This window comes from Oryza sativa, chromosome 7 (assembly GCF_034140825.1).
Source record: "Oryza sativa Japonica Group chromosome 7, ASM3414082v1".
Taxonomy (NCBI): Eukaryota; Viridiplantae; Streptophyta; class Magnoliopsida; order Poales; family Poaceae; genus Oryza; species Oryza sativa.
The window spans coordinates 1,257,617-1,327,842 of NC_089041.1; the positions used below are offsets into that span (position 1 = coordinate 1,257,617).

The 70,226-nt window shown below is 41.7% G+C and overlaps 7 protein-coding genes and 1 non-coding gene across 12 annotated transcripts; 5 read left to right on the plus strand and 3 right to left on the minus strand.

The window, feature by feature from the left end:
* The first annotated feature begins 1,895 nt into the window (after positions 1–1,895).
* LOC4342303 (protein PHLOEM PROTEIN 2-LIKE A10) lies at positions 1,896–3,304 on the plus strand. Its single transcript, XM_026027157.2, has one exon. The coding sequence runs from the start codon at positions 1,926–1,928 to the stop codon at positions 3,117–3,119; it is 1,194 nt and encodes a 397-aa protein (XP_025882942.1). The 5' UTR covers positions 1,896–1,925; the 3' UTR covers positions 3,120–3,304.
* Positions 3,305–8,028: 4,724 nt separating this feature from the next.
* On the minus strand, positions 8,029–8,796 carry LOC4342304 (phytosulfokines 4-like). The gene is made up of 2 exons (NM_001421961.1): positions 8,604–8,796; positions 8,029–8,493 (listed from the first exon to the last, which is right to left on the minus strand). Exons 1-2 carry the CDS (start codon positions 8,718–8,720, stop codon positions 8,359–8,361), a joined length of 252 nt encoding a protein of 83 aa, NP_001408890.1. The 5' UTR covers positions 8,721–8,796; the 3' UTR covers positions 8,029–8,358.
* A 13,622-nt stretch (positions 8,797–22,418) lies between these two features.
* Positions 22,419–22,505, plus strand: LOC112939740 (small nucleolar RNA snoR8a). Its single transcript, XR_003243613.1, has one exon. It is a non-coding gene; the product is annotated as a small nucleolar RNA snoR8a (small nucleolar RNA).
* A 5,100-nt stretch (positions 22,506–27,605) lies between these two features.
* LOC4342306 (eukaryotic translation initiation factor 3 subunit C) lies at positions 27,606–31,770 on the plus strand. 2 transcript variants are annotated; one of them, XM_026026900.2, is made up of 4 exons: positions 27,606–27,728; positions 28,186–28,252; positions 28,387–30,213; positions 30,571–31,770. In XM_026026900.2, exons 2-4 carry the CDS (start codon positions 28,229–28,231, stop codon positions 31,528–31,530), a joined length of 2,811 nt encoding a protein of 936 aa, XP_025882685.1. In that variant the 5' UTR covers positions 27,606–27,728; positions 28,186–28,228; the 3' UTR covers positions 31,531–31,770. The 2 variants fall into 2 exon arrangements, with proteins under 2 accessions (XP_025882685.1, XP_015647083.1); XM_015791597.3 differs by having other exon boundaries at positions 28,189–28,252.
* Positions 31,771–34,458: 2,688 nt separating this feature from the next.
* LOC4342307 (heterogeneous nuclear ribonucleoprotein 1) lies at positions 34,459–38,106 on the plus strand. Of its 2 annotated transcripts, none has more exons than XM_015792508.3 (3): positions 34,459–34,806; positions 35,284–36,148; positions 37,850–38,106. In XM_015792508.3, exons 1-2 carry the CDS (start codon positions 34,531–34,533, stop codon positions 36,139–36,141), a joined length of 1,134 nt encoding a protein of 377 aa, XP_015647994.1. In that variant the 5' UTR covers positions 34,459–34,530; the 3' UTR covers positions 36,142–36,148; positions 37,850–38,106. The 2 variants fall into 2 exon arrangements, with proteins under 2 accessions (XP_015647994.1, XP_015647993.1); XM_015792507.3 differs by having other exon boundaries at positions 37,854–38,106.
* Positions 38,107–51,058: 12,952 nt separating this feature from the next.
* On the plus strand, positions 51,059–57,391 carry LOC4342308 (AP2-like ethylene-responsive transcription factor CRL5). Of its 2 annotated transcripts, none has more exons than XM_026026810.2 (9): positions 51,059–51,916; positions 52,016–52,544; positions 52,665–52,750; positions 52,901–52,909; positions 53,021–53,109; positions 53,211–53,284; positions 54,316–54,366; positions 54,559–54,635; positions 56,319–57,391. In XM_026026810.2, exons 1-9 carry the CDS (start codon positions 51,565–51,567, stop codon positions 56,981–56,983), a joined length of 1,932 nt encoding a protein of 643 aa, XP_025882595.1. In that variant the 5' UTR covers positions 51,059–51,564; the 3' UTR covers positions 56,984–57,391. The 2 variants fall into 2 exon arrangements, with proteins under 2 accessions (XP_025882595.1, XP_025882597.1); XM_026026812.2 differs by having other exon boundaries at positions 51,060–51,916; positions 52,668–52,750.
* Positions 57,392–58,180: 789 nt separating this feature from the next.
* On the minus strand, positions 58,181–61,399 carry LOC107275797 (putative xyloglucan glycosyltransferase 10). The gene is made up of 5 exons (XM_015790352.3): positions 60,446–61,399; positions 60,050–60,358; positions 59,669–59,959; positions 59,448–59,561; positions 58,181–59,071 (listed from the first exon to the last, which is right to left on the minus strand). Exons 1-5 carry the CDS (start codon positions 61,166–61,168, stop codon positions 58,448–58,450), a joined length of 2,061 nt encoding a protein of 686 aa, XP_015645838.1. The 5' UTR covers positions 61,169–61,399; the 3' UTR covers positions 58,181–58,447.
* A 5,457-nt stretch (positions 61,400–66,856) lies between these two features.
* LOC4342309 (uncharacterized) lies at positions 66,857–69,622 on the minus strand. 2 transcript variants are annotated; one of them, XM_015789845.3, is made up of 7 exons: positions 69,350–69,622; positions 69,132–69,173; positions 68,897–69,022; positions 68,273–68,502; positions 67,797–67,833; positions 67,316–67,373; positions 66,857–67,230 (listed from the first exon to the last, which is right to left on the minus strand). In XM_015789845.3, exons 1-7 carry the CDS (start codon positions 69,488–69,490, stop codon positions 67,151–67,153), a joined length of 714 nt encoding a protein of 237 aa, XP_015645331.1. In that variant the 5' UTR covers positions 69,491–69,622; the 3' UTR covers positions 66,857–67,150. The 2 variants fall into 2 exon arrangements, with proteins under 2 accessions (XP_015645331.1, XP_066168734.1); XM_066312637.1 differs by having other exon boundaries at positions 67,316–67,429.
* Between the last annotated feature and the right edge of the window lie 604 nt (positions 69,623–70,226).

A 70,226-nucleotide genomic window follows, 5' to 3' on the forward strand; every position in this document is an offset into this window, starting at 1 on the left:
CTAAATTATTATTTTTATCATTTATCTTTAAATCTAAATTTTATTGGATCCATACATTATGGTTCGGTTTACGTTGATGTCATTTTCAACCATACCATTTTCTTGGTAAAGTTATAAAAAAATGTCTACGTTTAGTTGTTACTAAATTTGCTAAATACATAAGAAATCCTGCCAAAATTTTGGTATCTTACTAAAATTTTGGTATTGCAAAAATTTGGTAAGGTTTATTTTGGCTACAATTTAAACAGGTTTTATACTTATAACAATAAGATGATAATAATTATTTCTTTATCTTTGGATCAATGGTAGTTGTCTCTTATATTTTTAGAATTGAGGGAGCAGGACTCTTAGTAGCTATCTGGTTCTGATGGACACTTAGCAGGTAACTCCACTACTAGTAGCGTTATTGTGGATGTTGATAACTGGTGAGCTGTTGAGTCTGATGCAAAATGATAAACTGCTCATCTCTCCTGGCCTGACCTGACCTTAACATGCATTTTTTTCTTGGTTTGGAAGACGCTGTCAGAGACGATAAAACAAAGAGCTCAAATTGCTGGTCCCGTGTAAATGCGGCGTTGCTGGAATCTGGACCTGCCTGACTGGCTGTCTAATTTCGCTCGCTTATTCAGAGGCATTGTGTTTTCGAGGTTTACGAGTGATAGATAAATTCCAAAGTTTAACCTTCCTGTTGGCGAGATCTTTTGTTTTGACTCTGCCGGCCGACCATCTGCCTACGCTGCCGCCGGGCGGCCGGCTCGGGACTCCAAAACAAGCCCTTCGTCGTCGCTGCCGCTCACCTCGGACATGGCGATCGATCGCCTGCCGTTAATACTGCTGATTCGATTGACTAATCGTGCACTAATTACCGTCATTTCTACTGCATTTTCGCACACAAATTACTACTCCATCTAGAGGGTTTGAACCTGCCTGCAGTAACGGAGTTACGGAGAGGAGAAAATTGCAGGCTTATGTTATGTCAGACCCTTCAACATTAAGCATAAAGCATTATGTTTCTTTTTTTTTTTCATTCTCATTCAGAAACCACGAACATGTCTGTCAGATTCAGAAGTGGATTGCTGCGCACCGGCTAAACTAGCTAATCGAGGAAACAACAAAAATCCATCGGAAACAACAGAACAACTCGAAACTGTTTTTGACTTTTGGCACATACATATCTCGGAAAAAAAGAAGAATAAGAAAATCTCTCGCATGGATGATGATGATGTGTATCTTCCGTTGAATACTGCAAAAAATATACTACAAACTTCAGTGTACGAACCAGTATACTGAATGAATCCACGCGTTGTTCCATGCACAAAAGAAGAAGAGATTAAGTTGACAAAGCAGATAGTGACGGAGACTTTACTAGCTGCAGCTGCCATCCACCCACAGAACCCACTTGCATTATCCATCTCTGTTGATGCGTTCACCAAACCAATCCCCTGCGTCCACGTGTACATCTTAGTGCATGATGTGTTTAACCCGATCTCTTGCCATCTCATACTCCTATACAGTGCTTGACAAAAATTGCATACAGAATAGTACTATTTATTTATTTATTTTGGAATGAGTACTATTAAAAATTACAAATACTCTTATTAAGAATCCAAAAATGGACGGGCCGAATTGGATTAGATACACTTCTCATCTGTCACTACTCTAAACTGTCACGGGCCAAATTAGGTACGAAATCCCCGTGTGCGGTCAAAATTCGGCCTAACCACTTTGCAAATTTCGTTCTAGACTTTAAAAACTCGAATGGGCCCACCAAGATGGGCCTAAATGGAATAATAGAAGTTTGTATTGGGCCAAATTGGATCCAAATTTATTTTCCACGATCCAATTTGCGAGTCTACTATCCCTCTAAAAAATAAAAAAGAAAAAAAAGAAAATGCGAGCTACCCATCACCACACGCCACGTACTCATGGAGCCCTTGAGCAGAGTTCCCCATCCGAAACCCAACTCCGGCCGCCGCCGCCGCCGCGCCATGGACCGCCTCCTCGCCTTCTCCCGCCGCCGCCGCCGCTGGCTCGCGTGGGCAGGCGCCTCCGCGGGGGCCTACCTGGTATACCACCACCCGGCCGTCGCCGCGCGGCGCCGCCGCATCGCCCGCGTCGCCTCCGCCCTCGCGTCCCTCGCCGACGCCGTCGCCGACGTGGCCTCCGACCTCGCCGCCTTCCTCCGCTCCGACTCCGACTCCATCCCCCCCACGGTCAGGCAGCTCTCCAAGCTCGCTTCCTCTCCCGAGGCCTCCGCCTCCGCCTCCGCGCTCTCCGGGGCCCTCACCACCGGCGTGATCCGCGGCTACGCCACCGCCGCCGCCGCCTCCTCCTCCGGTGACGAGGCGGCCTTCTCGGACCGCCTGCTCGACAGGATCCTATCCCCTTCCGGCGAGCGCCTCGCGTCGGCCGTCGCCGGCAGCTTCGGGAGCCAGCTCGTGCTCGCCTACTACTCCGCCCCGTCCGATCCTTCGTCGGGCTCGTCGTCGCCGAGCTGGGTCGATGTGGTCACCACCGGGAGTTGCCGGAGAGCGATCCGCAGCTGGGTCGAGGTCTTCACGGCCACCGCCGTGGGGGTGTTCATAGACAAGACCATCCACATCAACACCTACGACCAGCTCTTCGCCGCCGCCACGAACCCCTCCTATGGCGCCAGGCTACAGCAGCTTCTCGTCGCACTCTGCAATGCCTCCATGGAGACACTGGTAAAAACATCCCATAGTGTACTATCTAACCCTAACCCCAATGCCAATTCCAATCAAAATGGTAGTAACAATGGTAGTGGTAGTGGTAGTGGCAATGGTGGGGATGGGGAAGGATGGGTGGAGACGGTGTCGACCGTGCTTGCGGTGCCGAGCAACCGGAGGCTCGTGCTGGATTTGACTGGGAGGGCAACATTTGAGGCAGTGCGATCGTTTCTCGACTTTGTGATGTGGAGACTTCATGAAGGCGCGAGGGCTGGGGGTGATGCCGCGATTGGGGCTGGATTGTGTGCCTTGAGGCACATGAGCGAAAGGTCCATGGTTATCGCTGCAATCTGCATAGCATTGTGCTTGCATTTGTTGAACGGCGCATGGCTCATGACCCGGCCTGAGCCTGCTTCTGTTGATCAGTTATGATGTTTATGGCTGTAAGATTTTCATCTATTGTTGTGTACAGAAAAAATGGAGTATAGGATATACTGAAGCTGTAAATGTAAAAGGGAGTACGGGGAGCAGAGAGGATTCAGTTGATAACGTTATGTAACAATTCTGACCTTCATACAGCTAATAAAATTTCTGAAAGAGTAACTTTGCTTGTATTATTGCTGATATCTTTTGGTGAGATGTATTTTCTTTTGCACAAACATGTTTAGTTGTGTTTGACTATATTGTGTATGATGCTTGAGATAGGCTAGTTTATGTTTCGCTCAACTGCTGCTGAGCATATTATTGTTAACTGTCCCCACTTCTCATTTAGCTACGTATAATCTGCATAGATCAGCAAACTATTCGAGTGAAAGTGAAGAGATGGCAATTGTTTTAGTTGGTCAGACCTAATTCAGTACATCATCTGTCATTTGATTGCTTGTTCAGCTGATGTGGATTGCATAGACAATGTATTGTAATGGAAGTTTGTAACTTATTATCCTTCCTTTTTTTTACACTAGGTTGTAACTCTTCCCTTTTTGGCCAAAACTTACAGCTTGCTTGACAGTGAGTCATATGTGTTAGTACTTCCTGGATTTATCTCTGCTTTTTATTGAGGAATATACTACTGTATTTTCGGCTAGGTGAGTTGGGCTTGAGGCCCCTTTTAACATTTTTTATCTGTTGCAATTTGTAATTGTTGTACAGCTCCATACTAATTCACTACATCTGTTTATGTTTCTCTAAGGCTGTGTTTAGTGTAGGTTGGGAGCTAATCATCCACACACGGAAATGGAGCAGCAGATTAGCACATGATTAGTTAAGTGTTAGCTTAAAAGAACTTAAAAATGGATTAATATGATTTTTTAAAGTAACTTTACTATAGAATTATTTTTTTGGCAAAAAATGCACCGTTTGCGTGGAAAATGATGGAGGTAAAGTTGGAAACCTTGACTAAAGAACACACCCTAAGTCATGGCCCTTGGTTTGGATTTCTGGAAGTTCATGCCAAACCTGATTTTGTAGCGGTAACAGGTTTCTTGAACTGGAATGAACCTAGAGAACCTTTTGGAGTGCATCATTTCTTTTTTAAATTGTTAGAGTGGACTTCTTTCCTTAGAAGCTTGAGTTAATGTTTGCTGCGGGCACATGATTGACAGAGAGCTCTGCTTTCCGATTCCAAATTAGTTTCACACTTACATTTCTTTCCCTCCTCTCTGAGCTGCATCTAATTCGTATTGCTTTTCTCAGTCTTCTAGAATCTAGATCGCATCTGTCAGTTTGTTGCTGAGTTGTGGAGTAACAGCCAGCAAGGTGCCAAACATGTCATGTTTTCAAATTGTATTGTCCAACTACGTGAACTGATGCATTGAAAATTCTAGTGGCTGCAGGTTAGCAAAGAACTTTCAGAGGTGTTGGAACCTATCCTACAACTGATTGCTATGTCAAATTTGGAGAGCTTCAGAATTTTCTCAAATCAGGTTTGAATCCTTGAACACAGATTGGCATGTCGTTTTCTATGCTGGCTTTTTTTATTTCAGGTCCGCGCCATTCTCTAGAACACCAAATCCGTGCAGAATCGACAGGCTAGCTACAGGTAATGATGCTCCTCAACTTCAGACCCTACATTTCGGTTTGCAAGAAATTGTACAGTACCAACCTCATTTTCAAAATAAAAGATTGTTTGACTGCCATAGTGCCATTTGCATTTTCTTTCATAAACCTTGGATGAACCAGGTTGCCTGTTCCTACCTGCATACCCATCAGCTGTGCCGTTGTGTCTCATGCAGGCTGTCATGATCCGCACAAGTGTTGGGAGTATCAGTCAGAGATAAGGGAAGGTGGATGCAGGTCAAGATCAATCTTTCATCCACCAAGCTGCAGTTCTTGAGTTGCTATGGAAAAATGGATGTGTGCCGTTCTAGAGACCGGATACGGCCATCACACGCACAAGTAGTCAAGTCATCTCCATTGTCACTGTCATGCAGGTAATCCGATGGCTCGTGCAATCAATTACAAACTAACAATCTCTCTTACAGACGATGCTTCTAATCTGACTTGACAATCCCTTACAATTTAGACGACGTACGGAAGCTAACACCCAGGTTGATGATAATAATATCAATAATTCCTTTTGGTGCAGCAGGAAAAAGGAACAAGTCTGATTGAGACATGAACATGTAAGCATCGGATTAATAAATTAGACAAGCAAGTGTAGCACAGGAGGCAATCAATCCAATCCAATGCTTATCTGCATGTATGTATATATACTACGTATCTAAGCAGGCAGTGTGTCGTCAACGTCATGTAATACTATACTGAATTATATTGCAACAGCAGTGTGACCTCTTCTGGGTATGAGCAATGTCAATGGCTCTTCTTGTCATGGAGTTCATTTGGCCAGAATCTAATGGCAGAGTTAGCTATTGTACAAAAACTCCTTTTGAGTTATTTGAAGCTGATGATCTTGTCAGCGAGGTCGCCGCTGCCGGTCCTACTGTTTCAGGCATCCATCCAGAATATGTAGTGCCGGTGACCCGGCCTGCATCAGCAGAGTAGTACTGCAACTCTGCAAGAGACTTGTTTACTTGTGAGTAATTGGAGCATCTGATATCATGCTTTATAAATGGCCGTACATTAGTATTTTGAAATGGTTTTGTTTTTCGCTTTGTTTTGTTGCAGGCTGGGAAACAGTTGGCGCTGTAAGTTGAGACTCTCTCAGGTAGTGGTTAAGTGAGTCCACCCGTGAACCCACTTAGAGCATGATCAACAATATCCCTAAGTGAAACCCAATTTTAAAATTAGAGTTTCTTTTATGAAAAATTACTCCTACAGATCTCTAGATATACATCAAAAATTGGAATCCATTTTTCCTTCTTTCTCCTCTCGACACGTCAGGAGATGCTCTCGCTCCCAATCTCTAGATATGCATTCAAAGATTGGAATCCATTATTTTTGAATGCATATCTAGATACGCGGGAAGAGGATAGTGCATGGGAAGGGGATGGGCGGAGCGATTTGTTTTTCGGTTAGTTAGATGCGGGTCCACATTTTATTATTGGAACTTAACTTAAGATATCCGTTGGATGTAAAAATCTATCTACATATTAAAATCAAATTAGGAATTTCAAAAACAAAATTTTAGAGATAGATTTTTTTTATGTTTGTTGGCCTATAGGTGGGGTTTGTGAATCGTGAGTTGACCCACTAGTTGCACCCTTACTTGAGAGTGGAAATGGACTAGAATAGCCAAATTGTTGCAAAGGGACTCCCTAACATACATGAGTCCGCTAGTCGTGGGGCCCACAACTTATTAATTTCTTAAAGTCAAGGGACACTAAGTTTGTGATCTATATAGGGGTAGAAATTAATTAAGTACATGCAGACATAAATACCATGATAGTACTCCCTTTGTCCCAGAATATAAGAAGTTTTAGAGTTAGACACAATACAATGATCTCTAGGGAAATCCATAACTAACAGAATGAAAGTGATACTATTTACCGAGTGAAACTAATGTATCCTGATACCGATGCACCAGTAAATCGTAATTTTTTTACAGGATCCACTTTTAGAGTACTTACTTACATAGTTACGATCATACTTTCAAATTACAAAGGTTATAAATTTTTTATAATGGATTAATTAAAACGTGGCCTCTACACTCAACAAGTATCTACATGGCGCAAAAAAAAAAACCTACAAGCTTATATATACGTGTTGTCTCTATATACTACTCCCTCCGTCCCACAAAGACTTTATTTTTGCTTTGTTTTGTTGCAGTCTGGGAAACAATTGGTGCTGTAAGTTGAGACTTTTAGGTAGTGGTTCAAGTGAATCTACCCGTGAACACACTTAGAGCATGATCAACAATGTCCCCGAGTGAGTTGGGTTTTCTTTTGTGAAAACTTACTCCTACAGTTCTCTTGGTATGTATTCAAAAATTGGAATCTATTTTTCCTTCTCTGTCCTCTCCACATGTCAGGAGATACTCTCGCTCCCAATTTCCATATATAAAAGGAGAGGGCAACACGTGACAAGAGGATTGGACGTGGGCACGTGACGAGGGGATGGGCAGAGCGATTTGTTTTTTCTGTTAGTTAGGGTAGGTACACTTTTTATTGTTGGGACTTAATTTAAGACATCTCTTGGTGATAAAAATCTATCTACATATTAGAATCAAATTAGGAATTTCAAAAACAAAATTTTAGAAATATACTTTTGGGTATTTATTGGCATATAATTGGGATTGTGAATCGTGAGTCGACCCACTAGTTGCACCTGTACTTGAGAGTGGAAATGGGCTAGAATAGCCAAATCATTGCGAATGGACTCCCAGACATACGATCCTCTAAGATGAGTCCGCTAATCATGGGGTCCACATACGCTAATCTCTCGAAGTCATAAGGCAGTAAGTCTGTGATCTACATAGGGGTGGAAAGTAAGTGTGCGATCTACATAGGGGTAGAAATTATATAAGGTGTGTTTAGTTCACGCTAAAATTAGAATAATGTGATAGAAAAATTGAAAGTTTGAAGAAAAAGTTTAGAAATAAACTCGGCCATAGCAACTCATTATCTTAAAAAAAATAAAATTACATAGCAATTGGCCAAGAACCAAATTGGAATGGAATGGAGTAAAGCCTAGTGCGAATCGAAATTAGTCCAATCATGGTAAAGAATCAATTGCAAAAGATGCTGCGAAATTCCTGGTACTACTGTAGTAGTACTGCTCTGTCATGATTCCTCGAAACCGATGGTCCAAATTTGACATGTTCAACCATGCAGTACACAGTTGGATTTTCCTCGTCGATCTATCCAAGCATGCCACTGTACGTAATTTACGTTTCAAAGCATCTCATCAATCAGAAGCGTTGTAATTAGAATCTGAAAGTCTGAAATTGGGACAGGTACCATTCAAGCAGAGATCGATCTGTCTCAACTCTCAAATCAACCAACCAACCAACAAATCAAAACAAAACGAAAGCTAGCTCTCATCGATCAAGAACTGTTTATCAACAGGGGGGCGGCCAAAATTAACACTGATGAGCACAACACGCGCATGCAGTTTGTTACTACATCTAACTAGAGATAATCATGGATGGATCGATGGGCATACCATGCATGCATGACGGATTTGCAGTTTTAATTATATACCAATACTAGTATTGGTAGATCGAAGAGGAAGCGACTGATTGATTGATTGATTATTGATTGATCGATAAGATTAATTAGTTGTGATGCTGCTGGGTGTAGATGTAATCGGTGTGCGCCGTCAGCGTCCTCCTCGCGAGGCACTCCTCCTCCCCTTCCCCTTCCTTGCACCCGCCGCCGATCTCCGACTGCGCCGCCGCCTGAGCCGCTTCCTGCAGATTCATTCATTCATTCTCAATCATCGATCAGATCGAACATGCATCCATCCATGATGAACGAGAAGGACGAGATGAGGTCGAGGAGATCGCGTATATATACGTACCTCGTCGAGAGACGTCGTAGGCGTTGGCCGGCCGGCCATGGCCACGGTCGCCGACGAGGCGGCGAAAATCAGCAGCACGGCGAGCGCCGCCGCCACCGCCACCGTCCTCGCCGCCATGGATTCCTCCTTCTTCTTCTTCTTCTTCGCTGGAACGATTGATTTCTTGGTCTCGTTTGAGGAGCAGTAATGGCGTGGAGGAGGAAGCGGTGGTGGTGGCGCGGGGGTATTTAAAGCCGACGACGACGAAACGGCGCTGTTGACTCCTCTGACGCGAGCGATCGGAATCATCTGCGCGGTCCACGCGGGGGGAAATGTGCCACGCGTACGGTCCACGACGCGCCACGTGTATGGGGGCTACCTACACGTGGGCCCAACGTGAGGGTGGTGTGGGCCCGCTTTGTCGGTGGCTGCCCGTTACCTTCTGAGATAGTCTCATAGGCACTGCTGCCAGCGAGAGACAACGCGGGTGTTATTTTTTGAGGTTTTTAGAGTGGGAGGAAAAATCAATTGTGTTCCTTTTTAGTGACTACAAAATATTTTTTTAGATAATGGAATATAATATCCCGGCCTTTGCTCAAAAAGAACTATAGCCAATTATTACAAAGATCCACTCCAGAAGAGAGTGTAGTTCGAAGACAAGTTGAACACATCAAACAAGAGAAGAGATGACCCAAACTGAGAAAAGCAAAACAAAATGTGGAGCTAGAAGGCCTCGTCCAGGCCTAGGACTAAAGTTCGAAGCCAATGCATAGACCAATGACAATATCCTTGCACGAAGAGGTTTCTCCAAAGCGGTGCCCCCAAAGAGGATGCGACGTGACAACAAATTATAGAAAGATGTGATCTATCTAAGGTATGATTTTACGCACGTGTTGATAGATATAAATACTTATTAGGTATGCGTAATAGGCTATGTTTGATGTACTTCTACAGATCGTGTCGTTTGTGGTTTATTTCTATTTGTGATTTAAAGCCACCCTTTGTTGTGGGCGTGTTTGTTTCGTGATGATCTCATTGGATGTTGGTCAAGGCAAGAGTAAAATCCTGCTGTATTTATGACTTGATATTGATCATATCTGAAATATATCTAAATCTTTAATGCAAATATATCTAGTTTCTAGAGTGTCTCACTGAATCATCAGTACGATCGAGATCATGACGTGCATCTCTGCATATGTACGCATAGGCCATATAGAGACTTTACCTAGCGTGTACTTATACCAAGACAAGTAATGTCGATGGAAGCGAATATCAGGGAATAACCTAATATCAAATAATTAGAAGGGTGAGGCTTTGAACCTAGGTTGTCTAGCCCATCAACTTATGGAGCTAGCCAGAAGACCCCTGGGCGTTTCTCAAGTAATGTCGATGGAGATGATCAAATCGACTAGTAGAACACTTTGCGCTATGTGTTACACATCGGTGGAGCTACGGTACATTCAGCGGGGTCAACAAGCCTCGACAGTACGACGATCTCTAGTAAAATCCATAACTAACTGAATGAAAGTGATACTATTTACCGAGTGAAACTAATGTATCTTGATACCGAAACACTAGTAAACCGTAATTTCTTTTCAGGATCCACTCTTAGAGTACTTACTTATACATAGTTATGATCGTACTTTCAGATTACAAGGTTAGTATTTTTTTTGTTATAATGGATTAATTAAAACGTGACTTTTACATTCAACCAGGATGTACATGGCAAAAGAAAGAAAAACCTTACAAAGTTATATATTTGTGCGGTCCCTATTTTTTTTAGATAATGGATTAAACCAGCCTACATCCAAACGGATGTACACAACCAACCAAACATACAAGAGTTTCTAGACTCAACATTCATCTCCTTACACATAGAGAGACAAAACCAATGTTTGACATAAACGAGTACTTAGACTCCAAACTACCATACGACTCTAATTCGACTTGCTCAAAGAAAAACAATGAAACGAAAACAATATTACTACATCAAGAAGTTATAAAACAATTGCACACTATAATCGTTTTCTATTTTCCTTTGCTTTTGCGGTGAATTACTCTGGAACTTCTGTAATCGTTGCGTTTTCGTTAATGAAAACGGGGGAGGTGCTCTCCCTTTCTCCCAAAAAAAGAAGAAGAAGAAGAAGAAGTTAACAGTAGCACACTATCTCATCCATCTTTTATAAGCGAATTATATGACCAGCTACTCCAGAGAACAACTGCTAGGGGTGAAGCTAGAGTGAAATAGAGAGGGTGCCACATGCTTTGCTTTACTCTGTTTTGGACCAAATTTAAGCTGACGTGGGTGCTTAAGTTTACACTGAGGAGGTGCACATATAGTAAAAATAGATAAATTATAACTTAAAAAATTTACTCTGTTTTGGACCAAATCAACTGCACAAGTCGTTGATTGGTTAATGGGAGACCGGCCGGTCAGTTAATTTCCAAGCCAGCTATGCATGGTAGAAAAGAAAAGGCTTGAGCAATATAGGATCCGGCCGGTTCGTGTACGTTCAGACTACAAAAGTCAGTCACGTGCGTACAACGGCCGGCAACAATTTGGCACATATGCATATGCAACAAGCATAAACCATTACTGGACCAACGTGCACGTCGCAGTACAGCTTGTGGCCACCACTGACTACATATTATGTGTATATACAATATATTTGCATGTTTTAAGCGTCAGCAACTCGGCTCTATGTATGTATATGACGTGACAATATTGTTGTCACTGGTATAACATGTAGTATATGAATCCATCTTTCCTACTCCACCGAATACAAATACTTTTAAAGTTTTTAAAAAAGGTTGTACATAATATTGACCGTGTATATCGGTTAGATATAGAGGTCGGGTTTATTTCATTTTATATCCTTAAAAAGAATTTGTACATAAGTATTTCTGGAGCACCGATTTTAATGCTCCATCCGTTCCAGGTTATAACTATTATTGGACCAACGTGCACGTCACACTACAGCTTGTGGCCACCACTGACTATATGTGTGTATGTATATTTGCATGATTTAGCGTGAGAAACTCGGCCATATACTATACTATATGACGTGATGACAATATTGTTGTCACGTACTGGTATAACATGTGTAGGATATGAATCCATCTTTGCTACTCCACCGAATACAAATACTTTTAAGCTTTTAGCAAAAAAAAAGTTGTACATAAACATAATATTGACCATGCACATCAAGTTAGATATAAAGGTCGGATTTATTTCATATCCTTCAAAAAATTTGACATGATATAACCATTTTTGGAACACCGACTTTTAATAAGGGGAATTCAAACATTTTCAGACTAGTTAGTATTTAAGAAGGGAATATAAGCAATTTAAAAATTAACTAATAAGACGACTGAAAAATATTTTTTTTGTTTATTAATCTTTGTTAAATAATTTAAAAATATTTATATTTAAGAACGGAGCAGTAAAAAATGTGCAGTACGTGCAGTAAAAAATTCTCGATGATATGTGCAGTAAAAAAACCAAGGTTGTACGTAGGCGCATGCATGCCAAGATCAGAGAATATGTTCGTACGTGCTATAAGTCCTCATCGTCTATCCAAAACGGAGAAGATAAAAACAGTTTGGCGAATGAATGAGATGCTTTGCGTATACAAATTAATTTCAAACTGTGAATACGATCGATTTAGTTTCCTAAGTTAATTAATATTCGCGATGCAACAAAGTACTACAAGAAGCACTCTGCAATGCATTAATCTGGACCTTTTTGCCCGCCGATTTAAATTAATTGTCCTTGAGCACAATTGATTGCGTTTTTAAGAAATTTTAGCTTTTCAACTCTTTTGATCCGGGCTGTTTTACGTTAATCTGGTTTGGCACAACCACCATTAACGCATTCGAGTACAACGTTGAATATATTGTCTATCGATCGCATGACTATACATTTCATAGATTAATTATTAATTCGAGTACTCTGTGTATACTATAAAGTTGATAGTATTTATTTTATTTGTCCCTATCCTCCTTGATCCATCTAGAAAAATGCTTAGTTTCTGCTTATTTGAATCTTCAAATTAATCTTTCGACGTCGTACGGAAGTTTAAGTCGTCGATACGAACAAACCTTAATATCGACATTTCGACCCTTTTGACACATGTGCATGTTCATCGCTTGAGTTGTTTGACAATATTACAAGTCCCGTTTGCGCCTTCATTTAACTTCGATCGTCTAGGTTAATTGGTACTTTTGAGGCCTTATATATCTGAGTCATAACTCATACTTAGTGTCAATATTATACATAGTATCCTAAATTTGATTGTAAGAATTCCAGATCTAAAATAAAAATTTCAGTTGAAAAGGTTTATTGCAAAATTCTTACTTGAATTAATAAGTATTAAAAATGACTTAAAACTATTATTTTTAAAAAAATAATCCAAAAATAACTTTCAAATAGAAAATTTTAACAACTTATAAATTTTAACCTATTCTAAACCGCTTAATAAAAAAATGCTTTAAACATCATGCATGCCTATTTTGGTTCATGAGTGATCTACTCCCTCCGTCCCAAAACAAACCAATATAATGCATGATGTGATATATGAATCTGAACACACTACTAGGAAAACCATTTTTCGTGGCAGTCATTTTGGGTTTTCGCTGGCGGTATTCCGAGCCGCCACAAAGTAAAGGCTAGTGAAGATCTAATATTTTCGCTGGCGGTTGCAATCCGCTTGCGATAATCGATTTTCGCAGGCGGACGCTTAAGAGGACCGGCGAAAATATATTTTCACAAGCGGACCCTTAATATAACCGCTTGCGAAAATCTATTTTTGCAAGCGGACCCTTAAGAGAACCGCTTGTGAAAATCTATTTTCGCTTTTCGCAGGCGGACCCTTAAGAGAACCGCCAGCGAAAAGATTTTTTCCCAATAAAAAAAAGCAATCGACATCCTGAGCAGCTGCATTTTTTCAATCCAAAATCAAAATCAAATCAAATCGATATCAGATCCATACTCAAATCCACATACAGAGAACAATACATCAATTTTCACCACATTTTCAACAAGCATTCAACATGCAAAAATCAATATCACAACCACCGGCCACGCATCGAGCCGCCGGTAGCGGCAGCGTCGTCGTCGTCGCTGCCATGGTTAGGGTCGTCGTTGTCGCCACTGCGGTCAGATCCGCCGCCGCCGCCCACCTGCCGTCGCCACGGTCGTGGCCGTCGTCGTCGCCGCCGTCGTCAGATCGGCCGCCGCCCACCTGCCGTCGCCGCGGTCGTCCCCTCTAGCTAGATCTGGGAGAGGGAAAAGGAGGGAAGGGAAGGAGCCGCCAGATCCGCACTCCCGGCCAGCGCGCAGTGTCGTCGTCGTTGTCGTCGTCGCCGCGGTCACGGTCGTCGTCGTCACGGTTGTTCTCGTGCCGCCGCCCCCTCCCCCCTCACCCCCGAGGGTAGATCTGGGAGAGGGAGAGGGGAGGTGAGGAGCCGCCTCGGTTGGGGTCGTCGTCGCCGCCTCGGTTGGGGGGAGGGGAGGGGAGCAGCAGCGTCGTCGTCGTCGCCGCCACGGTTGGGGTTGTCGTCGCTGCCGCCGCCCACCTGGCGTCGCCGCCGCCGCCCACCTGGCGGTCGCGGACGTCGTCGTCGCCGCCATCGTCAGATCTGCCGCCTCCCCCCTACCGTCGCCGCCGTGGCCTTCGCCGTCGCCGAGAGCTGTGGAGCCTCCCGTTGCTGAGAGGAGCTCTGCACGTGAGTGGGTGGTGAGGAAGAGGAGACGGGAGAGGGGGAGTTGAGGAGTGAATGTGTTAGGAAATATCTCTTGCGTGTTCTTAATAGGGTGGGTGGTGGAGCTATGGATAGATTTTAAATAGGGTGGATTTTTTCGCTGGCGTCGGCACTTTTTTCGCTGGCAGCCCACGCTACCTGCCGCCAGAGAAGATTGTACATTTCACTAGCGGTGTGTTAAGTGCACTGCCAGCGAAGATGCTATATTTTCGCTGGTGGCTCGTTTTATCTAACAGCCAGCGAAAATCTATTTTTGCTGGCGGTCCGTAGCCTCCCACCCCTCGTTATGTTTTTGCTGGCGGTTTTTACGTATAGCCGCCAAAGAAAATAATAGGGTGACGCCATGAAATATCTTTTTTCTAGTAGTGACACACATATTCAAATTCGTAGTATTAGGATATATCACTGTCCGTTTGTTTTGGAACTGAGGAAATACACGAGAGTACAAGGGTGCACAAGCGTGTGTACATTGTGAGCGCAGCTGCGCCAATTAGCCACCTTTCGCTTAGGGCGTGTTTGCTTACCTGTTGCAAGAGGTGACTGAAAGAGCATGCATAGTTGGGGGCATATGCAACAGTTTCTGTGAATCGAATGGGCCTCCAATTATTGCTAAAAAGAAATTCCAGCCCACAAAGCATACTACTATCTATCTCCTCTCCATCTGCTTTGTCTGCATCTCTGAATCTGTATGCAATTTCATGCACTCTTCTGTTTGCTGCAGCAGTTGGTGCATTGTCCATTCTGCACTGTCCCATTTCAATAAGAGCAAGTTTAATAGTATAGCCCACTACTAGCTCCAATTCATCTATAGCCAATCTAATAGCTAAGGACCTGTTCACTTTGATGCCATTTTCAACCTTACCAAATTTTAGTAAAGTTGTCAAAAAAGTGACTACATTTAGTTTGCTATCAAATTTTAGTAACTATATAAGAAATCCTACCAAAATTCGGGTAAGTTGCCAAAATTTTGGTAACTATGCCAAAATTTTGACAATGCCAAAAATTTGGTAAGGTTTTTTTTGGCATCAAAGTGAACAGGCCCTAAGTCATACAATAGTTGCTTACTATAATATTAATATATGGTCCCATATGTCATACACACATTGCGTCTTATAGTTCGTGCTGCAGCTGGCTATAGATCTGTAGCTCGCTGCTCTTCTCTCTCATCTTTTATCTCATTAAAATATGTTTATAGCTAACTAATAGTCTGCTATTGCACCTGTTCTAACCTGCATATCTGAACCATCGTCCTCATTCCTCAACATCACACCCATATATGCATGCTGCTCGGTTTCCCGTTTCACTAAAGAGAAGACACTCAAGAAGACATGTGTCAACATGCAGATGCAGAGATCAATGCCAAAAGCCTCGAGAAAGAGACCTAGCACCTATACATTCAGGGACCAACCGAGATCAAGATCGCCAAGGAACCCTGCACCACAAATTGTCACAAACACAATGCATTTGCAGGTACTGAACCCGTGTTCTTGCATTGCCACGTATCAGTTTCCAAGTGATACTCTGACTGTGACGCCGATCTGAAGCTGAACTTTGCATTGGCATGCAGTGGTATGGTATGGTAGCTAGGGCCCTCGTGATTGGCTTTCGCACAGCAGCTACCAGCCTCCTGTCTCCTTCCTTCTGCAGCTTCATATCTGAATTTCCATGGCCATATCTATCTAAGCTGCTTAAGCTCTGCATATATACATTGTCTCCAAAACATCATGCTCCTATCTATTGTTATCTAAAGACTAAAGGAAAGAGAGAGGATATCACAAAGGATGATGCATGATCCATAATAACAAAAGTTGTAGTAGCTTAGAAAGCAATTACCTTTTGATTATTTTATAAGAACCTTCCATGCTCATGCTCATAATCAATCTGAACTGATTATATGTCGATGACACCATGAATGGAGCAGAGTACTAGTGTTAGCTAGTAGCTGCAAGTTCCAGTAAAGAAGAAACAGGATAGATCAGCTAGCAGTAGCAGTAGTAGTGTGTCCATGTACAGAGATGACAGGTGAGAAGTCTACAAATCTATGAGCAGGACACGTGTATATTACAAGTACTAATACAACTTTTTCTTGACGAACATATGCATGCAAAGCAGAGCTCAGCCCCTGCGTGTCCTTCACCTGACCAGGAATACTGAAAATTCCTTTTTTCAGATGAGATATCTGAAGAATCTGAACTTTGAAGCCGGCCTAGCTAGCTCCATGTTCTGTAAACAATGTATATATGTATCTAGTCGATAGATGTAAATCAGTTTATTCTAATTAAGTTTCTAACAGATCAGTAGTACAATTATTTCCTTTGGATTTATTGACAGATTCAGGATGAACTGAAGATCAATACATGCAATTCGATCTTTCGGCGCTAGTAGCTAATTAACTAGCTAGATCTTTTAATTAGTTTCGTTATTGGATAGTATAATTTTGTGGCGTGAAAGCTTCATGCATGCATCGGATGGATCCTGGATGATTTCAGAGAAAATAAAAAAGCAAAGAAAATCCCAAAAGAGGAAGCTGCTCCATAATGTATACAGTACCAAGTGCACCCATTGCTCAAATAATTCTCAACTTTGCTGTAGCTTTTTGTATATATTCTCATATAGTACTACTTACGGCTTGCTTAATTAGTTTTAGTTGACGAACACAAATAATAATTGATTAAAGGGCACTTTCCATTCGGTTGTTTCCTGTCTCCTTCTTTGGGTACTACTATCATTTTCTTTTTCTGAAATTACTTTTGCAGTATATCATGTCAGCATGCAACACTTAATCTAACAAAATAACTAATCAATTAATTAAGCCAATATGCATATGTCAGGTTCATTTGTCCACGTGGCAAGTTTCTGCTTGATCGATGTACCATCATATCGCTGCTCGTCCATCAGGGAATTAGGGCCTCCGCGAAAAAAAAAATTTTGGGTGTCACATCGGACGTTTGACCAGATGTCGAAAGGGGTTTTGGGACACGAATGAAAAAACTAATTCCATAACTCGCCTGGAAACCACTAGACGAATATTTTGAGCCTAATTAATCCATCATTAGCAAATGTGGGTTACTGTAGCACTTATGGCTAATCATGAACTAATTAGGCTCAAAAGATTCGTCTCGCGGTTTCCTCTAACTGTGCAATTAGTTTTTAAATTTATCTATATTTAATACTACATGCATATGTCCAAAGATTCAATGGGATGGTTTTGGGAAAAAGTTATTGGGCCCTTAACACGCTATCTAATGGAAACTAAACACACTTTAGCTATCTCTGAATAGAATTAAGCCAAGTGTAGTTCAGGGGGCTTCAGGATGGCCTACCTGAGATACGTTTGGTGGGAAGATTACAGCAAGTCGAAAGCTGATTATTATTGGCTAATGATTGTTCATTAACGAAATGCATGTGCTTTTGGTGTTAACAACGTACTCCTACATTATATCATTGACAAGTATTTATACATATGCCGTTATGATATAATTTTTTTTATAATAAGATTCATTCCGACTTTGTTTCAAAATAAACTATAACCAATTATCACAGAGGCATGGTAGGTCATCGAATAAGCGCAAACAACAAAATCATAGGTTGATTAAAGAAACTACTTACTCCCTTGATCTGTCCTAAAATATAAAAATCTAGTACCGGATGTGAAGTTTGGGATAAAGGGAGTAGAGTCCTATCTTACTACAAAGTTATAACCCACTAAATCTAGAGTAATGCTCCGGTGCAATCTACTTGCAGTATTTTACTCCAAGTAGAATTAATCTTGACCGTTTATTTTAAAGGGCAGGTAAGTAATCTCCTAATATCGTTTAGGGGTAATTTTGGCATGGGATGTTTTCTTCTGTTCGCATCGTATCAGGTCCGAACTCCGTTGCACGCAGTCACCTCGCTATTCCTCCCCCGGCCTCGCCGCCTTGTCCGCCCCCTCCGTCGCCATCCGTATTCCCCGCCTTTGCCGCCTTGTCTGCTTCCTCAGTCGCATCGTCCGTCTGGGAGCAGACGAGTGTGGTGGCGTCCGAGCGAGCGACGATCTTGAGCAGGAGTTCTGGCGGTAGTAAAAATTCTGGCCTGGGCTTCGGCGGCAGTGTCACGCACGCACGCAATGTCATTTGCTTGGCGGCGTCGTCTCGGCTCATTCGTCTTCTTGCCATTTCCGATCACTGTGTTGTTTCATGGATTACATGGATCGATTAAGATCTTGCACGACCAACTCCGACGAGGATGACATGGTGATCGATCTATGGATCAGAAAACAATAATACCCCTTCGCGAATTATTTTTCTTGGACAAAAACACCCCTCCACATTTCTACTTCCACTAATTCTGGTAGGAGTAGAACTAGATCTTAACCCTATAATTAAATATGATAAAGGGCCTAGATTACTTTCTACTCCGAGTAGAAAGCACCGGAGTAGGACTCCTAAATCTAAAGCTCAATATGCAAACATTCTACCTCATCATCCATAAGCAATAGTAACATACAAAACTTATGCAAACATGTAACATCATCTATTATTCATTGAATTCTACAAATCAATATCCAATCATCTTCCTTCCATTATTTTTTATAATATTTTTAACATATATATCCATCATTTTTATAATACTAAACATATATTCATCCATATATAACCAAAGTGTGGGATATCATTTTTCATCTACAATCTTATACAGAGTGTACTAAATATATTTCTCTCTGAACATAGTTTGACAAATCAGTTTTATTTGTTGTTAATAACTAATATATTTTTTAGCTCATTTGTTAAAAAAAATATTTAGGAATTCTTTAAGCAAAACTCGGGGAATCACTTAGTACATATATAATACCACAGCCGACAGAGATAAAACCTATTGCTATATCATATATACTATAAAGTTCATAGTAGCAGTTAATATCACAGAAAGAAAGAATCTAACGTTGTCATGTTTTTTTTTTCTTTTTGAGAAAGGGAAAAAAGCTTATAACCCAAAACACTGAACCTCTTAGCCATTTATAGCTGGTAAGCAACACATAAAAGAGATGAAAGAAATAGATTGATGGGTCATATTAGAACAAAGCGCCCCTACATGCATATATAGCGAATTAGCGATCGTTAGATAGCTCAAAAAACAAAAAATGACAGTAACTTGGATCGAGATGTTAGATATTATCGGAATAAATTAACGGAGGGAATCGCTCCCTTGCATTCACTGGTTTTGAAGATATTCGTTTTGCATCGTTGTCGCCCATGCCCGCCTGTATTCAACCAGCAGCCAACTTGACTCGCTTCTTCGCTTTCTTATCTCTCTTTCCCCCCCAAAGAGAGGCAACTTATCGGACTTAGAATGCAACATCGGATTAATTAAAAACATCTTAAGATCCTAAATAGTACATTTTTTACATATATAATCTTTATTCACTAAATAAACATTTCTTATGAAACTATATCTTACATTGCATTGGTCTTTCAACCTTCTTTTTAATATTATCAATTTATTTATTTGTGTCCTCGCATGATTGTTACAAGCTTAGTTTTATCCACTATCCATCGGGATTTTAGAACACTTTAAGTTATTGTAATCTCCACTAGCATAATTGGACATAGCCCCGTCATACGCACACACCCGCTCAAGTCCGATCTACGTTTGGTTCGTGTGTCTACATTTTTCTCCAACTGAATCCTGACTAGGAAATGTGGTTGATCCTTAGTTTTATCAATACGGCATTCCTATACTCTTTGGTCACCAAAAAAATGTACTCCCTAATTTTTGTGCAAATATAAAAATATTTATGTCATGCTTAAAGAACATTTGATGACGAATTAAGTCATAATAAAATAAATGATAATTATATAATTTTTTTTCTAAGATGAATGGGTCAAACGTTGGACAAAAAATCAACGACGTCATACATTAAAATATGGAGGTAGTACTAAGAAGCCTCCTTTAAAATAAAATGGAAGGTGATCTTGAAGAAATTTTTACAGGAGTTGAACTAATTTGTACGATATAATCCTGTAAATTTCTTGCAAAACCTAGGAAAGTAGTCCCAGTGATATGTACATTCAATGCGTAGAGGATTAAGTAACGCAATGCACATAGCAATATATACCATCTTGCATGGGCTCATAGCTAGCTTCATATAAAGCTTGCACGATGAAAAGAAAAACAGAAAGAAAATCTTCAAAAAAAACAAGCCCTAAAAAGCAAACACCTGAAGTGCAGCGACGAAGGAGAGCCCTACACGTGTCCCTCCCGTTGCATCCCCACCATTACTTCGCTCTTAAGCTAGAGATCACCGGATCACCCACATCATCCGCCGTCCATCCACACGCTGACCTCCCTCCTCAGCCGTCGATTCCAATACGTACGTACAATACGTGCTCTCCCGCCACGGAGGCGTACGTATACGTACACTTATACGTACGTACGAGGAGGAGGTCGGCTTCGCCGCGCCGAAACTAAAGTGACGGCCGAATCGCCACAACGTCCACGTCGCAGTGGGCCCCACTTGAAGCGGGCCCACCTGAAGCTCGTGGGTAGGAGTGGCCTTTGGCGTGTATAAATAACCCTCGCCTTCTTCGTCTTCCCTCCCCCCCTCTTCCCCAACCCCAACTACTCGCGCTTCGAACCCACAAGTTTTCGGATATTACATATAGGTCCCTGATCGCCGCAATGCTGTCCCTCCACGACGCCATGCCGCTCGACTTCGGCCTCCCGGACATGGACGTCGGCTTCGGCTTGTTCGGCGTCGACGCGGCGGCGTTCGGATACGATGGTGTTGCCTCGGATGCGGCCGCCGGCTTGTCGCCGGTGGTAGGTGCCGGCGATGGGAGTGGTGGTGGTGGTGATGTGTTGTTGTACTGTGACGGCGGAGGCGGCGGCGGCGGCGGCGGCGAGGACGGCGAGGAGGAGAGGCGGCGGCGGCTGAGGAGGAAGATCTCGAACCGGGAGTCGGCGCGGCGGTCGCGGGCGCGGAGGCGGCAGCGGGTGGAGGAGCTGGAGCGCGCCGCGGACGAGCTCCGCGCCGAGCGGCGCGCGCTGGCGTCGAGGCTGGACGCCACGGCGCGGCGGGCGCTCGCCGTGCGCGGCGCGAACGCGCGGCACCACGCCGAGGCGGGCGTGCTCCGGCGCCGCCTCGGCGAGGCGCAGCGCAACGCCGCCGTGCTGATAGGGCTGTCCCGCCTCCTACGCTCGACGGCGAACGGCGCCCACGGCGGCGCCGCCCCGGCCCAGTTGTCGAACGGCGGCGTGGCGTCGTTGATGACGTAGGAGAAAGAGAGAAAGCACCATGGGAAGGAATGGTAGTAGCTTGAAGGTTTCCGTCGTCACGTCGACTAGTGTTAAGTTAATGCGTATAATTTCAAGTTCCTTAATTTTCTTTTCAAATTTCTCGAAAATTAGGAGGAGTATAAATATGGGTTTTAGAAGGGTATTATGTAAATTGAGAGAGGCTGATATGCCCTCCATTTCGTAATATCTCTCCATTTGTTTTCGGAGAAAAAATATAGTACAAATAAATAGTGGGCCGGCTATTTGGACACCCTGCACAACACTTTCGGTCCAAATCTTTAATATATTCGGCCCATTTCTATCCACGAAGAGAGAATAAGGCCCATGGGCCGAACCCGTCGGCTAGGGCTTCCACGCGTCCATCCGCCATTATATAAACACCACCATGCCTCTCTCCTCTCCATCTCCTCATCCTCGCGCTCGCGGCGGCACGCTCTCCTTCTCTGTTGCTCTCTCTCGATCTTGTTTCATTCAGATGAGATGTGATTTTTCTCCTGTTTTTTGTTTTTTGGGGTTGGTTTCATCTGGCGTTGGATAGGAATTTGGATGTTTACCTGTTCATGGGAGCACTGTCCCAAAGGCCGGCCACCGTCGTCTAGGGTGGATCTCGGTCTCGTTTCGATTTGAAAGCTCCCGAGATGAAATCAGGTGGCGCTTAGAGCCCTCATCCGTGGGTTTTCCAGTTGGATATTGGGTTACGCTCGCCTCCAAATTCTCTTCTATCTTTAAATTCTTGGGGTTTGCTGCATTTTGTCTGTTTGGATCTTGTGCGATTGATTTGGGAGATGGTTTGGTTGTGGTGCAGTGATTATAAAATCATTCCTCGTCCTGATGGGAGATCTGCGTGATCGACTCCTATACACCCATAGAATCTGAGCACCAAAAACCATTCCTTTTTTTTTCAATCAATCATCTGCTTTCTATTTTGGAATCCAGTTTTCTGTGTTATGTGAATATCCGATCCTTGCGCGGTTTAAACTCCATTGGTGTATTCTATCTCTAATCTACAAACCTTTCTTTTTTATGGAAATAGGAATCTTCGAACCTTGCGCGATTTAAACTCCGTTGGTGTATTCGAATTCAAATCTACGGACTTCCCTCTTGACGGAAATCTGAATCTGCACAAACTCGCCCATTAGAGGAAATCTGAATCTGCACAAACTCGCCCATTAGTAAAAACATTTGTATTGACGGCTTGCAATGTTAAATCTCCTACCAACTATGTAAAATTACAATTTTGTAAGTTAAATCAAGTTTCGAAGAGAATTGAATGAAATTCGGTGGAAATTGCAGTTGTTTTTTGTACGTCGCTCTCAAGCACACTAAATTTCTGGCCCATCGAGAAGAACACGCGATGTTACGATATCTAACCATTCCTCGTTGTACACTTTTGATAGTTATTTTGAATGAGCTGATTGTTAGCCCGCCCAGATTAACAGTTCTGTGTAGTGATTTCGTCGTAACGCACCAACAGACTCATTGGTTTGATTTACTAAAAATTAAAATTAATTTGGAAATATTTTTTTATATTTGTGTTCTTAAGAAATTATTAGAATCAAATGTTGAAAACTAGGTTATATTAAATAAAATTACAAGTTCATAACAACGTTTGAAAATTTAAATTTTTCCCGTGAGGCCGTGATAAACTGGGCGATTTTACCAAAAATAAATATTGCTACTGTCCCTTCTACCTAAAGTGAACCATCTTTCCAAATAATCATCATATCAGCTTTGAATTGATCTACCCTTGTTCTTAACGTATACTGGCCTCTAACTTTTCGCATATGTTTATGTTTATTAGTAAAAGTTTAAATTTTCAATCTTAAATATATTTAGACTTGATTTTGAGATTTTTACTATCGAAGATTATTTTTTAGCCTTTAATTTTATATCGCTAAGTACGCGTATATAAAAGTTTTATTTATAAATTATTTTCCATATGGAAGTATGCCGCTTCGCGAATAATATTAACGATAGCTCAAAAAACAGTTGAGCATAATTAGGCAAAAACACCCAATTAATAATGTTTCACGTTGGACAGTAAACGTTTCTATCTATCGCCCAATTTCAACAGTGTCTTTTGTTGGAGCCCATCACAGCCAATCATCATTTTTTTTTACCAATTTGCTCTTATACGAAGAATGAAACTTCTCTTTTTTTTTTTTTTGTGTGTGTGTATTACCATTTCATAGTAGTAAAGCTTAATTGGGTTAACCAGAGCTAAAACTACCTAATATATTTAGATTCATAATACTACGATATATCAACATCTGCTATTAGGTTAATTTTTTATGGTATAGAGAAAGTAAACTTTATGAAACATGCAAGAACACATGGGAGTTTCTTCCCTCCTAAAGGGTTTATTTGGTAAGCTCCAACTCTGGCTCCATATCTCGGTGAGCTAAAAGTTCAATTAAGCGCTGCTCTAAGTCGCTCCACGACTTCACTCTAAGCGCCACTCTTGGAGTGGGCCCAAGCAAATAGGCTCAAAGTCAGATTTTTGACACGCTTGTTAAGCTCCAAAACTAAAGCTTCCATGGGCCCCGACAACAGGTCTACCTGGATCGATTGGCTCTAGACTTGGACACGTCAGGTGCAAGATTTGTGGCGTTGGTGGACCAGGAATAAAAAAAGGTGGGGGAACAAGGGTTTGGCTACCTAAACATGTTATTTGTTTGTGTTAATGAGGTGGTTTCCCGCTATTAAGCTCAAAAGGAGCGTGCGATATGAGAACCCGATCGAGTGAGTCATCATATTTGGGTAGACATGGTGTGCCACGTCAGTAACACTTGATGATGATCTAGAGGTCAAGATGGACCGGATATGGCTCTCATGTGTCACCACAGAACAACATCTATATTTTATAAGACAATTGCTTATTTGACCCTATTCTAAAGCTCAACTATAAATATGACCTCACCTTCCTGCCCCTGGTCCCACCTACGCTGTGTAGCTCCATTTTACTCAGTGTTTGTGTGATTCCTTGTAATAATTAATTGTAGCTCTAATGAGCAAAGGCCGGAATATTTATTCCATTATCTAAAAAAAACCGCTTCGACTCGACCTCCTTCACGCCAGCGCTTTCGTCTCAGGGCCCTCGTAGAGCAAGGAGGAGTTCTCATATTGCTGAGGGGCTGACCGACATGGCGACGGGCGACGACACAACGCAGTGCAATGCAGACGTGGCTAGCAATGCCACAGCGGCTCCGAGCTGACAAGCTCCCTAAATTAAGTCTTGATTCAATGGCGAACTGGCGACTAACAGGCAAAGTCACAAGGAAGCACCTGAGCAGCACATATCAGCACTTGAGTCCGATTTGGGTTTGCTATGGTTGTGTTAGATTTAATTGGGTAATTGATCCATTTAAATCAATTAAATCAAATAAATTTCAAGGCTCATTATGCTAGGAATTCATGTGAATTTATTTTTTTATGGGATATCAATGGGATGAAGAGTTTTGAGAATTAATCCATTTGATTAGGGAATTGGTAACTTATATCAATTAGTCCTAATTGATGGATGGTTGATGGTTGTGTAGTGGAGGATGGTTTATGGCTAGTTGATGACAATTAGTTGCTATATTCCTCTTCCTATTCCATTGGTGATGGTTGTGTAGTGGAGGATGGTTTATGGCTAGTTGATGACAATTAGTTGCTCTATTCCTCTTCCTATTCCATCGGTGATGGTTGTGTAGTGGAGGATAGTTGATGGCTAATTGATGAGAATTAATTACTCTATTCCTCTTTCTATTCCATGACTCTTACTCTTCATCTTCCATTCCTCTTATAAAATGATAATGGATTTGATCTCCCGCGAAAGAGGAAGACACACTTTCATCCTTTTTCCAACGCTGTTACTGCTACGGTAATCCCAACGCGACGAGTGTGTGCACACGCGTTGGGAGAGTAGGCCTCCGAAACCACGCGCTGCTGCGACGTTTGCACGGACGGGCGGGCGATCAGGTTTTTGGGGAGCGCAAGGCGCGACTACTCACTGTTCGTCAACATCTACTTCACCTTCACCAATATGTTGAACACTGGAGACAACGGCAACACTGGATACAAGGAGAAGGAGGCTCCCGTCAACACCAACGGAGGCAATACTGCCTCAAACTCCAGCGGAGGACTATTCTTGGGGTATAACCTTCTTACATTATTTCAATTAGAAGTTTTACTATTAATGTTCATCGCAATGTCAATATTGTGTTATTATGTGATTGTTGATGCTTATTCTACATTAAGCATACTCATGTTGATTACATTCACCACTATCAATGGATCAAATCCCATTATAAATATCATGTTTATTATCTTGTTATTTTGGATTAAAATATAACGAATTATGACCAAATTTTCAATAGGTTGTAGTGCATCGACAATGGTAGTGATGAGTAGGGGAAACTATGTTGCGATTGTATCCAACTAAGTTGAGCACGGCCATAGTCATGCACTAGCATTGCTGTAACATGACAATGCCCAATGTCCATACCCAATAACAATTTAACATGACAAATGTACCAAAAACGGTTAAATATGCTAATTAAGGGTACTCAATAACAAAAAAAAAAGTACACGCAAGGTGCATGAGAGTAGAGCCGTAAATAATGGTAGTGATGAGGCCACATATCCCCTCCTAAATCCAGCGTCTGCACACACCACACTTCCCCCCTCCCCCTCTACACTGTGCCATGATGCACCATATGAAGAAGTATGAGAAAGTGTTGAATGTGCCACCTACGGGTATGCATCATGCCTTCTCCATGACTACAAAAATCATTTCCTACATAAACTCAAGGCCGAAGCATTTTGCAGCATACTCTTTACATGCTCAATTCATTCCTTTCAGGCAAACCAGTGGAGCTAAATACGATATACATACACCTCAGGCTCATGAAAGATGTTGACAAGCAGCAGATGTCTGAGAGAGGTTCCTTAATTGTTTTGCCATGAGCCCATGATGGACCTTTTATGTTTTTTATTTTTTGTTTTAAGCTTGAAGCACATCCTGTCTGTCGTCTGCCATTTCATAGCAAGATTTGGCATTGTTATTTGACTTTGTGTTAGGCAAAGTTGCGGCCACTGTAAACTCTTCTTTGGTGGCAGCTCAGTACCCATGAGCTGATTATAAACCAAAATGACTTGTTAGTGATTAAAAATGGCTTTTATATGTCCTTAACGACTCAAAAGTCATTGATGACCTTAAATCAAATCCACAATTAAAATTTGAAATTTGTCAGCAGCTGATTCATATCCACATAAGGTAAATGATGAGGCCGTAACTATACCATAGCATATCGATGCAGTGTGAATAGTAGGAACATCACCCCTGCAATAATAATACATTGTAATAGAGTATTTACCAATCACAATGTAGGACATACTAGAACCCAAAACAAGTCCATAAATTTTTTTTTTGGATTTTTCACGAACTGTTAACTTTTACAGTAATTTTCTACGTACAAGCAGTCCATACTAGCTAGCTCCCCCATCATATCCATAATCCATCCATCTTCTATTATGTGGACAACGTGTTCCCAAACCACCTGAAATGGATGGGAGTACAGGATGAAAAATAGTGTTTTCATCATAGTTTAGGGTGAAAATAGGACTTTTAGTTCATTTTGTTTCCTTTGCAATGAATATGTGAACCAGTCTTCACATTCTTGGCATCCTCTAACTCTAAAGAGCCGGGTAATACAAATTAATCTCTAAAAAGAGGACTTTTGACGAAGTTGGAGGGCCAGAAGATCAAGGTTAAGATCCTATTTGGAACATATGGATTCATGCAATATTCTCGGTGACTTTCTATATCCAGTTTTGTTGTCGAGGGATACGAATTAAACTCGTGCTATATAGTTTGAGGGAGCAAAGAGGCCCATTTTACTGGGTTGATGGGTATGGCCCATATTTCGACCGCCGCCATTGGCCCAACATCTGGAGGCCCAACTTTAAACCCCGATACATGAGGTGAAACCCACTCCCAGCCCGGTAGTTCCACCTCCTCCCAGGAAGAAGGCGAGTTGACACCTCGCAAACCCTAAACCATCTCCCCGCCGCCGCCGCCGCCGCCGCCGTCGACGTCGCTCTCTTCTCTCTCGCGCCGAGGTGACCTCCCTCCCTTCCCCCCCTCTCTCTCTTCCCGTCTCTCGGCTGTACGTAGTGCTTCGCGTCTAGCGCGATTAGTCTGGATGGGTTTCCGCCCTAGAGATGTGTAGAGCTCGGATCTAGATTTTTTGTTGTTTTCTGATTTCGCCGGTAGGTTCTTGTGTTCGATTCGTCGTGCCCACTACTGATGCTCGTCCTTCCTGGCAGGTTAATGCGAATTTTACTTGATCTAGTTCTTTTCCACTAACCCATGTAACGATTTTTAGTGGTGCTTTGTCCTTTGCGTTTCCATACGTGAACCCTTCACATTTTAGGGGAAATTTGTTCGATATATTATCGTTTTATCTTCTAGCTTATGGGTTTTTGTAGAAAATCATACACTGATTCGAGTCATGCTTAATTTTATTTTCTACAATTATCTTGATGATTATAACTCTTCCCCAACTGCTACAATCAGCAGAGTTTAAAGCGAGCAGAAGGAAAAAGCCAAAGCAGCAGCCATGGCATCCCGTTTTTGGGGACAGGTACTCATCTTTTTGTTTGCGCCTGCACTGTTTTTCTCTTCTACGCATCAGTATCGCAGTACTGATATTTATAAAGCCTGTTCTCGCTGGTTACGCTAATTTAATACCTCTTGCAATGATCCACCCAACATCAGGGAGACAGCGACTCCGAGGAGGAGGAGCAGGAGATTGAGTCAGAAGCAGGAAGTGAAAGCGAAGATGAAGGTGGTGATGCCGGGGGGCGTTCAAACCAGAACCGCTATTTGAGGACCACCAACGCAAGCGACAGTGACGAGTCTGATTCTGGTCAGCGTGTGGTCCGCTCCTTGAAGGATAAGCGCAATGAGGAGTTGAAAATTACGGTTGATCAGATGCGCAATGCAATGAAGATCAATGACTGGGTGAATTTACAAGAGAGTTTCGAGAAGCTCAACAAGCAGCTTGAGAAGGTGGTTCGTGTCAATGAATCCACCACAGTTCCAAATATGTACGTCAAGGCTCTTGTATTACTGGAGGACTTCCTTGCTGAGGCCCTAGCAAACAAAGAGGCCAAGAAGAAGATGAGCAGCAGCAATGCAAAGGCACTCAATGCAATGAAACAGAAACTAAAGAAGAACAACAAGCAGTATGAGAACCTGATCCAAGAGTGCAGAGAGCATCCAGAGCGCTTTGAAGATGACGATGTGGAAGACAAGGATGACGATGATGAGACAGATGATGATGCTAGTGATGCAGACATTGAGGATCCTGAAAAGATGGTTATGTCTGAATCAGAGGAGGAAGGAGATGATGATGAGGAGGGTGACCAGGATGGTGGAGCCTGGGAAAAGAAGATAAGCAAGAAAGATAAGCTTATGGACAAGCAGTTTTTGAAAGATCCCAGTGAGATTACTTGGGATATTGTTGATAAAAAGCTCAAGGAGATTGTGGCGTCAAGGGGTAAAAAAGGCACAGGGAGGATTGAGCGTGTTGAGCAGCTAACCTTTTTGACCCGTGTGGCGAAAACACCTGCTCAGAAGCTTGAAATTCTCTTTCATGTGATTTCTGCCCAATTTGATGTCAACCCTAGCTTACTTGGTCACATGCCAGTCAACATGTGGAAGAAGTGTGTTAATAACATGCTTCTTGTGCTTGATATACTGCAACAGTATCCCAATATTGTAGTAGACACCTCCGTGGAGCCTGATGAGAAGGAAACTCAGAAGGGTGCTGACTATGATGGACAAATCCATGTGACGGGTGACCTGGTTGCATTCCTGGAGAGATTGGATTCTGAGTTTTTCAAAAGTTTGCAGTGCACTGATCCATACACGAAAGATTATGTTCAGAGGCTCAGGGATGAACCTTTGTTTTTGGTTGTTGCACAGAATGTCCAAGATTACCTGGAACGTGTCGGTAACTTTAAGGCTGAAGCTAAGGTTGCACTGCGTCGTGTTGAATTGGTCTACTACAAACCTCAGGAGGTATATGATGCAATGAGAAAGCTTGCAGAGCAGGATGAAGATAGTAGGGAGGATGATGATGCAGACGCTGACGAGGAGCGTCAAGTAGTTGATGACAATAGGGGCCCTCCACCATTTGTTGTGATCCCTGAGGTCGTGCCTAGGAAGCCTACTTTCCCAGAGAGTGGCAGAGCTTTGATGGATGCGCTGATGTCTGTGATTTACAAATATGGTGATGAAAGGACCAAAGCCCGGGCAATGCTGTGTGACATTTATCACCATGCTATCTCTGATAAATTTTCTGTGGCACGTGACTTGCTTTTAATGAGCCATTTACAAGACGGGGTTCAACTCATGGACATATCATCACAGATTCTGTTCAACAGAGTCATGGCCCAGTTGGGGCTGTGTGCTTTTAGGGCTGGTTTGATAATTGAAGCTCATGGTTGCTTGTCTGAGTTATATTCAACTGGGAGAGTGAAGGAGTTGCTTGCACAAGGTGTGCAACAAAGTCGATACCATGAAAAAACTCCTGAACAGGTTTACTTCTGAACTCCCTGCAATATGCACTTCTTTTATTCTCATGTAAATACCTGCACACATGGCATGTTTGCCTCATGCCTTGCAATAACCTGAGCACCCTTCGTCTCTCTCAGACATATTTGCTGCTTGACCTGTTTGACACAATATGCTACTATATTACATGAAGCAAAACATGCCACTCACACGTGCGACAAGATTAACCCAACAATCTAGTCATAGGAATTTCAAGATATTTTCTGAGGATGTAGTTTATTGCAAATCTGAGTTCATTCTAGTTAGATTTAGTTATTCCTGCATGATAGCCTAAGAGGTATTATATAGAGGCTAATGTTATAATTGCTCTAATTTCTGCAGGAAAGGCTTGAGAGGAGAAGGCAAATGCCTTACCATATGCATATAAACCTTGAACTTTTGGAAGCCACTCACTTGATTTGTGCCATGCTGATTGAGGTCCCCAATATGGCTGCCAGTACTTATGACAGGAGGAAGTCTATGAACAGAACATTCCGTAGGCTTCTTGAGATCAGTGAGAGGCAGACTTTTGTCGGGCCACCAGAAAATGTGAGGGACCATGTAATGGCTGCAACAAGAGCCCTCCGCAAGGGTGACTACCAGAAGGCTTTCGATGTCATTAATTCGCTGGAGATCTGGAAGCTTTTGAGGAACAAGGAGCATGTTCTTGAGATGCTGAAACTTAAGATCAAAGAAGAAGCTCTTAGAACCTATCTCTTGTCATACTCTTCTTGCTACGAGTCCCTGAGCCTTGACCAGCTCACTACAATGTTTGACCTTAGTGAGCAACAAGCTCATAGCATTGTTAGCAAGATGATGATGCATGAAGAGCTTCATGCCAGCTGGGATCAACCAACCAAGTGCATTATTTTCCACAATGTTGATCAAACTAGGCTTCAGGGACTACTCTTCCAGATGTCTGATAAGCTCTCTGTCCTTGTGGAGAGCAATGAGAGGGCATATGAGGCCAAAACTGGTGGTACCCTTGAGGGAGCACCACCCAGGCGTAGGGGTGGTGATGGTCAGGACTCATCCAACTTGGGCAAGTGGCAGGAGAACTTCGTATCATCACAAGGGCGGCAAGGCGGCGGGAGGTCTGGATACTCAGGCAGAGTTGGAGGCCCTGGAAGAGGTGGTGGTGGCTACCAGAGGGACAGGGGTAGTCAGGGTTCCCGTGGAGGCTATGGTGGTGGTTCGCGCTTCCAAGATGGGGGAAGGTCTCGCAACCAGTCTGGTTCTATGGCAAGAGGAGGTGATGGTGGTGCACGCATGGTGAGCCTGAACAGGTCTGGTAGAGGTTAGAGTAGTTCTCCAGGATAGTTCTCAGCGCAAAGTTTTGCAAGTTCTGAGTCACTGATCAAGTTTCTGGCATTTTGGAAGTCACATCTGTTCTGAAGCTATTCTTGATCTCTTAATTTCGTTACAGCTTACAGTTTAAATTTGTCGGACACTTGACAAAGAGCTCTCTGGTTTGTACCATGGGAGTGAGGACAGTATTCACTCCTACATTTGATATAATGCTGGCACTATTTTCTACTCTCATTGTACTGCTTTATTCTAAATTTGCCTTCTCGTGTTTCATGTGCATGTGATTCATTAGTCGGTTGGAAATTTCGATCGGAGCCGGGGGTAATGTAAATATGTGATTACGTTTGTTACGGTGCAATGAGCCATGGATCCTTTTGGTATTGAGTTCTTCTGTTGAAGATTACAAGAAGACGGTCCATGGCTGAACGCCTCAACCAATATTGTGATTTTCTTAGGGATTATTAATATAGTGATTTTGCATTTGGCAGTGGCAGCTGCACCAATGTTGTTATTCAGTAGATCTACTAGTTTCTTGTGCGTCTGTGAATAGATTGGAAGATTCTTGTTTTCTAGCTGAAACTGTGTGTAGCACCCCTTTTGTCTGTGTCACTCTCTGGCTCTGTGCATCTACCTGCTGATGGTTCATCGCCTGATTTTGCCTATGCACGTTTGGTTGTCTTTGCCTGAGAATTACATCACTTGATGCATCGATGTTTATTTAAATCTCTAGCAAAAGTACAGTAGGTTTATCAGTCTTTGGCCGTTGCATTGTACTCAGAATCTGAGATGCTGCTGCTGCGTTGCTGTAATTGCATACATTTTCTGACAGAAATTCCACTTTCTAGTGATCGATGAGAAGAATGCTGTTGATCAACGTCCATAAGATGTTGCTTTCGTCATTTATCAGCTTCAGGGCATTTGAGTTAAGCCTCGGATCCTACTGTAAAATGTGAATTATGAATTTATGAGCATGCTGCATGCATGTTATGAAGGAGCCACATCAACGAAATCACTCTCCAAAACCATTAAAAGAGTTAAATTATACCGAATTTAATAGTTAAGAGGATCGAGATATTAGATATTGCGATTCAAGGGTACAAATCGGATTAAGTCACTTAACATAGTTAAGGTAATCAAGATGGATTATTCCTTATTACGGAGCATCCATTATCTTGGTCCATGCAGATGAAACAATATCACCGTAACTCGTACGCTATCCTGCCCAATAAGTCACCATTTGTATGGGCTGATATTTTAGCCCATCCAGATGGGCTTATTGCTATAAATTACAGGCCCAGCTTCTAAACTTTACTGGATCAATTCTCACATAAATTTCGTCTAATTAACATCCGTGATGGTAAACATGACGATTTCACAGAGAAAAAAAAAAGGAGAAGAAAGGGTTACTGTTGCGTCTAGACAAAGTGATACTACATCTTTCAGCTTTGAATTTATCAACCTCTGTTGTCGTAACCCGACTTCTAAATATCTAATGAGTCGGTCAAAACTTACATTTGATTCAACGCAAATTGGTTCTCATGGGCTTTGAAAAAGTAATAGAGTTGAGCGGAATTAGGCACACACGCAGTCCACTAATTTCTTTTCGCCGTGCACGCGTTGTTATCTATCTATGGCGATATTTTGTTTTATTTTTTGACAATCATTTTAATCTTTCCACACCCCATTGACATATATAGAGTCTACAGAGTAACATTGTTGGCTGCTGACTGGTCTAAAAATACACCTATATGGAATGGTAAAATGGTAATTAAATCCTCTTTCCTTGCAAAAAAGTTTAAAATAATAATCTATCGTACTAGTGTAAAACTATTCAATAAATAAAACGTAGGCTACCATCAATATGTACAGTTACATACAGAAAGGCTAAATAAATAATAGGGGCGGTGGAATATTGTACCATCATAATGCCAATCAATGTTGTAGTAAATGCATCTAATAAATGTATGTTTCCAAAAAGAAAAGAAAGAAGCTCACATTGAAAACATAACATGTAAATTTAAGTACTCAATGTTTTTGGATGTTTAGAAGGTTAGTAATTGTAACCACATCCCGATGTTTTTGGATGGCTTCACTGTTTGGAGGCCCCCTCACAACTTTTTTTTATTTAGAGTGGAGATTTCCCTAGCTTACACTTCTAGTAATTCTTAGGAAAATCTCCGATTAAGCTTTTGAACACATTCTACTATTTGATTGGAACGACATCCAATAAAAATACCACATTCAGTGAGTATAACATACAGAGTACATGATAAGAAGAGAAATGATACGAAAAACGTCAACTCCTACGACACGGTACGGATGACGTTGCATCAAATGATTGCAAAGCGCCATAAGTATTTTAGTTAGGTGCAATAGTTGTTCCAATATAGTACCAGTCGCTTTGACAACAATATATCGAAACACCTACGGTTCAACCACATGTATTTGATGTGGTTTTATACCATGCGCTCAAAAAATTCTCTCTAATCTATGATGTATCGCTCGGAGATAGAGTTAAAAATAAATTGAAACCAACTCTTAAATCCGATCTATAGTATCTAAAAATCAACCGAATCTTTTCGTATCTTTTTATGATCCAGATATGTGCCACCTCCCCTAACCGGGCCAAACTCTTTACTCCAAGTCCAACCTGACGTGGGACCCACCTGTCATCGACTCCGCATAGCGTACGAGGAGAGGCAGGCAGAGCGAGGCGACCAACGCACATCTCCCTGGTCAACACGGATCCCCCGTCGCGGTCAACGGACGCGTCTCGAGAGTCCACCACCGAGTCCAACATACTAATCCCCAGATCCGACGGCCCGGATCCCTCCTCCCCTCAATCCGAGCCGTCCATCCCCCTCTTAACCCCCCCCACGAAAGAAAAAAAATATAAATCGAATTTAAGTCGAAACCCCACGCGTCCGCCGCTCCCACCACCCTCGTCTCTCCCCTCCACTTCGCGAGACCTCCAAAACCCTAGTTTCGTCGGCGATGGCGGCGGCGGCGGCGGCGGGGGCGGCGGCGGGTGGGGGGTTCGTTGGGGAGAGGAGGAAGCTGTTCGTGGGAGGGATCCCGACGTCGGCGCAGGAGGCGGAGCTGCGGGGCCACTTCGGGCAGTACGGGGCGGTGAGGTCGGTGATCGTGATGCGGGACAAGGAGACCGGGCATGGCCGGGGGTTCGGGTTCGTGGAGTTCGAGGAGGAGGAGGACGCCGCCAGGGCGCTCGGCGACGGGGAGCACCCCAGGCACCTCATCTGCGGCCGCGTCGTGAGTTTTTTTTTTTTTGCCTTTTTGGGACTGATTCGATCTACTACTCTTTGCTCACTTTGCTTTGCTTGCCCCCTCCCTCGTTTGTTTACTTATATGTGGTGGAGATTGGAGAATGCGCGGTGTGTGATTTGCCGTCGAAAGCTTGGAGCATGGTGTTTTTTTTTTTTGAAGATCTATTAATATTGGCGAAGTTGGTGGTAGCCTATTGCTTGGTCAATTTATTTATTTATTTTGCTTATTAATCTGGTAGTACCGTCATGCATGGGAGAAAATTCTTCGATTTCTTCGTATTCATGGCTAAATTGTAATTATGGACTGTTCTAAAAAAAATTGTAGTCAAGGAAAGCAACGTTACCCAGATTCTGTTAGTTGCCTCATCTTCAGTGTAGTTTGACTCGTTCGATGGGAAAAGTTTGTGGCTATGATGTTGATTGCACTATTAATTGATGTAAGTTTGGTGGTCCTTTTGCACAGGTTGATGTCAAGAGGGCTAGGGCAAGGCCTCAACGAAACCATGATGATCAATCTTCACAGCATCAGCACTTCGGACAGGGTCAGGATCAGGGTCACCAGCCAGCACCTGTGAGTGGTACAGAGGATGGCGGCGACGGCATGAACTATGCTTCGAAGAAGGTCTTTATTGGTGGTCTGCGGGACAACATCACTGAGGAGGAGTTCAAGACATATTTCGAGAGTTTTGGCACCGTAACAGATGTGGTAGTCATATATGACAGTATGACAAACAGGTCTAGGGGGTTTGGTTTCGTCACCTTTGACTCAGAGGAAGCGGTGAGGAAGGTGATAGAACACAGTTTTCATGACTTGAAAGGAACAAGGGTAGAAGCCAAGATTGCCATCCCCAAGGATGCTTCGTATTACCGTAATGGCAGAGGTCGTGGCTCAAGAAACTTTGGTGGAAGGGGTCATGCTGGTTTTGATGGTCCCTCGTACCAACCATACAATGACAGATATGGTTTCTACAACAGCTATAATATGCCTCAACCTGTTCCACCACATCCCTACTATCCTGGTGTATATTATGGTATGGGAGGAGGTTATCCCTATGCGAATGCATATTCAAACATGGGAGCCCCTGCTAATATTCCTCCAGGCATGATGACAAGGCGTCCAGTTTATGGTGCATATCCTCCAATGTTTCCAGGGTACGGCGTTATATATAGAGGTTATGTGGGTGCTGCACCCTCTATTCAGCATGATAGTAATGGTGGGAGCGATAGCAAAAAGGATCAAACTTCAGTAGATGTACAAGAAGTTGACAGTGCTGCTTCCGTTGCAACAAAACTTGAGTTTATGAAGCTAGGGTCACAATGACTTTCTGGTGAGTTCTAAAAACCCTCAGATTTAATCTTTTATCCTAGCCACACATGAAAACTAATCTTATTTAATTATCCATGAAGAACTATGATTATTCAAATAGTTGTTAAATGATTGCTGCTAGGTACTTCAATTGTTAAACTATGACTATTCAATCATAAATTATTAGTTGTGAGGTTTTAGTGACTTCCTGGTGATTTTGTGTTAATATGATGCATAGCCTCCAATCTATATAGCTTGTTTTGATTCCTTGATTGTTCTTTGTCGATAGCTAATTATGCACTATATGCCCAATTAGCTAAACATTGGGAACCTGTAACATATTCCAGATACTGTATACTTATGCAAAGTGCGTGGAATAAGTTTAATGCCAGACTCTAGCTTAGCATTCTACCCTTTGAAACAAAACGGATGGATTTTTTTGTTGCATACCATGCCAGATGGTCATGGATGTGGCTGTGCTGGTGTCTAGTTTATTTGATTAGAATACAGCAGCTATGTATTTTTTTAGTACAATGACAGCACTAGCTAGACACCAAAGTCCAGTACAACAATAGCAAGAACTAAACTGCGATCATTATATCCGATTAAACCTGTGCTTAATTAAATGCATTGAAAAACTGAAGATTAATGTTGATTCATCACATGTCAATTGAGTAATATGTCCTACAATGAGTTGAGTGAAATGTATAGCTTGAAAGCTTGTGCTAGGATTTTGTTCCTTGAAATCCATTGCCACTTGTGAGTAGTTCATGCTTAAATTCGGTATATCCCGAAATCAGTGTTCTTCCCCAATATTACAAGTATGGTCTATGCTAGTAATTATATCTTTAGTGTATACATCATGATACCTCACAATAAAATATGGAACATGGGAGTTATTTTTATTTTTATGCATCTATGCTGATCAGCATTGATCTCTTTTGTGCTTAAACGAATGAATCCTTATTACTTGAAATTTAGAACTAAACAAAGATGTAAGCTCATGTTATTGACTGAATGTATTATCCCAACTGCCAAGGTTTTGGGCAAGTTTGCTGTTTTACAGTTTTTAAGGCTGTTTAAGTACCATTTTAATCAAGGTTATTAATTTCCTAGTATTAGTTTGTGTTGCTTAGCATTTTTCTATTTTCTATCTATTATGCCTCTACACCACTTGCATAGTACATAGTGCTTTGTAGCAGTTCTTAACACAGGGTTAACAGTTTAAGGCTGTAGAAACCTAGTTCCATGGGTTTACCCAGATCAGGGTTATGTTTTGGCCTGGCCTGTCTGGCTGCCTGCCTTTCTAAGTTTCTATGTGAATTTCCACTGCATGCATGGTGGTTTGGCAAACTGAGTTTGAACAAGTTTGTTCAGCAATATTAGTAGTATTTGGCTTGTTTGCTTGTTCTTATTTCCAGTTATCATGTCCACCGAACCTGTATTCTCTTCATTGTGAAAATATCCAGTTGTTATCCTTTTTAAGATTTACATATAGTCCAATCTATATATTCGTTAAAGAGGGCAATCTGTTTATTCTTCTCAATTTATGAAGTCTACTGTACCTAATCCAGTTGTTATCCTTTTAAAGAATTACATATTCTCCAATCTATGTTCAATCAATTTGTGAATAATCTACTGTACTGAATTGGTGTCCTTCATAATTATTATGTTTATTTGGTGTTGATGCTCCTATGAACTATTTGCTTGTTTTCTTTTTGAGACAGGACAAATTACTTCTAAATTGATGACACCAGAGTTCGACATTTTGGGAACCCTCAATTGTGAAGACTTGAGCTGAGATTCTTTGGTTGACAAGTACATCATTGGAATTCAACTTACCCACCCTCATTCCTTGCTTCATCTGCCTGTACACTGAAAACGTGCAAGTTGACCTCACTGCTTCTTGTACCGATGTTTAAATTCTTTGTTGATTTAATGTACCAGGATCAGAACATCCAATCCTAATTGCTTGTGCTATCTCGTTTTTGTGTCACTATATTATCCTGTTTTACCTGTATTGTCTGTCTGCGTGTTGTATGCATAATTGGTGAGAGTTGGTGCAGCAGTACCAGAATCAGCTGTTGTGAATTGGTGAGAGTCTGTGCAGCATCTTGTTGGTTGTTGGCAAGCAAAATGAAGAATCCATGTGGTGGTCCATTGCAATCTCCACACATCCAGTGGATACATTGATGTTCCTATTGTGCAAAAGGGAGATGTTTCTGTCAAGCTCTCTTGGTTTGGTTTTGTTTGATGTGCAATGGAGGATACATGCTGCTGCAGGCATTTGTAGTAACAGCCAGCAGTTCCAGGTCCATCACTAGTACTACAAAGTTGTAGTAGGGGTTTGCTTGTAGGCATGTGAAGGCCCACAGAAGAAGGCCACAGCTGCTGCTCATGCTCTCACAAACAAAAGACCCAACCAGGGGAGGAAGGAATGACCCCTTGTCATTCTCTGTCCCTTTGGCGTCGTCCTGATGTGTGCATGCATACATGGAGGAATTGAATTGAAGCTTTTTTCCCCTTCATTCATCACAAGCTCCTTTCATACCCATGGTACCCTACTACTAGATAGATATAGGTAGGGATAGGATATAGGATTGGATGGATGGATGGATGCTTTGAGATAGAAAGATGTGAGGGATGCTTGATAGATGTTTGACACTGTAATGTCCATATTCAAGGGGGTGTGTGTTTGTGTAGGAGTATTGCCTTGTTTGAAATGACACCATAATATTTAGTGCATCTTAGGTGTGCCAAGCAACTTGATTGATTGGAACTTTGGAGTCCCTTTTGGTTAATAGTTACTACACTACACCTGCCTTTCCATATTTTTTTTTCTTCCTTTCCTTTAGGACAAGTCTCATTCTTGCAGAGGTGAAGCTTCTTTGGAGATGGCAAGCTTGGACACAAGCTGCAAACAGGGGATGGCCACAAGCCCACTCACCTCTCTTGTGTCACCACTCCAAAGGTTAATATTCCCTCTTCTTTTGATGCCAGTTTGGTAGGGTAAGTTCGAAGAGGAGATGCAAAAAAAAAAAAAAAGAAGGAATATGTGGGGAGCAAATGTTTGTTTTGCTCTCCATGCAGGGCAACTGCATCAATCTTTTCAGAAGTTGTAGGGTTAAGCATCATCGATAGCAAATGTGCTTGCCTTTACTTTCTTGAGAGAAAAAAGTGCACACATTAACTATGACTATGAGTATTACATGCAGTAAGCCCTTTTGTACATTTTGAGAATGTGAGAGTGGTTTTGACTGTTAACACTCACCCTCAATCAAGTACACACAAAACAGCATATGAAGGTGTATTTACACTCTGAATAATCCCCATGGTCAAAGAACCTTTTCATCATCAGAAGGCCTCTATGATATTCTGAAGCTCCTGAAGGACATGAGCAAGCATAATCACCTTGTCAGAATCAGAAATGAAAGACTTACTGCATGCAGACAGAAGCTTTAGTTAGCAAGCTTGGATCATAAATCTGCTTTCCTATAAAGCTCATATTTGCAGAATTTAAAGATACCGGCAATATGGCCAGTACTCAGGAACATGTTATTATTGATGGAAATCATGATACTACTGTCACTTTCCTTAGCTTCTGCATAACATTCCACTTTAGCTTTCAGCTACACTAAACCTGCAACTAGTTGACAAATGCAGAGGATCATGCACTCGTATCATCATATGCTTGCTTTTTGAATGGAAAATTAGCTACTAATAAATCCACCACTGTTTGAGACAGCGACTCGTCAATGTAGAAGGTACACTGCATATATAAGTGCATACTGCATCAACAACATTGCTGGAGACCAGGTCTCTTCTGGTTTCAGATAAAAATGAATTGATAAAACAAGCTAGGAATAGGGATGCATGGCCATCAAATGAGCCCCAGGCATGTTACATTTTCCAGTGAAATATCATGTGTCCATGCAGTGGCCTCTCTGCCACTCTTATCTCCATCAGCATGCAGCAGCATCTTTTGAGCAGTATATATACACAGTTTTTGTCCTCAACTAGAAACTCTGATACAGCCTGCTGGGAATTAATTGACAAATGTACAAGGCAACCTACTGTTTCTCCTTGGCAGCTTCAGCCAACGTTTTTTTTTTCTTTTCCTTTCTCTTTTCAATGTTCAGAACAAAATTTTGAACAGCTTTGAGCTCTTCTTTCTCCATTGTTTGTTTCTTTTTGACCACATATAACTACAGTAGAGTTGCTCTCTAGTTGTGTTCATTCACAAGAACCTTTGATTAGTGTACCATCTAATTCAAGTGTAATTCCTTAATTAGTTAGTTTGGCATCAAATTAAAGAACTTGAAGATGGCTGGTTGATCATGAAATAGTCATTAATATAGTGTCCACTATATTGTTCATGCACGAACCAATCCTTAATATAGTGGAATTAAAGAACTACATTATTCATGCATGAACAATATATATACTGTCTTTTCAAAAACAATATATATACTGGACAAAACTGAACTGCCTCAAATCAGCTTTTGCCTAATTGTGGAGTATACTGATGCAGAAATTCAGAGCCCTCAGGAAAAAAGTCATGTAAAATGTGGGGGATATCTTGGTTGAGAGTGCTTGGCAGGAGAACAAAATCTAGTGGCATGGGAACTAGACCTCTCTCCTTCCTTCCTTGTAGGCCATTGCCATGCATCTTTCTTTTCTACTATCTCTCTCTGTATGTATATCTTTCTCTGATCTTTGGCTTGAACAATATGGATTAGATACTAGAGCTAGATACTTAGACAGGCCATGCATTCAGGGGAAAAGCAAATTACAAAATGAAGAAGAAGAAAGAAAAGAAGAAAAGAGAAAGGCATTGCATTGCATAAGGAACCAAAGTGAGTTAATAATTCTCATCAGCCTTGCATTGCATGTAGCTGCAGCAGCTCAGCTGCAATGCAATGCAAATGGGGTCCCTAAACCTAAAGGGTACTCTGTTACTTTTGCATTCATCTCTCTTCATCTCTCTCTGTGATTTTTTTCTCTCTGAATTCTGCTGCTGCTGCCTTGTTGCCTGCCATCTTTTATCAGAATGGGGAATGTGGAGGCATGCATTGCACAGTACTGGCTAGTGTGTTTCTGTGTGTCCATCCTTTGCAAGCAGGGTGAACCCCACTCACCACATGCCATTTTGCTCTCCTCTTCTTTGTTTGATCCTCCTCTCTTCTCTCTACTACTACTACTCTGCATGCAATGCAGACTTCTTTTTTTTGCCAGAATTAGTGCTCTTAGGCATGTCCATTTCTGCTTAACCCTAACCAACCCCCCTTTGTTGCCCAGTTCCATCAGCCACTAGCATCCTGCCATCTGCAACTACCTCCTCTCTTCTCTTGTCATGTATCAATGCATCATCATGCATTGGACATTTGATAGATAGTTTGCTAAGTAGTTTGTGTTAGTGACTAGCATGATGTTGCCATGAATTAATTTTTTTAGTACTAGTAGTTGACTAATAGTACCAAACATATATAAAGCTTAATTAATGCAATCATCATGAGTCATGAGTTGTCAACTTAATGACTAATGTTGTTGTTGTTGTTGTTGTTGTTGTTGCTGCATGCTAATTATAAACTGAAGATTAAAGTGCGTGTATGCTGAAAGTTCAGAATCTATGTAAAACATGGTCCAAAAGTTCAGTGTAGGATTGAAAATGGATTTGGCTCCAAAGTTAGAGGGACCATTTGCTTGCAGGGCTTTTACATGCATACATACACACACAAATGCATGCTATGATCTTCTGCCATATATGCACATCCCCATTGGTTGTTATTACAAGATATTCGCTGTCCTGGCCGATAGTACTGATCATGGCACTACTGGTAAACGTTTGCATGTTCCTCCTACAAAACAAAAGAGGAGGAGGCACAAACATACACAAGAAATTGAATGCAAAACGCATTCTTCCTCCCCCTTATAGCCTGTCTGTCTCTGCTTCAATTATGCTCTTCAAACTGGACCACATTTTATGCAAATGCAACAAATGGTGGTCTGGTGAAGGCTGGGATGAATTCAGATTCAGGGCCAGGGCAGGCAGGCAGGCAAAGCCCCAAGAATGTGGTTTTGCATGCACATGTATATAATTAAGACATTATGTGTGTATGAATGAGCATCTATCTGGTGAGCTCTCTCTCAGCTTCTGTGCAATTGCAGGATTGCAGGTGCATGCAGTGGTCAGTGAGTGGTAGCCCAGCTGATGATCAGAGAGGTAGCTAGCTAAAACTAACAGCATCATGTATAGCTAGGATTACAGCTATAGCCATGCATGTGTGTGTGTGAGAGAGATCTGAATTCTGAACTCTGAATTTAAGTGTCCTAGCTCATAGAAAGGACACCGTTGGATACCACACACCCTTCACAGATGGATCCAAGATTCATATATACTGTCATGTTGATTATACTTGAGAAAAAACATCCATATCTAGCAAATTATGGAACTAAATAAACTTAATTAACCAGTTCATCAGTTCAGTTATCTCTCCCAAAAAGAGAAGTTCAGAGTATTAGACATGTTGTCCATCTTTGATGCACATATACATATATGGATCCAAGGCTCTCAACAAACAAATTATTAGCTCATTATTACTGTTATTCAGTATTTTTGGGGGCATGGTAGCAACTAGTGTTTGTGTTTGGTTACCTGACAAGAGACATAAAGAAAACAGAGAGGAAGAGAAGCTAAGGGAGGGGCAAGGCAACATTTCCAACAGCTAGCTGTTGTGCAGTGCAGTCATGTATAGTTACTATCCAAGGCCCCCTTTCAGTACACTTCTCTTTGGTTGGGCACTTGGGCAGCATGTACTACTACTGCTTAATTTTATTTCTTTCCTCTTTCTTTCTTTTCTCTAGCTTAGCTGCTACTCTCTCTCTCTCTCTCTCTCTCTGTGCACTGCACACTCACACAGAGACAGACAAGCAGAGATAGAGAGAGAGGTTGTGAGATGTAGTAAAATGAATCTAGCTTAGATTTTGTTTGGATCTTGTGCGGCCTCTGCCTGAATCCACTCGTGAAGGGACAATGAAAAACCACAGGGTTCTCTGAATTCTCTCTCCCTCTCTCATGCTCATGCAGATGCAGGTCATCTTTAATTGCAAGCAGTGAGAGGATGCAGTACTGTGTATGCATGCTTACAGAAGCAGCTCTCTATTTGCTTTCATTTGTAGCCTATTGCTAGGGTTCATCCCAAAAGCCGACCAAACAAACATGCATATATATACACAAATACTATCAGTAGAAGCTACTAGTATGTTTGTCTCTCCTTTTTTCCTTAAAAGCAAAAGAAATCTAGTACTGTCTCTGAGGTAAATGTTGATCTACTAGTGCTTGTCATAGCTATTAGCAAGGTACAGTTTATCCTGGATTCCTGGTATCTTTCTTTCAATCTATCAACAACATGTCAAAAACCTAAAAACACTCATGTTTTATTATTCCCACAATTCATGCAAGACATCTATATACACACAAACTTGGTTGTATATAAATCAACCTGTGGATATTGGCCGGATTTCTATCTACTGTCTTAAAAAATATACACGCGCTAGGCTCTGTTAGATATATATGTGTGTAAAATTAACAAGCAAACACAAACAAAATTATGAACAATCTCACAGTACATTTGGAATCTTTCAGACATTAGCTAGGCACAGTGTAGTTTTTTTTTGTTTCTTTTTTTACTGACAATTTGTATATGATCTACTGAATTCTAGTGTTCCAGTAGTACAAACTTGTGTAGCTTTTGCTCTTTTGCCCGTGTCAGGCCATACATGGGAATGCATGCATGAGATCAGAGCTGCGACTGTTGGGCAACAGATGCAAGAGGCCTGATACTGATCATCGATCAGTTTAATTTTGTTTTCATTTAATTTGCTTCGTTTTTATCACTATTTTTTCATCTCCTTTGCAGGTGCTGGACTGTTCATTAGTGTTCATCTCACAGTTCTGACCCCCTGCTACTGCTCACCCTCGTGATTTCTGCTCTTAGTTAATTAGATAATGTTTACTAGTTCTTCTCTCTGCATTTCAATGTCTTAAGTTAGCAATATATATGGCATGCATTTTATCCTTAATGTGTATGTTAACCTTGTGTGTTGGTTATGATTTTTTTTTACCATTAATACATTAATTTTTTTCAGTATAATTTTTATCAACCTGATTGTTTTCAGAGTTTTACCATCAATAGTGGTTAAGATTAACCTGGTATGGAGTATTAACGATACATAGCGTTAATGTTCCTTTCAGCTCTATGCCACAGGCTATTTGATTCACGCTTCTAAAAATATGATTTTTCAAAAAAAAGAAAAACTATGACATTGTTTAGACCACTTATATATTTTAAACTATTCATGAAGTTTATTTATTAAAATATTAATTTGTCATCCTAAAATATTAATTTATCACGTTAACCAAGTAAAACAATCCGTCTAATAATCCGTGCAAAAAAATCTGTTTCAAACATGGTCAGGCTGCAATAGTGAAAGTTGGAATTGACCAACAACAAGGTGCAGCAGGCTTGAGCAAGAACTTTATAGAGCTGCAGCTGATAATGTGAATGTGACGCATGCTGCTGCCGGCCGGCGTGATGAGGAGAACAAAAAAAAGATCGATCGAGTTGAAAAGAAAGAAATAATATGCATATATATGGTTTGCTTCACACTATACTGTCTGAAGAGGGAATGCTGCAAAATGCGTTCCAAAAGTGAGACAGGATAAGGCTTAAGTCTGAAAGAATCGCCTAGAAAAATCATACAAGAAAATCGATCGATGGCTCTCTATATTTGTGTTTGTATAGTACTACTTGGTTTCTTCTTTATGTAATTAATTAAGTGCATATGCATGTGCTGATTAATTACATTCCATGAACTGATTAAGTTACACGCATGCATATATGCCTGCCTAACTAAGGTGGCCAGCACTTAATTAATTCCAACATGGATCAATCATGACATTTCTAACTGTATATGAACGTACTTGCCTGCATGTCTGGTACGGTATAGCTTGGCCTCTCCTTTTTATTTTTGACGAGTTCTTTTATTTAATTACTCTATAATGTTGTTGTGACGAAATTAGTCATTGACCTTCAAACAATAACAACAAGTTAATATACGCATTGAGTTTCATTCATGATTCATTAGCAACATGCGTATATGTATTAGTCCTCATATTTTCAGACAAATATTTTTAACCCAAAAAAATCTTATATTTTAGACGGATGGAATATCTCTAGTCATAAAAGGAAATCATTTACAACACATTCAACCATAATGGTTGGCCTTCTTAAAAAGACACTAACAGTTAACCTTGACCATAACTATTGCGTAGAGTATTTTAAACAATAAAAAATGGTTTGTACCTCCGATCTTTAATTGTGTAGGACGCGACTTAGTTGCTCTGCCTTGACATGTAAGAGTTTATTTTAATAATAGATAGAAATCCAGACTCTATATCCACGAGTATATATACACCACCAAAAACATGTAAGCGACACATTCGAGAAGATTTCCAAACCACGAAACTTTGTGATGCACCCTCTTTTCCCAAACCGCCCTTCTAAATTGTACTTGAATGTCTTCCAAGTAGCTGTTAACCCATGCTAAAATCCCCATGCATAATCATTATTTTCTTTTGCATGCAATGTGTGACCTTGATTGATGGTTTTCTATTATAATGGTTTTCTCCTACACGCTTTGGCCTCTTTTAGCTCCATCCATATGATGGAATGTAGATGTGCCTTTAGGGTTTGCATGATGGACACAGATGCCTCCATACATGAATTGTCTCATCACAGGTAATGCCATGTGGGGCCCTTCATGGCAATCTACTACTATGTGACACAAAGGCACTACTCACATTATCGTGCCAAAGTCCTATGAAAGCCAGACACATACATACATATATATACATATATATACATACATATATATATATATATATATATATATATATATATATATATATATATATATATATATATATATATATATATATATATATATATATATATATATATATATATATATATATATATATATATATGTTATATATATATTGTCCTCTCTGATCGATCGATAGGTTTTTTATTGTATGGAGGACGATACATGGGGAGTACTATAGGATTTTGTCTACGTACCTGAAGTTGCTTTTGTAGTTCACTGTTGTCCATGTGGACCTATTGATTAGTTTGCTTTTTAGATCGAATGGTCTAGTTTGATTCTTTTGGCCGGTACATGGTCAAATTAAAGAAAGAAAAAGAAAAGAATAAAGATGAAAACAAAACACATCTCTATTGATCTAATTAGAATATTTAGTAGATATTTATATTGATTTTACCATCCCTGAGAATGTATCACTTTTTAGTGTAAAATTTAGTACATCCTAGCATCTCAGTTAGCTATCAGGAGGTAGTGAAATTAGCACTAAAATTTTTGGTACCCCTAGTACCTCTTAACGACAGTAAAATTTCTCAAACATTTAACCAATTTATTTTTAAAGAATAAGATAGTTATATACTCATACTACTCTTAAATGTAAGTCATTTTAGGTTTTGTATTAGCCAAAGTTTTTTTTTGGCTTTGGCTATATATAATGCACAAAGACTACTGCTCCCTCCGTTTCACAATGTAAGTCATTCTAGCATTTCCCACATTCATATAGTTGTTAATGAATCTAGGCATATAAATACGTCTAGATTTATTAACAACTATATGAATATGGGAAATGCTAGAATGACTTACACTGTGAAACGAAGGAAGTACATAGATTGAAAACATAAGGTTGATACTACTAGGTTTATATGTAAGATATTTGCACATTCAAATAACATGTTTTTACAGAAACTACAAACAAAATGCTGTCTTACGAGACTGTAATAATGTCCAAAACAAACTTACACAATTCAGACCAATTTAAAGGGTGTATATATTAGCCAAGTGGTGGAGCTATCGAGCCCCCAATTAATGTAATGCTAATACTGTATGCTTCCCAAATGGACCCAGCTATGTTCTGGAGATAAATGCAAACAATGACATTTCATCCAAAGGGGCCAGTGATGGAGTACTAACTTATGGCATTGAAAAAGAAAAGGCACAAGGAAAATATTCTGAACTGTCCATTGCCCATGCATAGAGACAGGGATATAGGAGCATACATGCAATGCATAAATGCAAGGGAGGAGTAATATAGGAGTAGCTAGCTAGTAGTCCACTCCAGATCAACACTGCAAAGCCTCTTTAAGACCCTGAAGAAGCTGTCCCAACCCCCCCTGCATGAAAGGGACTGGAGCATGGAGCAAAAGGAGGATCTCCATTTATCTTGGTTGCTTTCCTTTTCTACCCCATTTAAGCTCACCACCATTGCATTGCATTTGCAATATTGTCCAGCTAGCTAGATGTATGTATATGCATGGGTTGGCTTCTTCAAGTTGAGACTTAACTGAGGGTGGCCTGAATGTGATGTGAACTGTATGCAGTACTCCACACTGTGCTGGTAGCTAGCTAGCTCCAAGCAAAAGGCAGCAGCAGAGGCAGCAGCAGCTGCCCATTTGCCATCATTACCTTAATCAAAGCTGAGTGAGGGGAGTGGGTGCATGGATCCCTAGTTCCATTCCATCCATTATTCCTTCAATCTTGGATCCTCTGTGACATACATATATGCCAATATGCCATGTTTTTTCACACTTTCACAGTGTCAAAAGCTCAAATCTTTGTCAATCCATACACACATATATAGCTCATACTGCTGTAATTTAGCTAGAATTCTACTAAACAGAAATGCAGAATATGCGTGTATACTATTATATAATTTTAGAATATGCATGCTTCAACACTTGCAATTTTAAAAGAAATGGACCATCAAAATGGATAAAATTTAGTCGTGTGAGTTTTATGTAGGGCAACCAACCGAATTGCAGTTTCTTTTTTCACTTTATATAGTTCACTAGAAATTAAGCTTAAGCTGTGAAAAAAGATGGCTAATTCACTGAACAGTCATATCAGATATATAATCCACATTTCAATGCATAGGCTAATATTTAAATTTACTTGTACTCGCTGAATGCCCGTACTTTGCATCAGAATTAAAAAAAAAAGAGAACCACCATATACTCTAAAGCCCCAAAAATCATAATAAAAAATATTCCATTGCAATCAATATTTCATCATTTTGTTTTACATATATATCAAGCTACATGTTGTTTTTTTACATGTAATATGTATCTGTACATGTCTATGTCTATAATGAGTCCATTTGAAGATTCCATTGGTATTGGTGGTAGGTGATTGCAAACACTATTCATCACCACCCATTAGTCTTTTAAAGAAGCATAGATATGTGTCCATCAGGAGGACATGCCAACAAAATCACATGCATGCATATGGGGAGCCACAAACCATGATAGTGGAGAGGATCCCATGGAGAATCTTTAAGAAATTAGGCTGAGCTCCTAACCTTGCGAAGCACACTCATTTTTTCCTCTTAGACCTCCCTACGTAATCATGTACCAGAGAATATCTGTCTTAGGATGTTTCCCTCTGCAGATGCAAGCCATTGAGAAGAAGTCCTCCTATAGTATAGATGTTGAGTTAAAACTTACAAAAGAGGGTGTAAAAAGCAAAATTTGTTAGGCCATGCTAAACTTTTCCTTTTGACAAAACTTGGAAACAAAACAGCCACTTTTACCATATATAACACCTCAAAGTACACTTTTTTTAAATAAAAAAAGTTGAGTAAAAGAAGAAGTATTCCATACTATATATATATGAAGATGCATTGCACTCATATGGTGCAGCCAATGTTTGATCAAAAAAAGATTCCAGGCCATTGTTTCTCTTGATTTGGAGCTAGCTCTAGCTACACTCTCATTCATCTTGTGCAAAAGTCCAAAGAAGGGCCCAGATAGAGAGAGTGTGGCTGCCAACAAGTAGCCAAGCATGCTGAAAGGAGATGGTGAATAGTACTGATACCTCCCAATTAGCAACAGCCTTTCATCTCTCTCTCTTTCTCTCTTTCTTTCTCTCTCCATCTCTATCTATCTATCTCCATGGCCCCTTCTTCCCTACATCATTCATGAGAACATCCTATTGACCGACATCTCTCTTTTTTGTCTGCAGGTGTTGACTACCCCCAAATTCAAAAGAAAACAATCTGCAAGCTAGCTAATCTATCAAGCAAGGATCAGTGTTCTCTGCAGCATACATGCATGCAGAGATACATGTTACATTGTAGCAAGCTGCAAGCTCACTTCACTATCATATCTCATATTGACATGTAGTATATGTATGTACCAAACCCTCTCTGACCCTCCTCTATTTACAGAACTTGCCTCTGTAATAATACTGTATGATCATACTGTAGCCTGAATCTTCAGGTTTGGTGTATATATGTATGGGCTCTTGTAGATACGCCAAGAACCTTCTTTCTGTTTCATGGCATGAAGCAATATCATATCGATCACAATTGGCCATGGCCATGCATGATTATTCTAGCTAGCACTTTAATATGATCCATTGGTTGCAACACCTATAGCTAGCTACTTGCCTTTTTTTTTCCAGAAGAACTTTGATTAATTAATTCTGATCAGAATGAATAGTTGCAACATTATTGTGTAATTTCAAGGCAGTACTCCTCTCTATATATATTGCTAGCGACTAGCAGCTGTCTGCAGTTTTCAACTGTAGTAAATAATAAAGGATAGTGAAGTGGAGTTATATAGATGAGCAATAATTGGGTTCAATGTATGAAAGTCAAGGGGCTAGTTGGCATTGCCAATATATAGAATTATTTAAAGATCAGACACATTACAGTTTGGATGTGCCAAATATCCACAGCTAGCCAACATTTATGCCTGAAATATAACTGCTGGAATGAATTGAAGATCTTGATCTATATGTGACTGTTGCGTGTGTATTTTTACTGCAACTGTCTGTCTGTGTGTGTACACATGTTATTGCATATGCAAGCAAATAGGAGTATTGAGTAGACACAAGATCCCATGTGTTGTCAATGCAGCAGAGTTACACAAGTGGAATGGTGTACGTATACCACTGTATTCAAGTGGCCTCTGTACATACGTATTTAATCCAATACAAGTAAATGGCCTTTGTACTTTGGCCATGAGAGTTCAGAGCCAAGGAACAGTTTAGCTAGCTGGATATACTCTTACCATATTCTCACTCTTTCCTCTTCTCTTCCCTGAATTATTCATTTCTGTTCTCCCTCTGAACTTTGTGCAGTAGAGTAGTATTGCTGTGCAGAAGTAGTCCTAGAGTAGTGTATATTCTACTGTTGATCACCTTTTTACTGTCATTTGGGAGGTGTTGCCAGGTATATGTACATATGTATATACCTCATGATTAATATATACTACAAGACATATATCACTTCAGTACAAGTATATATACAGCTCATGGAGTTAACACAAAAAACCCTTTCCAATAGCATAAAGAACTTCAGAATACTAACATTGTATTACCTGTAATTAATCTGCTGCTTCTTATTCTTCTTGTTCTTCTTTTTCTTGAAAAAGCAATTGAAGCATGTTCAACTCAACCTTTTTTTAAGATCACACAAAACAGTTGGGATGGCATTGCATTGCACTGAGGTCAGAGTGAAGGAGGATGCATGCTCAGCTCTCAACTGTTGTGAGGTGACTAGTTGTGCAGTACTATACCAGCTAGTATAGTTTGCATATAGATATGCCTCTGCATGCTGGACCTAGTACAACAAAAAGGTTGCTCTACCACATACCTACACCCATACATACACATATGTAGACATGCATCTAATTGTACACCAATACTACTAGCTCTACTGTGCACTACACCAACAACACCATACATGCTCATTCACATTTCTTTCTTTCTTTCAATCTCTTTTCTTTTCTTTCAGACAGACAGACAGAGAGAGAAGATAGAGAGAGAGAGAGAGAGTTTCAGAGAGAGAAGGGGAGGTTGGTTTTTTCTTTGTTGTTGGTTGCTACACAGATCCCAAGCAAAGCTGAGGGATGTAGAAGAGAATGTTATCCATCCAAGCATTTCATTTCTATCCTTTTTTCTTTAATTTTTTTGTTGCATATATGTTGTATGTGTGTGTAGTGTTAAATGTGTGTGGGTCAAGGGCAAGAGAGTAATAAGCTGCAGCTCATTCCTTTTGCTTACTTTAAAGCCAAGCTCAAACTCAAAACCTCACCCCCTCACTTCTCCACTTCACTTCTTCTTCCTCCTCCTCTTCCACTCCTCGGATCAATCCACCATTCTTCTTGATCGATCGATCCATCCATCCATAGCTCCAATCCAATCGCGGCAATGGCGGGAGTTGCCTCTGCAGTGATTGGTTGATCGATCTGTCGCAGCCCACCGCCATTGACACTGACACGATCGATCTCCAGCTCGTTTGTTTCTTGATTTGATTAGCCTCAGTTTGTTTGCACGATGACGAACAGCAACAATGGCAATGGCGGCACGAACGCGGCGGCGAGTGGATGGCTGGGCTTCTCGCTGTCGCCTCACATGGCCTCCTCCACCATGGACGAACACCACCACGTGCACCACCACCAACAGCAACAGCAGCAGCAGCAGCAGCAGCAGCATCACCAGCAGCAGCAACATGGTTTGTTCTTCCCTTCGGTGACCACCGCCGCCGCCGCCGCCGCGTATGGGCTCGCCGGCGACGTCGTGGCCGCCACCAATGGGTACTACTCCCAGCTCGCCTCCATGCCGCTCAAGTCCGACGGCTCGCTCTGCATCATGGAGGCTCTCCGGAGAACCGATCAAGATCATCACGGTATGCTACTGCGTTTGCTTGTTCGATCCATCCATCCATCCATTTCTTGGTTTCTTGGATTCATGGCGTGATCGATCGATCGGTTGATTGATTGCTCAGGGCCCAAGCTTGAGGACTTCCTCGGCGCGGCGCAGCCGGCGATGGCGCTGAGCCTGGACAACACCTCCAGCTTCTACTACGGCGGAGGCGGCGCCGCCGCCGCCGGGCACGGCCAACACGGCTACCTCCAGGCGTGCGACCTGTACGGCGGCCCGGCCGCGCCGTCGCTCGTGACCGCCGCCGACGAGGAGGCGGCCGCGGCCGCGGCCGCCATGGCGAGCTGGGTGGCCGCGCGCGGCGCCGCCACCGCGTACGCCACGGGCGCCGCCGACGCGAACGCCGCCGAGAACGTCCTCCCCTCCGCCACCGCCGCGCAGCACCTGCACCACCCGCTCGCCCTGTCCATGAGCTCCGGCTCCCTCTCCAGCTGCATCACCGCCGGCGAGTACGGCATGGCGGCCGTGGCAGCCGCCGACGGTGGCCGCAAGCGCGGCGGCGCCGGCGGCGGCGGGCAGAAGCAGCCGGTGCACCACCGCAAGTCCATCGACACGTTCGGTCAGAGGACGTCGCAGTACAGAGGCGTCACCAGGTACAAATCAACTCAATTACTAATAGTAATTAGCTAGATGATTAACTAATTTACCTGGTAATATTAATTAATTAAGCAGAGTGATTAGCGTGTTAATTAGTGGAGGTGTTTTTAATTAAGCAGGCATAGGTGGACTGGGCGATATGAGGCGCACCTGTGGGACAACAGCTGCAAGAAGGAAGGCCAGACCAGGAAAGGGAGGCAAGGTAATTAATTAATCACCTTTTCTTATTCACCATCATTAGCATCATTTTAATCGTAATTACTGCCTAACTAATCACTCACAAGCTTGCTCCTGTTCTTCGCTTCTGGTTTTGTGTGTACTACTGCTGATATTGCTGCGCCTCCCTGATCAGTTTATCTCGGTAAGTGTTATTACATTCCTCATGTGGTAACTTTACATGGTAAAAATGTTCTCGTGGTAAAAAGTAAAAATAAATAAAAAAAGTTCTTTTACTTTGGTTGGGGGTGATTAGGTGGGTATGACATGGAGGAGAAAGCGGCGAGAGCGTATGACCTGGCGGCGCTCAAGTATTGGGGCCCTTCCACACACATCAACTTCCCGGTAATTAATCAATTCAATTAAAATTTTTGATTCTGTAAGTACTGTTAATTAATTAGTTGGTTAATTGAATAATGTGCATGCATATGTATGTATGTATGCAGCTGGAGGACTACCAGGAGGAGCTGGAGGAGATGAAGAACATGACAAGGCAGGAGTATGTGGCTCACTTAAGGAGGTAATTCATAAAAACAGATTGTTCTTGTTGCCAAAATGCTGAATAAATTAATCACTTAATCTGCACTCTTCAGAAAAATGACTAGACAAATGGATGTATATATACCTGCATCATACATAGTTAATGTCATGCTTGCACAAAGTCAACTAAATGGGTAACACCACAGCATGTACAGTGTCATCCGCACCACAATGTAGGACACATTTTAGACACTTTCAAAGCCATTCATGGAATATCTGGATTTATGTTTTAATATTGATATGCAATAAGAAATGATGAGCTGTACATTGTGAAAGTGTGTGTGTGTGTGTGTGTGTGTGTGTGTGTGTGTGTGTGTGTGTGTGTGTGTGTGTGTGTGTGTGTGTGTGTGTGTGTGTGTGTGTGTGTGTATATATATATATATATATATATATATATATATATATATATAGTAACCAATAATCAAAATGATGAATAATACATGGATTATAGTTATGGACAAATTAGCTAGTGCTATATTTAAGATAGAGAGTGACGAGTGCATAATGAGAATATGTACTTGTTTGAAGAGATGCACATAAAACTACGAGAAGTGGATTTTTATCTATTGAGGGGATATCATCCCCTAGTTTTCTTTATACCATTCAAATGTCATCAAAATATTTTTTTTATATGATAAATCAATATTAGGTATGTCACTTCATTAACATACAAGTTTATATTTGACTACGAATAGTATGCACTATGTGATTAAGTACAAACAAATTTGACTCAATGTGTAATATACATATTGTTGAACTATTATTCGTGTACTAATTAATTAAGGAGATCTTCCTCTAATTTGGGATAATGGTTAATAACAACAATATAATGATGCAAACTTTAAAAGTATTTGTTACTTGTGGTAACGTGCAAGTTCCTATAAATATATGCATGTGAATGTGCAGAGAATGGTAGTAGTATAGTACTACTATAGTTAACGTTCCTACCGGCCAGTGTCTGAACTCTGAAGAAGTCTGAACATGTGTGTTTGTTTTGGTGTGTGGATGCAGGAAAAGTAGCGGTTTCTCACGGGGAGCTTCCATGTACCGTGGTGTCACAAGGTAACAATACATACACACACACACATCGATCTATCGATCGATCGGTACATTTGTTTATGTACTGCACATTTCCTTACTGAAAAGTACACATTTTGCATTGGTGAGAAAGATATACGTACGTAAATTCAGAAGAAGAAGAGAAAATTCAGAATAAAAATTTGTACATGTGTTTTTTGGTTTGCTTATATGCAGGCATCATCAGCACGGACGGTGGCAGGCACGCATCGGCCGAGTCTCCGGCAACAAGGACCTCTACCTCGGCACTTTCAGTACGAATCATTATATCGATCCTAATTAAATTAGCCTTAATTATTTTTTCTAGCTCTGAATAATAATTCTGCAAACACGTACATACATATAGTAGACGACGACGACGACGTCTGCAATGCATGCATGCATGGTCGATCGATCGATTGATCGTCTTTTGCATGCATGCCTGCCTCCATGCATGCATGATGAGTACTATCTAGTACCAATTCATCATGATGCAGATTCATAGCTTAATTAGATCCTACACATACATGCTTCCTCCGTCTTAAAAAAATCAACTTCTTGCTACGATAAATCTGAACGTAACCTATGTTTAGATTTAGTCAGAAATATGTTTTTTTCTGGGAAGGAGTGCATAGATATACAATTAGAGCAGGTACAATAGCACACTATAAGTCAGCTATAAATACATTTATATGAGATAAAAGATAAGAGAGAAGACCATCACGGATTCCAAGATACAATGTATTTATGATAAGTAGGACCAGATATTAATAGTGTAGTATATGTTTATAGGTAACTATTATATGAATTGGCTATTAAATTTACTATATACTACCTCCATATTTTAATGTATGGCGCCGTTGACTTTTTATCCAATATTTGACCATTTGTCTTATTCAAAAATTTATGTAATTATTATTTATTTTATTGTGACTTGATTTATCATCAAATGTTCTTTAAGCATGACATAAATATTTTCATATTTGCACAAAAATTTTGAATAAAACGAATGGTCAAACGTTTATCAAAAAGTCAACGGCGTCATATATTAAAATACGGAGGGAGTATGATTTAAAGCTATTAATTGGCTATAATATTAAACTTCCTCTTATGTTTATATGGATGCAATGTGAGAGACGATGAGAGGTTGCGTGGGCATTGCGTTTGCATGCGGAGGCTGTCATGCTCCAGGGGCACAACCCCGTCCTGTCACAATGATCATTAGCATGTCACATAATTTTGCATATACTATAATACTCCATTTCATACCTCCATCCATCGATCGCATGCAACGCAACGCAAAAGCTGGCTATCTCTTCTCTCTCTCTCTAGATCGTCTAAAGCTTACATGTGCATCATGCCTCCCTGCCAAAGAATGTTTCTCTCTCTCTACACTAATCTTAGAGAGAGAGAGAGAGAGAGATAGAGAGAGAGAGAATGAGAGAGATGAATGTGTGTATGGGCCTGTGCGTGCAGCTGCGATTCTCTCACTTTTGCATAAGGCTGACCGACCTAGTTTGCAAATGCATGCATTCCCTGGGCCTGCATCTGCATATCCTTTCTAGTTTTTACACTGTCCAGCCATCGCACGCGCCTGCTTGCTTTCTTCCCTGCTTTCTTTGACCATTTTTTACGTAACATATGCATTGCATATTTTGCGGTTATCTCAGGGATCTTCCTGCTAACTTCACAAGGTCGTGGGTTAATTAGATGATCTGGATTCGAAACCTCACCCCTTCTAATTATTTGATATTAGGTCATTTCTAATATTCGTGTCTTTTTGCATTGCTTATCGTAGCGCATCACATTTTTTAAATGTAAAATTAAATATTTTGCTTATCGTAGCACATCACATTTTTAGTGTAAAATTAAATATTTTCGATTGTAGGTATAAAATTTTATAGTGTAAAATTCAGATATCTCGAAGGATGGTAAAATTTGTGGATGGATGGATGCAGGCACGCAGGAGGAGGCGGCGGAGGCGTACGACGTGGCGGCGATCAAGTTCCGGGGGCTCAACGCCGTCACCAACTTCGACATCACCCGCTACGACGTCGACAAGATCATGGCCAGCAACACCCTCCTCCCCGCCGACCTCGCCCGCCGCAACGCCGCCACCACCACCTCCAAGGACGACCACTCCGCCGCCGGCGCCGGCGCCATTGTCTCGGTGCACTCCGCCGCCGACATCGCCGTCGCCGACACCCTCTGGAAGGCCACCACTGCCCCGAGGCAGCAGCAGCAGCACCACGACGACGTCGTGCTGTCCGGCGCCGACCAGGCCGCATTCTCCGTCCTCCACGACCTCGTCGCCGTCGACGCCGCGGCGGCGCACCAGCAGCAGCAGCAGCAGCAGCACATGTCCATGTCGGCGGCGTCGTCGCTGGTGACGAGCCTGAGCAACTCGCGCGAGGGGAGCCCCGACCGCGGCGGCGGCCTCTCCATGCTCTTCGCCAAGCCGTCGCCCGCCGTGGCGGCGTCGGCGCAGCAGCAGGCGTCGACCAAGCTCATGGCGGCGCCGCTGCCGCTCGGCTCCTGGGTCTCCTCGCCGCCGGCGTCTGCCAGGCCGCCCGCCGTCTCCATCGCCCACATGCCCCTCTTCGCCGCCTGGACCGACGCCTAATCACCCTCGCCGCCATGGCTCACCGGAGTAGTAATTAGCTAGCTATAGCTAGAGCTAGGCAACGACGACGACGACACTAGCTTAATTAGCTCGTGTTTAGTTGGTTAATTTAGGGTTCTTGGTTGCTCGGCGACATGATTAGCTAAGCTAGCGATGTAGTAGTAGCACTAGCAGCTAGTTGGAGTATTAATTAGTATCACTCAAGGCGAGGAAACCGACGCACGCCATGGCCGCGGCCTCTCCCCCACCTTTCCTTCTTCTCCGGCGACGGCCGGCCGCCATGTATCAGAGAGCTCGATCGGCGCCGGAGAAGAAGGGTTTTTGTAACACGGAGGCCGGAGATCTATCGAGGCGGTGCTTCTCCTCCAAAATCCAAAACTATATATCTTATATTAATTAATTAATTAATTATAGCCTCACCAAATTAATTTCTCAATCCCCTTGTTCTTGCAAGCTTAAGTAGCTCTTGGCCTGAAACTGAAAGCCAGACTCACTGCAAGGGGGACCCACATGTCAGTCAACTCTGGTTTTATCTGAATGTTTCTGAATGATTGGGCTGGGCCGTGTTGGATTGGCTTGAATGGGCTGGCCCAAACTAGGTGAATGTAGCAGCAGTAATTCAGCAGAATGGCAAACAAGTGAGACTTTTTTTTCTTTTTCTAGTTCAACCAAATGCAGCTGAAAACTGAAAACCAATCAACCATGAACCAACCAACAAACCAATATGACTGCAGTCATGTGAGATGATCTCACCGGATCACAGGACGATGATAAGCTGTACTGCAGTAGCAGTGTCACCTTCAGACTTCAGTGCAGATAAGGCAAAGCCAAGAAAAAAAAGTAGTAGTACAGTGCAACCGATCACAGATTCACAGCAACCACTAACTGCTCCCTGTTCACTCACTCATCACAGCTCATCCAGCCAAAACACAGTGCAAAATATTTGATGCTATCTGTACTAATGCAGTTGCATTTCAACTCTCTAGCTGTGCATGAGTAGACTTGTTCTTCCAGGTTCAGGACATGTGCAATGTAGCTTGTTATTGATCAGCATCACTCTGAATTCTGAACAGATGCATTGAATTGATCAGCATGACTGAAACAATTCAGAACAGGTGAAGAGAATCATAAGCTCTGCACATCACTCTTGAGATCTGGGATGTTTTCTCGGCCCCATGCATCGATCAGATTCAGATAGGAGGAAAACATATCTTGGATTGTAATGCAACCTAAAACCTGAGCACCAAAATAGTTACAAAAGAATCAAGTGGCCTGAAACAACTAACTGATTTACATGCCAAGGACTAATTAACTATCTACACATGACTTACAGTCACAGACTAATCCTCCGAACGATCATTCGCATCTGATTCCTAGTTCCTACACCTTAACAAAAGTACAACCACATTTTCATGATGGACAAGCTGTTCAACATCTTCTGTTTTTGTCTACACTAGAGCTTAATTATTTGACATCCTCACCTATGAGGTCCAGGCCGACCAACAAGAATGACAATCCCTGAAACATCAGGAAGTAGAAGTGTATCCCTTGTTTCGAAAGCAAGCTGCGAGCCGCGGCGGTCAGGAGAAGCAATGAGAGGGCAAGCTCCTTCTTGTATATCCGGTTGTATTTCTTCTTGGCCTCATTTCTTGGAGAGGATTGCTTCAGCATGGACTGCTCCTTGATTGCTGTGAGATCAAGGATCTTCTGTTGTTTCAGCTCCTTGGGTGCCAATGCGATAAGATCACCCTCCGATGATCGGCCTGATTTCTTGGTCACTACCCATTCATATGCGCTTCCGAGCTGGAACAGCCCGGAGATCATTGCATTGAACTTGGTGACAGACATGGTGTTCTCGAAGAGCAGGTACGGGATGATGAACGGGAATGATTTTGGCGCGGGAAGAATGTTAAGGAAGGACATCAGGGCAGGAATGTAGCAGACAACCCAGTCAGGAAGCTCAGCTTCAGGTATAAACATTGTCATTGGTAGGATGATGCAGAAAAGTGTGAAGGAGTAGAAGGGCAGGATGAGCTTGCGAAGCAGGAAGAAGAGAAATATCAAATTGGCCTTCTTCCAGAATGCAATCTGAAACAACAAAGCTAACACAATTATAATGAAGTACATACAGGTAGTAGTACTTTGGGATATCTGAAATTGGACTATACTATCAACTGGCAGTAGTATCTTCTAAAATTATTAGATCTAGCTGACAAAATTTTACGGATAAACTAAGGAATCCATCATGAAACGGCATATCGTACGCAAGGCAACCTATTCTCATAAGTATGTACCTCAAATGTACAATGCTAACATATGCTACATATAAATGCACCAGTACAAATTTGTGAGCTTGGTCGTATGTATGATCACAGACAAGTACTAACACTGTTATTATTATTATCTAAAAGAAGCATTGACACTGCAACCAATTATGCAATACGAATACAGCACATGGAAATACCTTGCATCTAATGATGTCCGGTAAACATAGCCTGAACAGCTGCATTGGCCCTGAATGCCAGCGGTGCTGTTGCTTCCTGTAAGCCTCATAAGACTCTGGTAGTTCACACTGGCACTGTCCAAAGACAAAATGAACAATTTAGCACAAAATACGTAATCAAGCAACATGATCCCAATGGTTTGGCAATACAACTTTTTGATGCAATTCATTGTGCTCCTCACCTCCACATCATTCAGGAACACAAACTTCCAGCCATTGAGATGTGCGCGGACCGCAATGTCCATGTCCTCCACCGTAGTACGCTCCATCCAGCCTCCCGAGTCCTCCAGCGCCTTGATCCTCCACACGCCAGCCGTGCCGTTGAACCCAAAGAAGTTGATGAATATGCCATTGACCTGCTGCTCCACCTCAAAGTGGAAGCACAGGTTTATGTTCTGCAACCGTGTCAAGAGGTTCTCATCCTTGTTCACAAATGACCATCTAGCCTGAACCAACCCCAACTCCTCATTGTCCTGCATTGCAACCATCAAATGCAACTGATCACGTTCAGAATCTTATCAACAATGCACACAATTCCACATGATTCGGCCACTGAATTTCACCTTAAAATGCGGCACGGTGCGCTTGAGGAAGTCAGGGTATGGCTGGAAGTCGGCATCGAAGATGGCGACATACTCATAGTCCTTGACATAGCTGCAGCTCATCGCCGACTTGAGGTTGCCGGCCTTGTACCCCTCCCGGAGCACGCGGTGGCGGTACACAATGCGCGCGCCGTTCTGCCGCCATTTCTCCACCTCTTCCTTGATCAATGACTGCGTAATTGGATCATCGGAATCATCTAGCACTTGCACCAAGATGTTGGACCTCGGCCAATCAAGATTGCAGACCGCCGCAATCGATTGCTGATACACCTGAAATTGAACAAAATTGGAATGTTTTGGTGAGAAATTGGATATTTGGGGGCAATTTGTGAGAGGTGTTTGTGCTTGTATGTATACCTCCTTCTCGTTGCACATTGGTATCTGGACGAGCACCATGGGGTAGTAGTCGCCGGCGTCGGGGTCCTCCAGGTCGGGCAATGCCGCCGCCGCCGCCGCCGGCGAGGAGATGGGTTTAGGCTTGATGCGGTTGAGGTGGATGTAGAGGCAGCCGAGGCACTGGACAAGGCGGTCGGCGCTCTGGACGAGGAAGAGCACGACGCAGGCGTCGGCGAGGAGCTGGAGCGGCGGGGCGACGTAGGCGGCGCGGAAGCGCACCCACGAGGAGTGGAACGAGTCGACGGAGGCGGCGAGGACGCGTCCACGGCCGTTGGCGTGGGCGGCGAGCTCGACGGCGAGGAGGAAGACGGACAGCAGGAGCGACGCCCTGATGAACGCGTAGAGCCGGGACCGCGGCGCCGGCGTCTCGGCGTCGGCGTCGTCCGTCCGCCCGGCGGCGACGCGGCGGCGCGCGGCGGCGCCGAGCGCGACGGCGGCGGAGGCGAGCCACGCGAGGCACCCCGCGGCGCGGTGCGCCTTGAGCAGCAGCACCCAGGTGATCTGCTTGGCGTTCTTGCCCCTGCCTCGCCGCCGTCCGCCGGCCAAGAACTCCCCGCCGTCGGCGTCGATCTCGGAGATGGACCAGTTGGGATTGTCCATCTTGACGACGACCGGCGTGCCGCCGGCGGCGGCGGCGGCGAGGGCGGGCCTGCTGGCGGCCCAGAAGCCGCTCCACGGCGCCATGCACGCGGCGGTGAGCGGGACGAACACTCGACGACACGACACGACAGTCCCGCCACTCGCTGAGCTCCCAAAATAGCAAGGTTTCACTGACACACAAACGCACACTATTCCTGGGGCTCCCCTTCTTTCGAGCTGCCAATGCCCATCAACCGGAGCTGCCTCCGCCCACCACTCTCCTCTCCGCCAATGCGACCTCCACTGCCGCCGTTGCAAGCAATGGCAGAAATGCTCAAGAAGAAGAAGAAGCAAGGAGGAAGAGAGAGAGAAGTAATAATAATAATAATAATAATAATAATAATAATAATAATAATAATAATAATAATAATAATAATAATAATGGAATTTAATTGAATGATTTAATGGCGCGGGAGGTGCATGGCTTTGTGGAATATTAGTGGAATCCAAAAGTGTATCTGCGCCCACAACTTAAAAAGTTAACTTAACTATGGACGTGTACATGTTCATGTTCATAGTCAAGAGTTGCTTTTTTTTTTTACGAAAATTTATAGGATTAGTACATTTTTTATATGACCATGAAATTCCACCGGTCCGAAAATCAATCCTAAATCTGAAATTTGGACGTTGTTCAACTCGACAATCTAAATCTATTCACCCTACACTTCAAAGGTTGAGTTCAGAACAGAGTTCATCTTGGATTTTTTGGCAGCACACAAAACAATATTAAGTTATTAGCATATGATTAATCCAGTTTTAATCACTATGAACTTGAAATATAGATTTATTTGATCTTCTTAAGCTTAATATTAGATAACTTTTACACGAAACACGCCATTTAATAATTAGAAAACATGTCCAGAAAATGAGAAAATAACAGTTCCTAGTAAGAGCTTAGAACTCAGCCTTTTAACCTTCTCTTCCAGCAATCTAAAATTTAGTGCGATTCCTTCATTTGGAATATCAAACCATAACTATGCTGGATTGAATTACATTATAAAAAAGGAAAAAAAAAATCAAAACACGACTACTGTAATTTTTTTCACGCTCTTTTAGTGTTTTCTCTTTTCTATACTAATTTTCTTGCTAGATTTTTTTCTTCCTTGAGCTGTGTATATTAGTGGATATAAACGACCATATTGGATATTGCCACGGAGTCTCCTGTTGAAATGAAAATGCGATGTATTCACTTTTTTTTTTGAACGGAGATGTATTCACATATTGTTTATTGCTGCCTGCAAACTTGCAAGCACAAGATAAATTCACGGGATTGCACAGCTGGCGGTGGGACCCACATTGCAGACGTGTTACTCTATCCGGTTCAGAAGTTTAGGCCTGATTTAGTTCCCAATTTTTTTTTTCAAAAAACATCAAATCGCATATTTAAACTCATACAATGTATGAAGTATTAAATATATATTAAAAAATTAATTACACAGCTAGAAGGAAATTATGAGACGAATCTTTTGAGCCTAATTAGTTCATGATTAGCTATAAGTGCTACAGTAACACACCTGTGCTAATGACAGATTAATTAGGCTTAAAAGATTAATCTCGTGATTTTCAGACGAATTATGAAATTAGTTTTTTTATTCGTGTGTAAAAACCATTTCCGACATCCGATCAATCATCCAATGTGACACCTAATTTTTTTTTTCGCAGGCTAAACTTGCCCTTATTGGTACTACCCCGGCAACTGTATCCGTACTCTTATCCATCTAGGAGACCAGCTTGTCAGATAGACAAAACCAAACAAAATACTAGTAATACTACCGGTAGAATTTACAAAAATAGAATAATCAATATAGGGAAATCCTCCTAGCACTCCCTTCCTAGCTTGAATGGCAAAAAAAAAAAGATAACGACATTATTCGCACAATGCATTCGTTAGGGGATGTCAGCGGATCGCCCCACAAATCCACTTGTAGGTTAAATAGGTGGTACTCATCATAAGTTTTCATATCGTGGTCCGATTTACCACATCTAGAGATATAAATGGATCAATCCATAACCCTATTTATGAGTCAAATTAGTAGGTAACCCGCGAGTTACCTATTAGTTTTACCTATAAGCTGGTTCATGGGTTTGTCTGCTTGCATCCCTAGTCAAAGGCTATGGTGCGTTCGTTATGGTATGTGCATCCTCGTGAGGCCACTTCAACTGATGTGACGATTTAATCTCGTTACTTACCATGTCACCTCATTACAAATATACTATGTCCCAGAAAAAAGTAAATCCTAGCTACGAATTTAGACAAGCATATGTCCATATTCACCTCTGATCCTCTATCCACATGGGCCAGAGGAGGAGATCGATGCGGTGCATGGCGACCGCGAGGAGATGGCAAGTGGCATAGGTATTATAGGGTTTTTGTTAGAGTATATGGATACGATCGTATTATATCGGTTTGTTATGGCATGATATGATTAGTTTCCATCTCTATCTCTCTGAGTTTATTTAAGATACAATCCATGTATTTCTATATATACTGGCCCCAGAGGCTTAATACAATATGGTCCAATATTCGCAGTATTCCTCTCCTATCCAACAGTTTTTACTGGATTAGCATTGCTAGTAGGCCGGCTGATTCTATTTGGGTAATTTCCAGTCTTTTTTTTTGTCGATTCGGTTTTACCGCAGGTGGTTAGGGGTGGGCAAAAAAAACCAAACCGAAAATACCGAGACCGAGATCGAAAAGACCAAGACCGAGAAATTCGGTCCTAGGTAGTGAAAGACCGAATTTTGTTCAGTAAATTCGGTTAGTCTCCTCGGGTAACCGAATAGAACGAAAAGACCGAATTATCAAAAAATGTCTAAATGCAACCTACGATCCACTATGTTTAATAGGATTAAACTCTAATTTTCGCATCCCTACTTCTTCTAGGAATACAACCTAATAAAAGTCTTTACTCATTAGGTGCTTACGAATTTGTTTTTGTGATTTTTGTGTTAAAAATTTCTATTATTTCTTTGCATATATAAAAATGTTATTGAATTTCGGTCAGGACTGAGATCGAGACCGAATTTATCGGTCCTGATATTTTTTCGCTAAAATTTGGTCTTCACATTTTAAAGATGAAAAAACCGAAAGACCGAAACCGAAATTTTCGGTTACATCGAATGCCCACCCCTACAGCTGGTCAAATTGACCGAATAGTTTCAAATTGGCCTCGCTTTTTCGGTTCGGTTGCCTACCCCTACACATGGTTTGGTGTCGTACCGTTGAGACACGTGTCTTGAAACCCAGGTCACATATGCCACGTGGCATGAGTCAATCCGATCCATCTTGGATGTACTAGTGCCGCAATCAACAAGTGGATTACTGCTCGTGCTACCAGCTGCTCTGCTGCATGCGTGCTGCCACGTGCACATTAACACATACTCCTACTAGTCGTATTTTATTCGAGAATACACATAGAAATGTACACAGGATATGCGTGTCAGTGTACTGTACATTGTACAACATAGAAATGTACAGTATACGCGTATTTGAAAAGAAACCGTACTAAACTTAACAGAAATCATGTTACTGCCTTTGTTCCCTGATGATGACATTATATATGCTCACGTAATTCAGTACAAAACCATTAGTAGTTACCAGTAATATGCCCATGCCGATTTAATTTATTATGTTTATATTACCCTCAAGCTTCACCTAAAGTCTTTTTCAAGGGGGAAGGCAAGAGTAGTACTGCATTCCGACAGATTACAGGTTATGGATAACCAAGTTTATAATTATTAATAGTACAAATGGACAACATATCCTACATACACAAGCTTTTTGCGTACGTATCGTACACACCGATTAATGGATTTCACCATTTTTTAAAAAAATTGTACATGAGTAACAATCTTAACTCAAAAGTCATTATATTTTAGCCGTAAGAAAAAAAAAAGTTGAAATTTCTAACAATTTTAAGAGTGAAATTCTATCAAAGAGTTAAATATTAGAAAGTTGATAGGCTAATTCAAAAGGTATTATAAGAAATCTTACGAAGAAAGTTTCTATAGACGATGTACCACTTAGAAACTGGGAAAACGTGCCCATGATAAGTTTGTACTCCCTCCGTTTTAGGTTATAAGACGTTTTGATTTTAGTCAAAATCAAATTACTTTAAATTTAACTAAGTTTATAAAAAAAAAACAGTAACATTTTTAACCCAAGACAAATTTATTATGAAAATATATTTAATTATTGATTTGATGAAACTACTTTAGTATTATAAATATTACTATATTTGTCTATAAACTTAGTCAAAATTAAAACAGTTTGACTTTGACTAAAGTCAAAACGCCTTGTAACCTGAAACGGAGGGAATAGATTATAATCAATCTTGTAGAAGAGTGCAATGGAACGAAAATACGAGACAAAAGAATCCTGTGACCTTCTGTAGTTTTTGTTGTTTGCAACTTGCCTGTCACAACTCAACAAGCTAGAAAACCCATTCTAGAGCGTGATCTCCATGTATAGAGATGCATAGCATCTTGATGGAGTAGAGAGTAAGGAAGAAACTGTAGCTGTACCTGGACAGGACAAACTAGACATCCATGGCTGCAGAGTGATTGATCATCCAGTGTTCCCCATTCACTGAACCCTTCCCCATATTATCAGATCTTCCTCTCTGTATGTGACCCATCGTCTCTGTCCCATATCAGATCAGATCATCAGTCTTCTTTGTTCCCTTCTATCTGCAACATCAAGCTTGTTTTGGGACAGACAGCATCTCGTGAGAATTGTACCTGGGCTGGAGGATTCATGTCGGATCTGCAAACTGTGAAAAACCATGTCTAATCATGGATCCAAAGCTAATCATGGATCCAAAGCTTATAATCTTGTTAAGATTGCCCTACTGATGCGTCAGATTTTTGGTCAGTCCATTTGAGACTTTTGAGTTCGATTTCAGAACTTTGGCAATGACATGCTGTCTTCTTTATTGGCTTCGACTTTGAGACCTAGTTGAAAAGGTTTGAGGAGAACAAGTATTACAGTTTATGCAGAACAAGGAGAATAAGCACCGCAAGTTCTGTTCTTATTACCATGGTAGTACAAAAGCAGTAACAGGACAGACTGTAGAAAGTGATCTCTTCAGATAATAGCATCAGTGACAAACACGAGAACATGCGTTTCAGAGATACCAACGGTTGCCTGCTATCTTGTTCTGTGATGCTTTAACTCATGTTTCCTGAAGAATACTGGTATGAGTTGTGATGGTATGATCTTCTCCACATGATCTTGTATGCCAGTATCACAGTATGAGTAATGTACAGAAAAGTAGAAAATAGGGGCTATAAAGGTCGTATAATGTTATGTACCTAGAGAAAAAAAAATCTATCTGAATTTACTCCTTTAAGCATACTGAAGAAATGCCTCATCTTTTCACTTATACTTATGCTTATCAGCCAAAATTTGAATTTTTGATCTTGAATTTTGAGTTGATTTTGGGGTTTTATCATCGAAGTTTATTTTTAAGACTTTGCTTTTAGAACGCTAAGAACATGTATATAAAAGTTTTGTTCACAAATTATTTTTCGATTACAAATATGCTGTTTCGCTTATTCCCCGAATAAGCGAAATGATGGGTCCGGAAGTCTGAACTTCTTTAGGAGCTCTCAGCTCCAAGAGCTGAACTCACAACAATTGCACCACCCATTCCTCTGAACTCACTGAAACCTAGAGTCAATTTTTAACTATGAACCATGGACTGTCACTGTAACACTTAACATTCTCAGGCATGCTGAAAAAAAGACAGCAAATCTGCTCGTTGTGAAAAGTCAAAATTCTGCCTTTTGTTTGTGAGAGCAAAACTTCTACACGAGGATTTTTATCAAGGACAGCATGTCCTACAACAGCTGGTCTGACAGCTAGATATCTTGGCAACAATCTGCGGTTCAGCACCCACAACAGATAACTATTTGTTGTTGCTTACATAAATAGTGAAAAAAGAAGCAAAACAGCAATCAAGGTTAAGACATGTTTTATCTTGTGTCAAACGCCTTATATACAACAGCCCTCCATTGTGAGCGCATTCATAAACTTCCATTTTGCCTTTCTAATTTTATTGCTTCATAGGAATCCATGACCTCTTTGAATTTTGCCTCAGCAAACTCTGACAGAAATAAAATGGACAAAATATCAGGACATATGTATTGGACACATGTTAGCTTTACATACAGGAGAGGAGCTGCATTCACCTTTGTTATGTTGGTTTTGATCTGGATGATACTCCATCGCTTTTCTCCTAAATGCATTCTGGAATGCACGCCATAAAGAAAATAAGCAAGACATCCAGATTCCCAAAAGATTTGCTGATCATAGTAGTAAAGAGAACTATGTAAACAACATATTAGCCAAGTTTTACAGTGTACCAATGATCATTGAATTTTCAGAGTTGCACATAACAGTTAACAGGGGATAAGTGATAAATTGAACAGGAAAATGCCTTCTTCTGCAGGCATGCCTCATTACCTAACTTAGCTATCCTGTATAAAGAATAGATGAATGTTCTAGTAAATTAGTGATCCTCTATGTGCCTGAAAGGATGTATTTTAGTTACTTTTTTTTCTTGTCTAAACATATGAATTTAACGCTATAGAATATACTAGAGCACGATGGCAATCTTCCTGCCGTGATTTTTGCAAGAAATAAAAATACTTGGTAAAATAAGGCACACACCTTAATTTCAGCATCTGAGAATGGCTCCAATCTTGACCTGTCAAATAAAAGGCAGAAAACTTTGTTAAGGGAAATACCTAAGATACGAAATGACCATACAGTGTGTTTATGTAATGATTTGAAGGTAGTGAGTAATCAGCATAGGAGAAAACTCAGAATAGCTGGTCAATTAGTACATTACATGCCCATCGTGGTTTCATTCAATGTAAACTTGCTGTGATCCTCTCAAATCTCAATACAAAGATATGCACAGCTTATGCGTATTCTCAAAAAAACTTGCAAGCCCATCGTACAGTTTCATGGTTGATTACTGACCACGAGATCAGAAACAGGACTACAGGAGTGTATAAGAGCCAACAAAATAATAAATACTTAACAAACTAGCATATCATGGCATCCAATTTCTTTTTGAGGGGAGCAGTACATCGAACTGACAGGTATACTAAGTATTGCTGCAAAAGTGAGTGCACTCATACCTGTCAAGACCCAAGATAGAGTAGTGCTGTGACATAGTGTAACCCATGGCTTCCCTGGGCATCGATCTGAAATTTGTTCTTTGGTTAGCATAAAATGACTCTGCATCCCAGTACCACTCCTCTCTTCGACTATTCTGATAGTAGCTTGGATTATGGCCATCCCGAGTTCGGTAATCCCGACATTTACTTCTCTCCTTCTTGAACATATCTTGCATGTGCCTTATGCGTTCCTACATAAAGCACTAATGCTGCTTGAGGATTAGTTGAAACATACCGGCGTGTGAATACAGAGCAACACCAAATAGTAACAAGGCTGTTTTCTTTCTCAGGCATATTTTAGATATATTTACCAAATATTTTCTTGACCATGTATATTTACCATACATTACTAAGATATATAGTTTATTTAGGAACAACATGAGGTGATCGTCAATATCGGCAGCTCATAAATCTCTAAAGCAACGTCTGTATTTTATGAGTTAATCTGTAAAGACCATGGACAATCATTGAGGTATAATCCTAATCCAACACGTTTTTTTTTCTTTGCAGGAGTACTGAAATGATAAACATAAGTATTGAAATGCAAATGCCAAATGATGTCTGATGGGAGAGCAGGGAACTGACCACTCTCTCCCTCTGATCCTCACTCTTCTCGCGCATCCTCTGGTAATACTGGCCCCAGGCTTCACCACGCCGATTCGGTCGACGTGGTATGTCTTCCCAGTACACATAAGGCTCCGACCTACTAAGCTTCATTCAAACTACAAAATATTAACACCTCTCGCCCAAATTTTCCATGTAGAGCCATGCAGCTTATGAACCCATGGCAAAAGCCGAATGAGAAGCATTTTCGGTGTACCTGCGTGTAGAACCAGCTCATCGTCCTGCGCAGCTGACCAAACTACAAATCCACAAGACGAATGCACAAAATCACAAATCCGGACGCAGTAATAGCCAACACAGAAAACATAAACCGCTTAATCGTTTTAGATTCCCAGTGAGCTAGAGTGAATCACCGCCGCCATCGCCGCTCGGAGTGGGGCTCGAGCGATGCGGGGGGAGAGTGCGCGCACGTACCGCGGCGGTGGTGGCGGTGGCGCCGATGAGGGCGAAGAGGAGGATGGAGGCGGGGGAGGAGGAGGCGTTGTCCCTCTCCTCCACCCCCGCACCCGGCGGCCACCGGGTCGGCTGGTGCTCGCCGTTGCGGCGGCCGTCCATGGCGGCGGAGGGGGAGGTCGCCGGCTCGCCGCCGCCGCCGTGCGCGCGCGCGGCGAATTGGGGATCGGTCGCTCGCTTGTCGCTTCCCGTGTGCTCGTTGCGGGGCGTGCGTGTGTGGCTGCAAGTGGGCCCGAGGTCCGCATTGAGGGGACCCACTGTCAGTGACTCAGTGGTGGAACACTTGCAGCATGAGGAACGCCTGGGCCGACACAATCTGGGCCTCGTTTGTATGGGCCTATATTCGGCCTGTCCTCTTGTATGTCAAGCCTATGCACAGGTGGATGGGCCGAAAACTAGTCCATGTAAATATGGGCTTTTTTGGGCCAGATTTTTTAAGAAAGCTGATTTAGTACGCCATGTCGGCCCACGGCCCACGCGGCCGTTGATGCTGTTAAGATCAGGATTTTTTTTCTCGTGGCCTTTTTTTTAAAGTAACGTAACTTAAGGATAATGGTAGTAACTAAGGAAATATTTTTTTTGGGAGATTTTTTTTACTAATAGATTAAAAAATTTTAAGTTACATTTGAAAACTTGACTTAAGATTTAAACTTTGAAGTTAAATTTTAAAAACTTTCAACTCAGATTTGAAAACTTTCAACTTGATATTTGAAAACTTTCAACTTTCATCTCAAATTTAAAAACTTTCAACCCAGATTTGAAAACTTTCAACTCAAGATTTGAAAAATTTCAACCTAGATTTGAAAACTTTCAACTTTCATCTCAAATTTGAAAAACT

Coding starts and splice junctions, on each gene's coding strand:
- LOC4342304 (NM_001421961.1), bottom strand. CDS start 8,720: ATGGCGGCGAGGACGGTGGCGGTGGCGGCGGCGCTCGCCGTGCTGCTG. Junction 8,494..8,603: donor CTACGACGTCTCTCGACGAG/GTACGTATATAT, acceptor ATGAATCTGCAG/GAAGCGGCTCAGGCGGCGGC.
- LOC4342307 (XM_015792508.3), top strand. CDS start 34,531: ATGGCGGCGGCGGCGGCGGCGGGGGCGGCGGCGGGTGGGGGGTTCGTT. Junction 34,807..35,283: donor ACCTCATCTGCGGCCGCGTC/GTGAGTTTTTTT, acceptor CCTTTTGCACAG/GTTGATGTCAAGAGGGCTAG.
- LOC4342306 (XM_026026900.2), top strand. CDS start 28,229: ATGGCATCCCGTTTTTGGGGACAG. Junction 28,253..28,386: donor CATCCCGTTTTTGGGGACAG/GTACTCATCTTT, acceptor ACCCAACATCAG/GGAGACAGCGACTCCGAGGA. Junction 30,214..30,570: donor ATGAAAAAACTCCTGAACAG/GTTTACTTCTGA, acceptor TAATTTCTGCAG/GAAAGGCTTGAGAGGAGAAG.
- LOC4342309 (XM_066312637.1), bottom strand. CDS start 69,490: ATGGACGGCCGCCGCAACGGCGAGCACCAGCCGACCCGGTGGCCGCCG. Junction 69,174..69,349: donor CCACCGCCACCACCGCCGCG/GTACGTGCGCGC, acceptor GTGGATTTGTAG/TTTGGTCAGCTGCGCAGGAC. Junction 67,231..67,315: donor TCAAAACCAACATAACAAAG/GTGAATGCAGCT, acceptor TATTTCTGTCAG/AGTTTGCTGAGGCAAAATTC.
- LOC4342308 (XM_026026810.2), top strand. CDS start 51,565: ATGACGAACAGCAACAATGGCAATGGCGGCACGAACGCGGCGGCGAGT. Junction 51,917..52,015: donor AACCGATCAAGATCATCACG/GTATGCTACTGC, acceptor TTGATTGCTCAG/GGCCCAAGCTTGAGGACTTC. Junction 54,367..54,558: donor ATGTACCGTGGTGTCACAAG/GTAACAATACAT, acceptor GCTTATATGCAG/GCATCATCAGCACGGACGGT.
- LOC107275797 (XM_015790352.3), bottom strand. CDS start 61,168: ATGGCGCCGTGGAGCGGCTTCTGGGCCGCCAGCAGGCCCGCCCTCGCC. Junction 60,359..60,445: donor CAATGTGCAACGAGAAGGAG/GTATACATACAA, acceptor GTTCAATTTCAG/GTGTATCAGCAATCGATTGC. Junction 59,960..60,049: donor GCACCGTGCCGCATTTTAAG/GTGAAATTCAGT, acceptor GTTGCAATGCAG/GACAATGAGGAGTTGGGGTT.
- LOC4342303 (XM_026027157.2), top strand. CDS start 1,926: ATGGAGCCCTTGAGCAGAGTTCCCCATCCGAAACCCAACTCCGGCCGC.